General features: G+C 42.8%; 9 protein-coding genes and 1 long non-coding RNA gene across 22 annotated transcripts in view; 3 read left to right on the top strand and 7 right to left on the bottom strand.

Moving 5' to 3' along the window:
- raph1b (Ras association (RalGDS/AF-6) and pleckstrin homology domains 1b) overlaps positions 1-8,051 on the bottom strand; it is a 39,151-nt gene extending 31,100 nt beyond the window's left edge. For all 3 annotated transcript variants that reach the window (XM_056370121.1, XM_056370120.1, XM_056370119.1), the window contains exon 1: positions 7,791-8,051. The gene's annotated coding sequence lies outside the window, so the exon portion shown is untranslated. The remainder of the gene's footprint in view (positions 1-7,790) is intronic.
- A 1,488-nt stretch (positions 8,052-9,539) lies between these two features.
- Positions 9,540-12,705, top strand: si:dkey-1h24.6 (T-cell-specific surface glycoprotein CD28). Its single transcript, XM_056370911.1, has 4 exons — positions 9,540-10,316; positions 11,414-11,737; positions 11,829-11,968; positions 12,389-12,705. The coding sequence occupies exons 1-4, from the start codon at positions 10,232-10,234 to the stop codon at positions 12,500-12,502; spliced, it is 663 nt and encodes a 220-aa protein (XP_056226886.1). The 5' UTR covers positions 9,540-10,231; the 3' UTR covers positions 12,503-12,705.
- Positions 12,706-13,783: 1,078 nt separating this feature from the next.
- fastkd2 (FAST kinase domains 2) lies at positions 13,784-22,081 on the bottom strand. 2 transcript variants are annotated; one of them, XM_056370902.1, is made up of 12 exons: positions 21,950-22,081; positions 18,546-19,193; positions 18,345-18,448; positions 18,106-18,214; positions 17,563-17,686; positions 17,324-17,463; positions 16,905-17,077; positions 16,626-16,789; positions 16,278-16,514; positions 15,886-15,982; positions 14,448-14,562; positions 13,784-14,029 (listed from the first exon to the last, which is right to left on the bottom strand). In XM_056370902.1, the coding sequence occupies exons 2-12, from the start codon at positions 19,167-19,169 to the stop codon at positions 13,916-13,918; spliced, it is 2,001 nt and encodes a 666-aa protein (XP_056226877.1). In that variant the 5' UTR covers positions 19,170-19,193; positions 21,950-22,081; the 3' UTR covers positions 13,784-13,915. The 2 variants fall into 2 exon arrangements, with proteins under 2 accessions (XP_056226877.1, XP_056226876.1); XM_056370901.1 differs by lacking the exon at positions 21,950-22,081 and adding an exon at positions 19,520-19,834.
- On the top strand, positions 17,373-18,522 carry LOC130165556 (uncharacterized). Its single transcript, XR_008826826.1, has 4 exons — positions 17,373-17,504; positions 17,583-17,740; positions 18,124-18,265; positions 18,398-18,522. It is a non-coding gene; the product is annotated as an uncharacterized LOC130165556 (long non-coding RNA).
- mdh1b (malate dehydrogenase 1B, NAD (soluble)) lies at positions 19,869-22,715 on the top strand. The gene is made up of 10 exons (XM_056370904.1): positions 19,869-19,972; positions 20,062-20,174; positions 20,280-20,414; positions 20,506-20,648; positions 20,750-20,918; positions 20,996-21,350; positions 21,440-21,581; positions 21,927-22,102; positions 22,257-22,396; positions 22,514-22,715. The coding sequence occupies exons 1-10, from the start codon at positions 19,951-19,953 to the stop codon at positions 22,568-22,570; spliced, it is 1,452 nt and encodes a 483-aa protein (XP_056226879.1). The 5' UTR covers positions 19,869-19,950; the 3' UTR covers positions 22,571-22,715.
- Positions 22,617-29,530, bottom strand: retreg2 (reticulophagy regulator family member 2). The gene is made up of 9 exons (XM_056370903.1): positions 29,206-29,530; positions 28,552-28,655; positions 28,263-28,293; positions 27,766-27,895; positions 27,293-27,377; positions 26,887-27,024; positions 26,385-26,473; positions 25,877-26,012; positions 22,617-25,672 (listed from the first exon to the last, which is right to left on the bottom strand). Exons 1-9 carry the CDS (start codon positions 29,457-29,459, stop codon positions 24,870-24,872), a joined length of 1,770 nt encoding a protein of 589 aa, XP_056226878.1. The 5' UTR covers positions 29,460-29,530; the 3' UTR covers positions 22,617-24,869.
- An 843-nt stretch (positions 29,531-30,373) lies between these two features.
- On the bottom strand, positions 30,374-33,980 carry prkag3a (protein kinase, AMP-activated, gamma 3a non-catalytic subunit). 4 transcript variants are annotated; one of them, XM_056370909.1, is made up of 13 exons: positions 33,427-33,980; positions 33,249-33,288; positions 32,931-33,031; positions 32,720-32,801; positions 32,570-32,628; positions 32,201-32,246; positions 32,031-32,085; positions 31,821-31,947; positions 31,549-31,714; positions 31,415-31,452; positions 31,126-31,272; positions 30,845-31,027; positions 30,374-30,714 (listed from the first exon to the last, which is right to left on the bottom strand). In XM_056370909.1, the coding sequence occupies exons 1-12, from the start codon at positions 33,442-33,444 to the stop codon at positions 30,911-30,913; spliced, it is 996 nt and encodes a 331-aa protein (XP_056226884.1). In that variant the 5' UTR covers positions 33,445-33,980; the 3' UTR covers positions 30,374-30,714; positions 30,845-30,910. The 4 variants fall into 4 exon arrangements, with proteins under 4 accessions (XP_056226884.1, XP_056226883.1, XP_056226882.1 ...); XM_056370908.1 differs by having other exon boundaries at positions 30,849-31,027; positions 32,186-32,246; XM_056370907.1 differs by having other exon boundaries at positions 32,186-32,246.
- Positions 33,981-34,061: 81 nt separating this feature from the next.
- cnppd1 (cyclin Pas1/PHO80 domain containing 1) lies at positions 34,062-38,486 on the bottom strand. The gene is made up of 8 exons (XM_056370906.1): positions 38,292-38,486; positions 37,636-37,738; positions 37,310-37,391; positions 37,085-37,205; positions 36,812-36,940; positions 36,661-36,722; positions 36,351-36,468; positions 34,062-36,132 (listed from the first exon to the last, which is right to left on the bottom strand). The coding sequence occupies exons 1-8, from the start codon at positions 38,352-38,354 to the stop codon at positions 35,503-35,505; spliced, it is 1,308 nt and encodes a 435-aa protein (XP_056226881.1). The 5' UTR covers positions 38,355-38,486; the 3' UTR covers positions 34,062-35,502.
- A 271-nt stretch (positions 38,487-38,757) lies between these two features.
- Positions 38,758-47,405, bottom strand: abcb6a (ATP-binding cassette, sub-family B (MDR/TAP), member 6a). Of its 6 annotated transcripts, none has more exons than XM_056370981.1 (20): positions 47,315-47,405; positions 46,107-46,630; positions 44,983-45,123; positions 44,688-44,877; positions 44,143-44,235; positions 43,810-44,002; positions 43,561-43,682; positions 43,361-43,470; positions 43,197-43,262; positions 42,705-42,830; positions 42,516-42,592; positions 42,344-42,407; positions 42,166-42,251; positions 41,996-42,053; positions 41,786-41,890; positions 41,153-41,327; positions 40,915-41,027; positions 40,658-40,752; positions 40,465-40,533; positions 38,758-40,370 (listed from the first exon to the last, which is right to left on the bottom strand). In XM_056370981.1, exons 2-20 carry the CDS (start codon positions 46,620-46,622, stop codon positions 40,211-40,213), a joined length of 2,559 nt encoding a protein of 852 aa, XP_056226956.1. In that variant the 5' UTR covers positions 46,623-46,630; positions 47,315-47,405; the 3' UTR covers positions 38,758-40,210. The 6 variants fall into 6 exon arrangements, with proteins under 6 accessions (XP_056226956.1, XP_056226955.1, XP_056226953.1 ...); XM_056370980.1 differs by having other exon boundaries at positions 47,176-47,394; XM_056370978.1 differs by having other exon boundaries at positions 47,147-47,394.
- Positions 47,406-61,039: 13,634 nt separating this feature from the next.
- nrp2a (neuropilin 2a) overlaps positions 61,040-67,860 on the bottom strand; it is a 59,668-nt gene continuing 52,847 nt past the window's right edge. The window contains exons 17-18 of one of the 2 annotated variants that reach the window (XM_056370397.1): positions 63,798-63,860; positions 61,040-63,677 (exon numbers count right to left, since the gene is read on the bottom strand). In XM_056370397.1, coding sequence (XP_056226372.1) covers positions 63,373-63,677; positions 63,798-63,860 — 368 coding nt within the window. In that variant the 3' untranslated portion in view covers positions 61,040-63,372. Of the gene's footprint in view, positions 63,678-63,797; positions 63,861-65,870; positions 66,845-67,860 lie in introns of those variants that run through there. The other variant, XM_056370398.1, reaches the window with a different exon arrangement.

Raw genomic sequence — 67,860 nt, forward strand, 5'->3', positions numbered from 1 at the left:
AGCTTTAACCCGTGGTGAAGGTGTTACTGGACTGACCCTGCAGTATCACTCCCAGACTACCTCTGCTCTTCCCACTCACGCACACTGAAGTCTGGTTGCGATTACAAGGAGCTGATCTCCTCTCCTCAGTGGGATTCTCCACGGCCTCTGCAGTGAGCACTCGGCCCTGGAAAAACCACACATGGTGGGAATTATGGAATAATGCTGCGTCAGGAATGTTCCCACGATGGCCAGTGGGATCTGACGGAGGTCCCACTGGCTGGCTAGCTGCCAGTGGGGTTTATGGGTAATGTAACACACATATACAAGGTTACATGATCACATGCCTCTTGTGTTTGACTACATTTGGACCTGTTCCTTCTTGTGTTGGATCAAAACAGTCCTTTGTGTCGGAGCGTTTTGTGGACTGTTTTCATTTAACCGCAGTGCAAACTCTCAAACCTACTCATTAGTGCAGCTCGCTCAAAGCTGATCAGCTTACAGACAGAAATCATGATTCTCATTCACACTGTTTCAGTCTCCAACAGCAGCGAGGGGTGAAGGGGTCAAGCTCACTGACCGCAGATCTGCTTGTGACCCTCCCCTGCAGCCTGGAAGTTGGTCACGGTGCCAAAGATGATTCACTCGCCGAGTTGCCTGTGCGGCACATGGGCCGAAATAATCGGGAATCGCTGGAGAGTGAAGATCAGCGGAGCAGAGAGAGATTAGCAAGCTACTCAGCCAAGTCAATGGCAGCTCAGGCTCACTTGGAGAGCTGCTAGGGTATTAGTCAATGAGATTTGGCAATAGGAAGCCACAAAAACACACACACACACACACACACACACCCACAGAGCACTATTTTGTGAGATTAAGCCTGCAGGTTTGAGCCACTGACAAGGGATTCTCTCGCAAAAATGTGTCAATCCACTTCTACAACGGCAAGCATGAGTTTTCACTTGGATTCTCTCCTCGTTGTAGGTCAGTGCAGTTACTGTCTGAAACTCCCACATTCCTCCAGTGTCCTGCGTGAACCCTGATGCAAAAAAAAACAAAAAACAGAGCATCCTGGCAACATCAGTCCCTACAGTAAATTCAGAGCACGAGCTTGAAGCCAAGTGTTGTGAAAAAAGTGCGACTTCCAGACACCGGCCGGGGGACGCGAGGAAAACGAAGAATGACCTCAGTGTTTCCGAGCCGTTGTTTCACATGACATCAGCTGCACTGAAAAAAAATATATTTGATTGGTTCTCATAAACCTGTCTCTCCTGTCCTCCTCCATCTGACGCTTCTTTCCTCTCACCGTTTTCACATTTTTCACCCTCTTCCTCGCAGGTGTCCTTCCACTTCCCTAAGTCCTTTTGGCAGCCAGCTGGGTTTGCAGAGTCACTAGTGACACGGCGATGTGCGGTGAACCTTGTGGCTCTTGGCTTGGGATGCAATGAGCGGGCAATGTGACAAGGGCAGGCTGCTGTCCAACCCCTCTCGTTTCCCTTCCTTGAGGTTTCACCACATGCTTAAATACAGCCTGGATAGTGTAGCTGCTTGAGCTGGGGTAACTTTCATGAGCATGGGTGAGAGTGCAGTTAAAGATCTGAGAGGGTGGAAAAGTAGGCTACAGTGCATATTTAATGGCAAAACAAGACATTTCAGCCCTAGTTTTTGGTAGTACTGCTGGTTCGTGGCTTGAAATGAACACAGAAACACTTGAAACAGCTGGAACAGTTAAATAATGCAGGGCTGAGCCTGTTTTTAGCCTCAAATATTATGTATGTAGTGTAAGACGATCCTGTTGGAGCTGGAGTTCAAGAAGATGACAACTTAAATCCAGTGCACACTCAGGTCTGGAATCTATTTTCCATGCGTGCCAGGGTATTTATTTGTTCCAATGTTTCAGACATATGTCACTGCTTTTGTAACCACACACACAAACATGACACCCCCTCCCTCCCACCCCCCCAACACAACGTGATGCCAACCTCCTAAAAAGAGACTCTAGGGAAGGACACTGTAATCACCGTAACTGCATCCTTGACTTTCTCTGGTAGTCTTATAATGCCACTATTGTTGGTTTATACCAAGTGGTATATAAAACTGGATCCCCGGTGGATTTGACTGGAATGTAACCCGCAGGTCAATGGTTAGACAACTGTATAAGCATAAACTCCTCTAAACAGGGGTCATCTAAACACTTTTAGGCCAAGAAGCAGGCATTTCACAGCGGGGTGAGGGGAAACAGTACAGTTTCATTTGTTTGTATCTGCGTGTGTTTGTGTGTGTGTATGTGTGTGTCTCTCTCCCTCTAACCCTAGCTATGCTGGGACTGTAAGTGCTACCAGAGACTGCAAAAAAAAAAAAAAGGCAAACAAACACCAACTCCAGCACACACACATATAAACACAGGGACACGCGATCGGCTGCTACGGTTTCATGAGAACCGGCTGAACTCTGATCAGACGGAGAGGACACAGGAACTGCTGGTGCTGGGTGTTAAAGCGACCGCGGCCATGATCTGCTGCAAAGGACTGGCCCTTTAATTTAATTCAATTAAGGATCCCAAATAGTGCATGTGAAAGCAATAAGGAGAGTAGGAAATAAAGCCGCTCTCTCCCTCCATATGTAATTCTAACACGGGACAGATCATACATCACCCCCCCAGTCAATACTGCATATTTTCTATACAGCAGCTGCAGCAGCCAGACAGCACATGAATATTTCGTCTGACTTAGCACTTTGTGTGCTCTTAACACTACTCACTATCTCTCTCTCTCTCTCTCTCTAAAGTACTCCTGCTTGCCTTAAGCATTCTCTGCTCTCTCCATGTCAAAGAGCCATTATCCAGGGCCCACTTCAAAAGGCTGTCCATCCGCACAGACAGGCCAGCCCCATCCATCAACCTGCCCCGCGACGGTTGCGGTGGATCTTGAACTGGGCTTTGCCGTGGATGACACAGACTGGTGCGGCGGAGAAAGAAACATGACGCCATAAATCACCTCCTCCGCTCCGCCCTCCCTGCGCTCTCTCCTCCACTGATATCCGATGCGACCGCTGGAATTCCAGTTGAGAATTCCCACTGGGATGAGATTCCCTTTCTCCAACCTTGGATGTCAGGATCAGTTTCAGGGTGATCGCCCAACTGTGTGCGACTTAACTTAAAGATAGGTGCACAAACAACACGGCAGAAGGGCCTCGGGGCTCTGTGGCAGTCACAGGTGTTGAGCATGCTGACTGCATGACAGAGAGCAACAGTGAAGACAGTGTGGCCCCCCCCCTATTTCCTGTCCTGTGCACTGTGAAGTTAACAAAGAGCCCTGACAACAGTGAATAAAACAGACCAACTATGATACAGTAGGAGGAGGAGGAGGAGGGAGTGGGGGGGGGGGGGGCCCTCACCAGCAGCCCAGCAGTGAGAATCAACCAGCTGCCATTGTCAAAGTCACACTGATTAATGGCTGCCTAAGCTGCTTAAACAAAGTGTACAGTGACAGAGGTAGCAAACAAAAAGGGACAATTAATGAATGAACAATGCAGCAGGGTTGGAAATGTATCGCAGCAGATCAGATAAAATATAGAAAAACGGGTCACGGAAGCAGCGGTGTGGAGATAAAGACTGACTGGCAGGTGGAGCAATGCCCTGTTCATGACACATGAAAGCTAACCTTCAAAACATGAGCAGGTATCGCTCAATTTTAGTCGGTCTTTCTGATTCAAGGCTTATTTCTAGACCGACGATTTTCTACAGGTGCCTGCCTTCTAATCATACAGGGAGAAATCCATCATAAAAGTGGGAGAAGTATCAGTTTTCTCCGATGTAGCCTCAATAGACCAGAATGCAATGCAGCTACAGCACGACAACAAGAGTAAAGGGGCGGCAACTCAAACTTGCTCCTTCTACCTTGCAACCCATTCTCTGGTGCAAGGAAAACTGGGAAATGTAGGAAAGGCAGGTGAGGCAATATTACAACAATTCATCATAAAATAACTCCTGAATCAATGATAAATCAATATCTCTAAAAATGGGCTTTCCCTTTATGAGTGTAAATCCCACCAGGACTGACCTGTGCTATAAATGAGTACACTCGTCAGTGCTGCAGGAGAAGGCATTCACCCAGTGGCACAGATATGACAACTGACATGGCGAGGAGAACTGATGGTAGGTCAATCCTAGCCATTTGTATCTTCAGTTGCCTTAATATAGCAGTGTGTGTGTGTGTGTGTGTGTGTGTGTGTGTGTGTACGCCTGTGCGCTTGAGTGCACCTGCTGAACGAGGACCGAGATCATGTATTGTCCTGAAAGGAGAGGCGGATGCCCTCCTTCTGCCTACTCCGATCAGCAGTGCAGCCGGAGAGTAGGTGCCTCCTTGTCCATACATTGGTTTCAGTGCAAGCGGACGACTCAACACACCTTCACGTGGGCGTGTGTTTACTACCGAGAAGGGCAATAACGAAACTGGAGGTGAGGAAAAGTGAAAGTGCGTGTGCTCAGCTTTCTCCTTGTCGGAGAACAGAAATCAGTCATCACATAAGAAAAGGCTGCAAGTGGATCTCAAACAATTGATTTCCTGTCGCGGAGGGCACTGATATAAGTTTCTACGTACGTATGAAAAGGCCAACAGGAAGAGCAACTCACTATCTGGAACAGTGGAGGTTTTAGAGGCCACAGACAGGCTGGTTAGCCATTTGTCTTTGTCTCCAAATGGCAGGGGCAGCTGCCACCAAAGGTCAGCAAAATGTTACCAGAACAAGGCCCTATAGAGGCCGGGACCACGTGTCTGTGACAAGGGGAGGGGGGGGGGACACACCCAGGTGGAATGATACATAGCTACTTTCTCTCGTTTTCACTCACACACACACACACAACACACTCATAACATGGCATCTTGTCTGGCATCATGTGAGCTGAGCCCCGCTGCAGCTGGTGGCTTTTAAACTCTCTAGTCCACCAAAACAAGTCAAGTCAAGGTACCTCCTGTCAGTGAGGAAATATCAGGTTACATTCTCCCCTGCGGCTCTCCATCAGTGCGTGTTGAAGGCTGCGTTTGAAGTGCCATCCCCCCCCCCCCCCCCCTTGCTCTCCCTTTACCCACCTACACCCACGGCTGTAACACAACCTGGGTAAACTTACACCAACCACCAGCAACCACCACCGCAGACGCCGCCTCCAGGCTCTTGTTTTTGGAGCTTTTGTGCAGTTAAGTCTTATTATGTCCGTGGACATGGGTGGATGGATGGGCAGAGGTCAGACATGGCCCTTGCAACCCGCACAACAGAGCCAGTAAAGTGCTGACAGATGGACACACCAGCACGCAGGAGATGCTAACACACACACAAACCAAGAATAGCTTTCAAATCCCTCTTCTCTAACACACACAGTCTCTGCGGATCATTCCTCAATACCAAAATTTCTTTGACAGCTGTTTTTCTCATCTAATCAACTACATCCAAAAGAAGTCAAGTGTACAAAAAAGTATAAAATGAGGCAGTGGGGTCGATGGCGGAAAGCAGAAGCGTTTTTTCTTCCCTGCGTCTTCTGGCAAAACAAGTGGACGAATGAGAAAACCATGTTTCTGGTTATGTATTTTGAGCCGTTTCTTCTCCCAAAATATATCCCCTCTCTCCCTCGCTTCTCTTTCCAACGGCCTTGAGAGAGAAAGCTGACAGTGAAAAATTCCTTACATGTGCTTTTAAACAGGGGCAGTGAGATGACACGCTCTGTTCTAACATGTGTTTTACCTCTGTGGTTAGACATTTAATCCATGACTGAGCTGAATGCAGTGATTTCAGTATAACTCAACCTACTGAGTAAATGTCTTGTATGATCCTATTACACAAGGTGCTGGTATTGTGTTTTTGCACCAGTACTTTCACAAAACATTGATACTGAATCAAACAGGCACTCGCTGAAAAGTATATTGCTACAACTACCTGTTGGAATTCAGCCAGGGGCCTAAAATAAACCCCCAAAAAAGTTGCTTCTATCATCAAAATCAGAGCAAATATTTTCAAACCCTCCATTTTACAGAACCAGCTGATCATTTTGTTTTTAAGTAACATTCATAATGGGACACAGCACAGAAAAACAGAGCCACTGTGTAACAATACCCAAAGGAACAACATATCACTAGGTTTTCCAGATGTCCTTTGGGCATCATACATTTTCTGTCCTCTTCTGTGTCTCTGACAAAACAGAAAGTAAAACCTCACTCCACACGCCAAAAGAAACCAAAAAAAAAAAAACATAACAAGCTTAAATGCATCTGGCTGAGGGGGAGCGACCAGAAGGCCAGTAGTTATTTTCAACCCATTAACTGCACTGTAAGCGAATGGGCTGCATTGTTGCTGCACTGTCTCAAAGCACAGAATAATGTGCTTGTAGTCTAGTGCTTTGTGGATGCAAATCAAGCGTGCCTTGAGGACACAGACGGTCTATTATAATGCCACCGTGGGGGGAATAAAGGCAGGGCAAAGTGGCTTCTTAGTGGCTCTTTTTGAGCCCATTTTCACCCCCTGAACTGAAGAGATACAGCTAAATATCTGTCCTTGTCTGGCATGGGTAGTGCAAACAATACACACACACACACACACACACACACACACACACACACACACACACACACACACACACACACACAGGGAATGTTTACTGGGTCCATATGGAAGTCAGCCAGACTGTGGCATGGTGTGCAGCTCCTCACTAAATGACCTTTGAACCCCACGGTCAATGAAGGGTCATTATCTTTCCAGTACTAACGTCTGAAATGATGCAAAGTCTGAGGCTACAAGCAGAGAGAGAGAAACACAGCGTGACCTCAGGGGAGAAGCTTGTTCAAGTCATTTACAATCATTTGGCTGTTTGGGAAGCTCTAGTTATTTGTGCCAGTGAAGCAGCAGCTCAAGTGTTTAACTTTTCCTAGTTTCAGGATAAATGCCTAGTTTTAAAGACTTAAGATGCTACTAGCTGATGTGGGTGCTAGCAGTGAACTGGGGATAGCCACTGGTCAAACTGGCTACATGTTATCCAATCTGCTGCCGGCGGCGTCATCCAACAAAGGGGATTAAAACAGTGCTCATGAACTGCTGTGAAGAAGGCAGCTAATGATGAGCTGAACCCAGCCACACTGACATATATTACCACTTATCTTATGTGCTTTTAAATACGTGAAATGTGAAATTTCATAAGTCCACCAGCAAGATATAAACATTACCGCGACAAAACCATCGGCCATTACCAGAAGCTGATAGCCTCCTCCCGCTAAACAGGGTGGAGACTGTACATATCCCTTCTGTTAGATGCAGAGGACAGAAAATGAGGTTGAAAATACCTCCAGCCGGCCGCGACAGAGTCACAAGGCTTGGCTCTGGCAATAAAAACTAACAAATACATCATAACAATGGGCTCATGTTCAAATGTCACTCCCATGAAAGCTGCGGCTGTTTTCCCAGTCGGCCCAAACGCTGCACACCCTTTCTCCCCAAGAAAAGGATTGTTCAATGGCCGCATAGGGGGCATATAACCCCCTCCCCATTCAAACAGACTAAACACTTTTTCTAACAAGCAACAACATATTCACAGATCGCTATTTAGTGACCCTTGTCTTTAAGAAGTATGGTAAACATACAGTTTAAGTACTCCTCCGTTTCTTTTCCCGAGGACAAAATCTCCAACATGGGCTGCTGCCAGTGTGTGGCACAATATACTGACATTTATTTATGATTGACATTCTCAGTCTGTGAGGGAGCTGATTCTAGAAAGGCCGACAAGGCGTGAGATAATTAAAACATGCCGGAATAGTAAAGAAAAACCCACTTACAGTCAGATGGGATTCACAAAGAGGCTCCTCTCCTCCCCTGTGTTTTCCAATGGGAGCAAATATCCCTGTACTCGGGGGGGAAAGAAGAAAACTCCTATTATGATATGTGTAATTATATATGTTTTTAAGAGATAACTAGTCAAAAACTGCCCGTTGTCCTCATGTTTTCACACGCTGCCTCGTCTACATACAAAATCCTGTTCCCTTTCCCATTCTTCTCTCCCGGAGCTGATGAGGAGACACGCTGCGCGTCTCCGTCGTTTCCTGTCCAGCCCAGAATCCAATGCTGCCTTCAGGGATCGTGGGGAATATCTTATATCAGGGCTGAGCACGGAGAAGAGGAATGACCTGGCGATGAAGCAGATGTGACTGGGAAAGAGATGGATTGCGCTGTAACCCCAGTTCCCAATTGACACATTTTAGAGCAATTTTCTGCTGATTAATTGATGAAAACTATAATTACATACTCACTGTCATCTCTTCTTCCTGCCGCTTGAATGCAAAGTCATCATGTGCTCCCCATTTTCTAAAATAGATCAGATTTTTAAATGCTGTTGTGTCAGGGTGCATCTCAAAATCACCTTATTGAATAACTTTTATCTCAAAGACTGTAAATTCGAAAATATAGGATTCTATGGGAAAAATAGGAAATAATGTAGGAAAAATGAATGCAGCATCAATATCCGACAGTTACTAACAGTAATAATAATAATAGGGTAATAGTAATAATAATAAAACTATAACCGTTGGTTTGTTTCAGGAAACATGCTGTAAAATGAGATAAGGAGCCGCATTAAGCCACACAGGGTGGGTTCCTGCTGATGCTCAGCCAAAGTCACCACCACCAGACAAAAGGGACATGTTCCAGATTAGGAGATTACTGCGCGTTATCCATATGGACACATGGCATTACTATACTAGCCCGTCAATCCCACCCACCTACCCACCCCTCATCCATTTTCAGAGTTAAAATTACAGGCAACATTTTTGGCAAAGCATTAACCCCCCCCCCCCCTTCACAATGAATCTGTCACCATGTGTTGCCACACATAGTACACATCTTTTTAAGGCCTGTAATCCTTGCTCTAAACCCTGTATAAAACAAAGAGGAGGCACTGAAGAAAAGTGGAACACATTGCTGCAATTAATACTAAATCTTAGGCAGTCAAAAATTGTTACCAACAGGCTGATCAAAATTAAATGCTTTGTTGCCATCTAGTGGACTAAAGAACCTATTGCACCTTCCCCTCAAGCCTTCTGTGTAGATACAGCTATGAACTTTTTAAAATGATCAAAAGTGGTGAAGATTGAAGATTTACCACCCTGTGGGTGGGAGGAACCCTCTCTAATAGCTGGCATCGCTACACAGCACAATCACTGTGGGATTTCTTTTTTCAGTAAGTGCCATAACTGTGATAGTTTCTTTTTCACCTCTCTCCCGGACTGACTTTCTGTGTTCCAGTCAGATAGTGACACTTAGGCAGCCACACAAATGTCAGTTCAAACCGGTTGGATATCTGTTTGGCACATCTCATTGTGTTCAGTAAACTTTGCCACATGGTACACTGGGTCATTGCACTTTTGGTCACTCACCTCCTCATGCTGCTTGACCACATACAGCTACAGAGCAGAAAAACACACATTATGACCAACTTCTGTGCTTTCATGCAAATTTTCTTCCTCTTCTTTTTTTTTTTTAAATTCTGGATAAGGCACATTTGTTTAGTTACCACAAAGTTTTTATCTCCCTCCTTCTCTTAGTCTTTGTCTCCCTTCACAACCACACAGTGACGACGCAACACATTCAATCAAATATGCAACAGCTTCCAAAATACTAAGCACTTTATGGCAAAACTGTGTGTGTAGTATAAAAAAAAAATATCACAAACACATATTCACATTCATTCACAATGATTCAGTAATGTTGTACTGTACACATTTACTTCACAAATAGTATTACAGCTGAGCAGTAGTTTAGATTCTGCCCAAAATTACAGAAACAGGCCCAAAACAAAGAAAAAATGAACCGGGGAAGGAGCGGTCAAACAATGACCTTGTGGTCTAAATGAAGACATGACCACTGTCTTACTGTACTAACACTTATCAAAAGGTCATAAACTCCAGGAGAGATCGGAAACTCGAGAAGAGGAGGCGTTTTCTGTCACAGGATGTTTTCCTCCAAGGGAGGATGTGTGAGGCTCAGTCACTGCAGCGCCGTGGGAGTTCTTCAATCACACACAGGGAGGATATGATGTATAACAGTGAAAGGAACGCGTGCATGGAACCGGGGTTGATGATATCGGAGTAACGGTCCGGGTTCCTCTGCAGCGCACACTTTGTGTAGTTTGCCGGAGGAGCTTCAAGCTTTAGGTAATGTGGGAAAGCCTCGGGGACATTATTGCGCTGGAGGCAAGTTCACACTCACGGCGCCAAAGATCAAGATGAGTGTTTGCTGGATGTTCATCATCCTCCTGGGCTGCAAGTTCTCTCATACCGCTCTGTCTCAGAGCACATGCAACTGCAACGGTAGGTTATACGCTCTACTGCATCACCATGAATTCCAGTTTAAAGTCACTCATATGCTCATATAGCGATTAGCATTCAGGTAGTGACTGCTTCTAGAAATACTTCTAATCTGCAAGAAATTACCTCTAAAATGAAGTAATTTTAAGCAACTAACTTAATAGTGAAGAGCAATTGCTATCTAACAAACCGACTGTTTGGTTTCCTTTGTAAACACTGAGGTTAACACCTTAATCTGTGCAGGAAAAAAGTGTATTGTAAAACTGCATCAGTGGTATCTCACTGTATACGTTTACACACATAAAATATGGAAAGTTGGGGCTTAAAGAACATGAATCTATAGTTTAAAGGATACATCCTCACTTCTTGACTGTTAACCTAAGATGACCTTTATAGCCTCCTAATGCCGAGTATTTGTAGGTTGAGACACATTTTAATGGCAACCAGTATTTACCAGAGTCAACAAAGGAATATCAAATACAACTTCAGGACAACTGCTGTTAAAACAAAGTGCAGAAGGAAATTCATTTCAACATTAATATGCACAGCACCCAGCACTACATCACCCAAGCCTGACTGAGTCAGTCAGCGGCTGAGTCAAGAATGCCACTCACATGGCAAATTTCAGTTGTTTTTTGTTTTTTTTCAGGTGAAATGTGAAATGTGAGGCTGGTTAAATGTGCTAAGAGGTGTATTGAACAAATTCCGTGTGGGGGTGAAGTTGCTGTGAAGTGACTGGTTTCAAACCCTGAATTTCAGTTAAGGGAATTAAATCAAATGCAAATCAATCAATCGCTACAGGAGATGCAACTGTAAAAAAAAAAAACCAACAACAAAAAAAACATTTCCTTTGCAAAGGTGTTAGTTACAGGCGAAGACACATGCATCCTGACTTGGTTTACTGCAAAAAGAAACACAATGCTGTGCTACTGTCTTTGCTTAAAGTATTGTTTTTTTAAACTTATATGTCAGATTCTCATCTCAGTTCTGAAGTCATATTGGGCAGTATTTTGCAAGCCAGAGATCTTATATTTCACTGTGTGTAATCAGAAATCAGAATAAATTTGCAACCTGACTAATGATGACATTTTTCTCCCCAGAGCAAATGAAAACTCCCTGTGTACCTGTGCATGTGCCGTGCCCAAATGTGACCGCTGACACGGTGAATTTCAACCTTTTCAAGGACCAGGAAGTGATTTCCTACGCTGGATGCAACAAATTCAACAATACACTGAACTGTTTGGAAACAATCAAAAGGGAGGGCGTGAAACTGCAAATCAACCAGCAGCATGAATCGGTCAGCTTCCTCCTCACTGGAGTGACTGACAGTAGCTATGGAACATACAGGTGTGACAGCACAATCACGTTACCTCCACCCTTTCGAAAAGTGCCAAGCACTTTGAGGATCCAGGTAATTGCACAAGGTAAATATTTCTAGGAGGTGCCAAGCTTTTAATGGAAAGACCAAATACACATCTATAGTAAGTACGCTAAATGCAATGTGCTTCTTTCCAGGACACCTTTGCAATAGCAACCAAAACAGCAGCAGCCTATATGAGAATCCGAGCCCTGGATTTGTCTGGATTTGGATTCTGGTGATTATACTTGTCAGCATCTACAGCATCATTGTCACCATCGTCGCCTTTGCCAACTGGGTGAGATATTCCTCAAACACATAGTCGTGTTTAAGAAGCTGAAGCTTTGTGCAATTACAAATGAGAAATTGAATCTTTTTACAGCTGGGGAATAGAGTTGATATGTGGTGATAAAATAGAGGCATGTATAATGATTTTTGTCTGTGACATTTGGCCCACAAATATGGGAGGAGGATTTAAGAATATATCTGGATGTTTTAACATTTTTAACTTATTCAAACTTGTTTCAATTCAAAATTGTTGCATCTATCACATGCATTTTTGAATTTTTCTTGGCCTGCAAATAAAAAGAAAATGCCGGCGTCAACCTTTAATAAACCACATAACCTGCACGTCAACTCAATGACAACTGTGAACGTCAGTCCTGCACAGACATGCTGTAATAATGCCGCTCCATCGCCCTCATGTGTCTCTTCCCAGGTCAAGCTGAGGAAGATGGACTCGCAGAGCGATTACATGAACACCAAACCCAGGGCGCCGAGGGAGCGCAGGAAGAAGAAAGGGGTTCAGAACCCTATACCACGACACTTCTGATTTCTCATGCATCGGCTGACCATTTGCACAGCTAACCCCCACCCCCCACTAATTTAGATGTGAACAGACGGGACGTCCTTGTAGGAGCTCACTCTGGACATAAGATTATTGTGAGTGAGGCTTTGTGAGTTCATGTAGTTGTTGTCTTGTGTGTACACAGCAAAAGTAGCAGAGTCTTTTACATTTGTGGTTGTATTAAACAATAAAAAAAAAAAAAAGAAAAAGAAAAGAAAAAAACATCTCTGACAGTTCTGGTTTTGCTTGCTTCCTGTTTCACTCCATCACGGTCGCTGCCTGTTACACACACACATTTTCTAGATGGAACCCCTATCTCTGTGGTTGAAACAGAAGGTGGTGTATGAAAGAGGGGATTTCAACCACAAAGGGTAAATCTTTGTAGTATCATGTGGGTAACGGTTATTTTAAAATGAAAAAACAAAAACAAAACAAAAAAACACAAGCTGTCAGAAACCATGGTGTCAAAAAAAAAGAAAGAAAAAAAAAAATCAAAATACCACTGACATCACATCACGCTTCTTTTTCCAGTTTGCAGGCGAATATTTCTGTGAAATCGTCAGAGGTTGATGAGAAGCAGATATACGACAAGGAGAGGCGAACGCTTCAAACAATAACAATCTGCACCGTTTCCTGTCTCCCTCCATCTACTGTTTTTCCCTCGTCGTTCTGTCTGCAGATGTAGCTGCTTCAAAGGGACTCCACCTTTACCTTGCTCACCTTGCAGTTTCTGTGCAGCTACTGCAAAGCACACGCGGCTTTTATTGGTTTCATTTGGCTGCATGGTTTTACTCATCTACTACTGCAAGCGTCAGCAAGATTAACATATTGCTTCTCTTAGCTCCTCAAGCCATTTTGGGACAGATGATTAAAAACAAACGTCTTTCATGATAAAAAAGAATTTTTCCTTCCCCCACAGTCACTTCTCTAGTGAGGACTGACTCTTTTACAAACTGGGGAAATGAGTGCACACTCGAAGAAAAATGCAGGTTTTCTTCTAAAATTGCTAAAAAAAAAAAGTCACTCTCATACAGGTGTGATTGGAGCAAAAAACAAAAACAAAAAAAATTAAATGTTAGTTGTTTGCCTTCATCAGGAAGTGGCTTTTTAAATCTTAAAACTCTTGATTCAATTGATTCATTCAAGCAGTTTTTGCTGTACAAGTTTAAAAAAAAAAAAGAAGTACAACTTGACCTTATAAATAATGTTCAGAGGATCACTGCAATCACAAAAAAAAAACCTTCATGTGGATTTCAACTGGTTTTAAGCTCAATTTTCCAGGGACCACACTGATTTCATACACTGAATTCAATTTATTTCCCTCTTAATAATTGTTTCCAAAGCAATAAAAATGCATGTTCATGATTATTGTGTCGATTTAACTCGAAACATCTGTCTTCAAGGTTGCAGTTGATCCGTTTCAGGGTGTCTGTGGCGTTCTGGAAAGATCCGCCCCCTGAGGAACTCCGTCCTCTTTTCCTCGGAGACAGCCTGCAGCTCCCTCTCCGTTACCTGGACAACAGGATCGGGAACGATGTGAGTCTCACTCTCATGCACTCAACGTTCACACAGCCTCCATTTGTCGATGGAGAATCATTTGATGTTGGAGAAGTTTTAGTTAACGTCAGCGAGCTTCTCTCACGGAGCAACACAATATTTTCCAGCTGATATTTTGGACACTAAAATGCTACCACTCATATCTGAAAGGAACATGTGGCTGAAGGCAGGTTTGTGGTTATACTAGGCAGGTTTGTGGTTATATAAACTGTAATTCCTACTTCCTTCCTGATATGAGGATTCAACAACTTTAGAATATGAAAAAAAGCCATTTGCATGTAGGAATATTGTTATTACACGGTGTCAGCAACTACTGGACCCTTACAAAAGAAGAGCCAAAGTCAAACTGTGATCACTGAGTGTGAGGTCTCACCAGGACAGGGTTATATCCCGAGATCTTCAGATGGCGAATCTTGACCGCCAAGAGGCCGCAGGGATTGGATGTACCAAAGCAGAAACCAGAGAGTGGTGTGCAAATTACTGCAATGCTAGGAGATAAAGAGAAGGGTTTGTCAGCTTTCAAAAGGTCAAAATTTGAATGGAGGTACAGGCATGACAGGACGAAAGTGGTTTGGTTAGAAAAACATCATAGGAGGACAAAAAACTGAAACCTGACAGACAGACAGAAGATGGTGTCTTCATTTTCACCGAGATAATCCTGTGTTTGGAGCCTTTTGTATTTCTGACTCATTCGACACATACTTCACTACAGATCTCTACTCAGAAGGGTTATTATAGCTTTATATAGTTTTATAGTTTTAGATTTTTTATGCATAATGATAGAAGACCAGAACAGGCTTTGTGCAATACAAACAACAAACTACACACTGCTTACATTTATCTCTGATCATTCGTCAGTACATCGTATATCATCGGAACCATTTGGTTGAATTTGCAGGAGTAAAATGCATCAGTGGGCTAAATTGAAGTATATATAATTTTTTAAAACAATGGATGACAGATTTAAAAACAAAACAACTAACAAAAAAGATTAAAAAATAATCTGTGTGGAGCAGAGAGAAGAGTAAATGTGTTTATGTTTCAATTGTGACCTGCCAAACGACTGTGGGTGGAAATTTGCTTTAAGTTAAACTTCAGTACAATACATCAGCTGGTAACATTTATGTGTAATGTTTATACAAATAAAATAAATGAAAAGACTCTGCATATGAAATTAAAAGACAACTTGAGAGACTTCCTGTGTAGCGTGGAACATAATATGTAAAAAATAAAACGACACCAAGAAGACGAGCTCTGCGCGTTAAAACTACACATGTGCACAAACTTTAAAGTTCTTCTTTTAACACAGAATTTCTAACCAACTCTGAAGTTGTTTGAAACCATGCTGCTCACTCAAAGTAAGTGACTGAAAGCTGCACTTGATTCCCCTCAGTCAACCTCTAAATGAAGTAAAACTGGGATTTAAACTCTACAGCAGCTGTAATCACTGCGGTGATAGATATAAGTTACAAAGTTGTCCTGCTGTTAGAGCAGCACTTTATGTTCTAATGAGCTCTTTATGTGACTGTCTAGACCTGCTGTCTGCGGTCTGTTGCATGTCCAGTTTTTGGAATCAGATATTTGTAATTTCTGATCACAGTATGTGTCAGAGTACGACATTGCCAGAACAAAACCCCCGCAACATCCGCTCCACCTGCTGTCACGGCAATCGGACGTCACCAAACATGACATGAGCACATTATATTAGGAGGGAAAAAAAAAAAAAACTACAAGTAAAATACCACTGCAGATTTTGCTCAAAGATTGTGTCTGGTGATATTATCAACTGCAGGCTGATGCTGGTATCTTACCTTTGACTGCTCTCTGCTGGAGACAGGTCTCCTCCTTCACTGCTCGCCGCCTCAGTCACAGAGGTTTGGTTTGGCAGAGCTTTGGTTATCACTCCATCTGAGAGTCAAAAACACAAAGCTGCTCGCTCGCATCACGGTTTTTCAACCAGATTAAATTGTTTTCTGACACCGTTTTGTAAAGCAAATAGATGCAAAGTTTGAGTAACAGAGCAAAAATGCAGACACATTCAACTCTTTTCAGTATAATCATCAAAATAATTAGCTTGACTATGTTCGGTTGGAGCTTTTTTGTACTTGAGCAATTAAAGAGAAAGACAGTAAAAGACGTAACACATCAATAAAGAAAACCCAAGCTGAAACTGTGCTCACTGTATCTCATATATCCTCTTTACCTATAAGGTAGACGTTCTCCACCATCACCATTTCCTGCAGCGCTGTGTCCGCCTGGTCCCTCACCACGCTCTGCAGGCTCTGCGAGAGCCACTGGTTGGCTGATGGACTGCGGGGTGTGGGGTCTCCCAGGAAAGATGCGGGGACAGTCAGGGGACGAGGGAGAGGAGGACGGTCAAGACGGAGGCACAAGTCCACCGTCTGAAACCTTCTCTCCTGTTTCCGGAGAAATCTTGGCGCTGAGGAGAAACAGAAGACGTTGAGATGGATGAAATCGAAAAATTCGAAAAAGAGCGAAGGAAATAAAGACAACTGTGCGTGTGTATGTGTGTGTGTGTTCAATGTCTTACGTGTATTGTTAAACTGCTCCATTGTGCTGCTCTGCAGGAGTTGCTCCAGCGATGAGGAGGGGAAGTGGCCCAGCAGACACAGATAGAAAACAGCCTTTAAAAGGTTGAATCCAGAGATCTTGGGCAGATAGGAGTCCAGAACCTGGCTGACACTATCCAGGAACCTGCAGCAGCAAGATGAAACCCAACACAGACATCAAACCTTGCAAGCAATAGTCACGTAACTTAAAGACAGCAATAAGCAACATAACCCGAAATACAGACACACGAGTGACCTACTGTTGTCTGTGGTGCTGCAGATCGTAGTTAAGAGAGGAGTACACCTTCAGGACACAGAGGAGGTCTCTAAGCGTCAGGGCATCTGGCCTGGAGATCACCTTCTTGGCATATCCCTCCATTAAGGCTGCAGGACAGAAGACGAGGCTCTCAAACACAGACAGGAAGAGGAGCACCTGATAAGAAAGAAGGGAAGTTCAAGAGTGAAGGTAAAAAAGAACTTACCAGCAAATATATGAGACAGGCAAATATCATATACTATAACCAGCTTTCTTGAAAAAACTAAATTGTACTCTTATTATGCGATTACAGACAATGAAAGAACTTATCTTCAGTCTTTTATAAAATATATCGCAGAGGACGAACCTCATATTCAACATTTCATAAAAAAGGGGTTTGAAGATATTTGTCTGTTGCAGCACCTGTTTGTTGGTCCATATGTCGAGCATGGACGTGACATAGTCTGAAATGCCAGTGAGCAGATCTAAGTTTCTGTAGCGCAGCTCCCGACACGATTGCAGCACTAAAAACAATCTGTTGAAGGGGATTTCATCAAGGTTTTCTACCAGAGAGGACAGATGTGGAAAGAGGGATAGCACGTTGGTAAGACTTAAAAATAGAAGTCCAGAGTCTTTTCATTTAACCTTTTTTTAAATTTTACCTGTGATCTTCTTACTGCAGATGTCCAGCAGTGGTTTGGAGTAGAAGCCCATTGTGGCCATCGTGGAGATCATGTACTGAGAGTTAGGAAGGCTGAACTCGTCTGTCATTGATAAAGCCTTTCTCTGGAGGATTACATGTGCAAGACAAGTGTCACAATGCAACAGATTCGGCTACAGGTAAAAATACAGATCAATTTTTGAGATACTTGGGGGGACAAACAGTCTGAGTATATATAGTAATATAGTATATATATAGTAATGGTATCAGCAAGCTTATATCAAGCAAAATAAACCACGGCTAAGGAATCAGCACTTGTTCTTTCACCAAGTGTGTTTAGTAAAGTAAATATAAATCAGTCTAAAACTATAAAAACATAAAATAATTAGACAGACTGTGAGCAATGGTGAGAGTAGCCGGAATGTTGAGCAGTCAAAGACATGTCTGCACAAGAGCTGGCAATCATAAAGCTGGATAATGTTAGAATCACACTGACAGGAATATGAATACCAAATATGGTCGAAACCGAGACTCATAAACTGACCTCCAGTTTCCTTTTCAGGTTCAGCGGGGCATCCTTCCCCAGCATTCGCATCATGGTCTGGAGAGAAATAACTTTCTTGATCCCTGGAAGGCTGGCCTCAACTACCAGCCTAGGACACGAAACCACAATAGAGAATGTAAATTAATCTGAGAAAGAAGTGGTAAGTTTTGAATTAGGAGAAAGGCTTCACTATGCTCATCTTTCTTCATGAGCCATATGAATTATTTGACAAGCTGTACCTCATGCCCTCCTTAAGTGCATTGACGTTGGGGCTGTTCTCCATATGTTCCAGACAGGAGGCCAAGATGGACAAGCTCTTCTCATCAAAGCGATTCAGTTTCTCCTGTTAGTGGACAATAAAACACATTTGGATAAACAAAGATCCTAAAATATTACTAATAACAAAACATCTTGCTGATTGACGATCTTTGACTGCCTACCTGGCAAGTTCGGAGCAAAGTCTGGATCACACGGCTATTTTGAGGCACGCCCAGATTGACCATGCTCAGGAGAGAGTGAGCCACATCCTTACTGTGCATGTGGCCCACACTCTTCATGGCCATTTGCAGTAGCCTGTCAAATGCAGGATGCTCAAACATCAGCTGCAGCTCATAGCGCCGCTGCTCATCTGTCATCTTCTTAGTGGTGGACCACATGTGTGCCAGGCAGCTGCTGATCTGTTGAACTGTGGGTGCGTATTGACAGGTTAAGTCTAACACATCAGATGGGGAGCCACAGCGATACAGTTTGTCAATGAAAGGTTGCGTCCTCTCTATCAGTCCTGAGGTAGTCCCAGCAGGTAGTGATGAATCTGCCAGTGGAGAAGACTCCTTCTCTTCCAAATCCTCACTGTGAATACGATCCTGTGAATAAAACCTCACTGAACTGACAAGACTCCTAGCCCGGCATGGCTGGCTTCGCTTTGTGCCACAAACGTGTGCCATCTGAGTGGGGAAATTTGTCTCTTGGATTGATGTTGTCACCAGGAAACTGCGCGGTGTCCATGGAGACCTGCAGAAGCGCACGGCCCTCCTCATGACCTCCTCCGTCACCCAGACAGACATTGTTATGGAATACTTTAAAGGCCGCTAAAAGGGTGGAAAAGGAAGCATTACACTCGAGTGTCCTAGTTTATTTCAGCAGTGTGAAGCAAGTAGCGAGTATCTAGCGTCATAGCAACAAGGTATTTAGAAAATTGTGCATCTGGAGTCAAACAATAGCAACTATTACTCAGTTAGCATTAATAACTATCTGACTTTCCACTTAACATTTTCGGCTGCACAGACTGCAAACAGTTACACAATTTAATAATTTATTACAAAGTACTGTTACGAAGCTGTAAACAAGGTCAACAGACTGCCTCCTTCATCTGGCTAGTTGCATTAGCTAAGGTTAGCTAAGTGAAGCTACCTACCTTATTATTCTAGTGTACAAATTAATGTCCCGGAGTAACACATGGCGCTTGCTGCACCAAGTAACATTTGTCCAGAAAGTGATTGAGTGATGAGAAATGGAGCTACATCACAGTAAAAAGTAAAAAGAGATTCCTGTCCAGTTAGATAGTATTCTCATAACACGCTTGTTCCTGCTATGTGCGCTGCCATATTTGTTCCCCCTGTCAACGTAGCACACCATGCATTGTCAAACTAAAAATAGAAGAAATATAATAAATAATTGTTATTGTGAATATAAAACATCTGAAGTATACTATTTTACTCATTGTTAATAAAGCCAACATTTGACCATTTTTCTGACACGTCTCGATATTTTTTGTTGTGTTTCCGACTCGGACTCAAATAAGTGCAACATCCCTGGTCTCTTAGCAACCAACGCTACCCCGGTAGAATGGCAAAATTTGTGCTTGCTGGTAAAGTTTCATTTAAGGTTGAACTTTTAATATTTAACTGTGTATAAAGAATGTCACATTTCTTATTTATAGAATTTCAACCTCTACAGGTAAAACAGACTGCCCTCTTTATGCCAAAGCGGAACTTTTAGCAGACGCTCTGAAACGATCTCTGCCAAACTTCAGGGCCCATAAGATCTCCATCCTCCCAGATGACTGGAAGGTGATATTTATTTATTTTTATTTATTTTTTTATTTTTTTAGATCTATTTGATTTTTAAACCATTAGTATATATTTACTGCATCGATGTGATCTCTGTTTGAACAGGAATGGCTGGAAGCCACCTGCAAAAGAAACGGCTGGAAACACAAGAAGTCACCTTTGGTTTGGAGGGAGCTGGTGGACCAAGGAGGTAAAGGGATGCTCTTAGGGGGCTTCAGTGACTTCCTTGAGCATTGTCAGGTAGGCATAGATTAGATTTTCACAATTAATATCACTTCCAAGCTCAAACTTCCACACCAGCCAAAGTTTCTCTTAATCACTGGCTGCGTAGGACTACTACAATATCACATCAGACATGCCTACAGACATAATGCTGAGTGTTGCAGCAGAGAATCTGGAGACCAAAATGAACCTTATTTTGGAGGAGCAGCACCGTGCCAGTCTCTTCAAACCTCTTCACATATGGATCAGCAGGTGGGTTAGTCGGTTAGTTGAAAAACTCAAAATCAAAGAAGAAGAAATTAGAAATTTGTGGATATGTTTTTCATCTGAGAGATCACGTGTAACCTTTCCAGTGCTCTCAGCCCAACCTGCCACCTCCTCATCCCCAATCTGCTCTCTGCTGAAGTGTTCCCTCATGTTGATGCAATCAGCCTCCACCTATTGGACCTGGAGGGAGGTGAGGAGCAATTGCAAGGGCTTAAGATAGAGATGGAGAACCTGGGACTCCCTCTACTCCATCAGGTACAGGCCTTTTAGAAAATGTTCATTTTTTAATCATATCAGAAGGAAAATAAATTCACCTAACTATTTATTCACAGGTGAGCATTCACACAGATCTGGATCAAGCCTTTCAAGAAGCAGGTGTCATCCTCCTGCTGGATGAGTGGTGGCCTGATGACAGTGATGCAGAGAATGAGAGTGAGCAGGAGAGGAAGAACAGGAAAGTAAAGGAAGTCTCAGACCACTACAGAGAGTACGGAAAACTGATTGACACAAGGGCCAACAAGGAGGTGAAGGTGATTGTGTCTGGTGACTCATTTGTCAACCTGAGATGTTCGCTTCTTGTAGACAATGCCCGGTCAATTGACAGTGACCAATTTGTCACCATGGCAACTCAACTGGAGAATGAAGCCAAGGCCATTATGGCAAAGAAGCTGAGAGTTAAGGCGTCAGGTAGCTCCTGTAGATTATACTTCCATTGCATTTTAGCACCAGCACCTTTCATGCAAGACTAATGTTTTCCCTCTCTTCCTTTACTCTAGATATTACAGATCTCATCGTGTGGGGAAACATCAGTGGTAGTTTCTACATTGACCTGCAGAGGGCGAAGGTTTTCAACTATGATGGGGCAATCAAAGGCCCAGCTTTCTTTTCCCAGTCACTCCTAAAGATTTTCCATGACAGGTTTGTTACAATAACAATTAAAAAAAATAAAAAAATTATAGGTATTAATATGCAATAGTGCTTGAGATGAATATAATATATATTAATATAATATATACTTTACTGCATTCACTGTATTGGTTAACTCCAGCGAACTTGCACTTTGGCAGGCTAAACAAACATAATATGACACGGTCTTGCACATGTCTACCATGAAATTACTGCCTACCAAACCATACCCCACTATGAATTCAGTCTGTGCCAGTGTTGATTGCACAATATGATCTAACCCAGAAACCTGCCTGCTCTGAAAACACCCTGTGCTGGGATATAGCAAAAAGCCAACGATCTCCTTCTTCCTTCCAGGAAATGGCTGGAGACAGACTTACAAGACTTGGTATGTTGTCAGCGTGCAGCCGTGGCTTCAAAGACCTGCCAAGCAGCTGCCATGTCAGCTGCCAATGGGATCCTCACCATCCTCAAGGCTTGGAATGGCACTTGCAGTCCAGATAAGATCTTCTCTCTGGGTGTACTATGCCCAGGTAGAAACACAGCCAAGCACAATGTGTGACAAAATGACCTCAGACATTTTACAGGGCTGGGATGAAGTTCAACTTCAAATCTATTTTTTTTTTAGCCTGTAAAATTGTCTGATCTAGCCAGTGTTGAAATGGGATTGTTTTTGGCTACTTGCAGGCTACTACAATCTCCCAGATGGCATCGTCCTCTCAGTTCCAGTTACCTTCACAGAGGGTAAATGGTCTGTGCTGTTTGATGTAACTGTTGGAGATGAGCTGAAGGAGAAACTTCAGCTTTCTGCAAGTGAACTCAGGCGGGTATGTCAAGTTACAAAAATACTGAGGGACGTTGTTTCATAGCTACAAAGTGTTATTAGCAGTTAAACATATGGTATTTAGAAAAATGCGACTAACAGAGTTGTTTTTCTTTTTCAGGAAAAAGAACTTGAATCAGAAAATGACATGATCGTTATGAAGAAGGAAGGAAGTTAATTACACAGACAAAAACACGTTAGAAGTAGAAATAATCCAGATAAAGTTTGTTTCAGTTTGTTCTTTTATTCTCTTAGTTTCACATGTGGAGTTGCAGTTTTATTTTACCAGTTTAATGACAATAAATCTTTTCCGCTTTGTGAAACTCGTCCATAGCTGTTATATTTTTAGATGTAAAAGATCAAACTGAGTACTTTATGGAAAAAGGAGAAATTAGAAAATATATTCCTTTTTTAAAATTGTACAGTTCAGTAAGTGCCTTTTTTTATATAGTTCGAGAAGCCGTATTTTAAGCATAAAACACACTACAACCATACACAAACTAGTCTGTTAATATCCTCTAATTCTGATGTTACCACCTGCCACCCATTTACAGTCGGGTAGTCTTTTACAAATGAGGACACATCAAAACTTGTCTTCCCCTTGTTGATAATTAAATATCAAACAAACTGAACTAAATGGGCTCTTTTAACCTGAAACATTCAAATTGACTTTTTTTTCCTCACAAATTGTGCAGTACTTTGTCAGTTGACAAGGAGAACTTGAACAGAGTGCTGTTTTTACATGCAGAATATACACGTTCCTTTTTTAGCATTTCTACACTATACACAAGGAGGCATTGACTGAAAAAAGGAAAAGGTTAGTACAAATACAATGCACTACGACAAGTCGGGGGAAATGGACACATAGCCTGTTATATTCAATTTGTACAACCCACCCCTGAGATTTGGATGCTGAGTGGTTTAGGAAAGCAAGAACGGGCCTCTTCATTCAGTCGATTATAGTGCTAGATTTCTTTTTGTCATGTCAACAATTTTCCCCAGCTGCGGCCAGATACATGGGGAATATCTGAAGTATTATATCTCTTCAAAAACAGAAGAAAAAAAAAAAAAAAATCTGCTCCGGTAAAAGTAACACTCTTTTGAAAATTGACCTCAAACATTGATTATGGTAAATACATGCGTGATTCATGGCATGCATGGACTTGTCGTGGCACAAAAGAGATTATTTGGTAAAAATACATATCCCAGTGATGACTATACATGTACAAATAGTCAGGTATAGACGGGTCTATCTAACAAGAAGCCTGTAGTTTTAGATCGAGAGTAAATTCAATTACATATGGACCGATTACAATATGGATGTAAGAAATTAAATTGTATTCTCACATATAAATAAAAATGAGGCATCAATCACAAAGAGGAAAATCAGGAACAATTCTTTTTATCTTGCCACATCAAAGTCACTTATGTGTACGGGTAACGGATCCACTACTTGTCAACATCCAACAATGTCAAAGATTAAGTTTCCATTTCCAGGCAACAAGTGAAAGACCACTAATGACTGCTTCTGTCAGAACTGTAGAGACCTGGGAAGTATGGGTAAAGTGAAGGATAATACTATTGTTTTACTAAGACCAACTTTGGGAAACCTGGACGTCCATGGTGCCATCATTAAAAACGCTTATTATACAATCATTATGGGCAACTGAAGGGATAGAATTTACTTTCAAACTCCCTCTCAGCTCAACAATAAAGTTTCATCAACTGACAATTAAATAAAATAATTTATAGTATATATTAATAGTTATATAATCCAACATTCCAACATTTCATTACACCATCTGGATAAACTTCTTCTTCTGAACGAAAACAAGGTGGAAGGGTTCAGCTCTTACCCAAGGTGGAAAATAAAAAGGCATCATTATTGCGACATCAGACTGAACTTGAACAGGGTTTTCATTATGTGGTGAGAAATTTGCTTGCTAAATTATCAAGCAAATTTCATGCCAGATAAACCATCAAACCTCAGAGCCCAGATGGAAAATACAAAGCAGCCCCCGACAATAATGATGTCTCTATAACTTCTAACACAAGCTCTGCCCCGAACCTGCTCTCACTTAACATGATACCATCAGCGCAGCAGGCAGTGTAACACCACAACAAACTCTACTGTAAATGCATTATTGGTGATTTCTGCTCTTGCCTTTGTATTTAATTGTACAGATCAAACCTATGATGTCATGAATGCCACCTGATAGTAGCTATTGATCCCGATTATGTCATGGTCCTGGACTAGACGCAACTCAGGTACCAAAGCCGAACACACCCCTGTAATATGACAACATGAAAACAGAATGGACCGAGTAAACTCAACCGTCCGTCACACTATCAACAACCAACAGCATTCAACTCTTTGATAAATGTTTTATAGCAGTATGTATGGATATAATGTAGTTCTAACATACAAATAAAAACAAAACAGTTGTTGGTGGGGGCAGGGGGAGGCAACAGGGAAGCTATGACTGTGGTTGATGTTGAGGAGATGGAGGTATGTCTGGAGCTCCTCCCGCCACCTGTCCGTCAGAGCTGAGGTCTAGCCCCTCATCCAACTGCTCCAGTTCACTTTGGTCCAGAAGCTCAAAGTCTTCTTCCTCAGTCGGAACTAGTGTGTCGTCAGGCATCTCCTCGCCAGCGCCGCTTTCTGTTGTAATCGCCTCATCCAGTTCCTCATCAGGCCCCAGCGCCCCTATTGTAGTAACCGTAGTGTCAGCAGTGGTGTCGGTGGGTTGGGTGGAGGTCTCCAGAGCGCCCGGTGGGGTTTCAGTGGGAAGGAACTCAGCCAGAGAGGGGTCCTCGCTGGCCTCACTGGAGCGCAGCAGAGCTGACAGAGTGTTCTGCACCACAGTGGAGATGGCCGTGCTCACTATCTCCTCGCTCAAGGCCTCCAGGGACTGCTGTGCACCCTGGGTTACTGCAGCTTCCTTTCCCTCTCCTCCCTGCCTCCTCGCTTCCTCCCCTGCAGCTGGCACAGGCAACATGCCCTCCTCACTCCCTGGTGGTGGTCGTCCATGTCCGTTGAAGTGTGTGTTCACAAAGTGGAGCGGGGACGCTAGGTGCTGGATAAGGAGGCTGGCGGGGCTGAGTGGTTCATCCTCTGATTGAGCACCAGCCTGGGCTCCTTCAACCTGGCTGGGACCTCGCAGAGGAAAGTGGAGCAGGTTGTGCTCGATGGACGGGAACTCCTCGACTGAGGGAAACTCGGGGAGATCCCGAAGGTAAGACTCCTCTGGGTCGCTGTGTAAACTCTGCTGGTCCAGGTCTAGATCCAGGTAGAGACGAGACACCAAAAAATGAATGTCGACCAATTCAAGCACCTACACTTAATTATAATAAGTTTCAGTTTTAAAAACAAACAGAAACTCCATTACCTCCAAAGATAAAAATAGGAACAAACCTTTGGACTTCCTCTTAAGCAAAAAACTGTATAAACTGAAGTATGTGGTTGATGTGAGTGATTATTTACCTTCAGAGACATCAGTGAGTTGCGGAGTGGTGGCTCTGGACACCGAGAACCCTCCACTCTCTAAGATGGATGCCTCCTCATCCGACAACTCCGAGTCTGTGATGGCCATCGCCAGAGCTGTAGTCTTCACATCCACCTGAGCAAGAGAACCGCAGCGTTATAACTACATCACTGCTAACACACAAATGCATCAAACAGACTTTGGCATCAAGAGTTCAGTATTACATTAGTTGCTGTTTATATTCTTATGTTGGCAACGTGCTCTGCAGGTGTTAATACATTCCACAGACATAGTGACTGAATACCAGACATCAAAACTGACAGTACCTGAATAAACTATGTACACACTAGCTTCATTTTTGGAATGTGGTTGTACTTGAAAGAGATTTATTTCACAACACTTCAGAAGTCCCTTTAATGAAAAAAAAAATATATATATACACTCACATTCTCAAAGTCTACTCTATATGGCTCTATGTGAGTTGAGTTTACGGGTGTGTGTTCATACCGTTGGGGCAAAACAAGACAGCTCCTCCTCGCTCTCACTCTCGGTTTCGGCTCTTGGCTCGTCACCCTCCTCCAGCTCTTTCTTCACCTCTGTTCAAAACAAACACTCATGACTAAAAGAAATGATTCAAAAAAAAAAAAAAAAAGGGGATTGGCACTCAGTTTTGTACCACACCTTAAAGTGAGCTACAGGATAGTGAGTGAACCACATTGTATGTGAGATATGGGATCTAAAAACAAATGCAACCAGAGGAACTTATAATTACACTTCCTTGATAGTCGACACGGTCCAATTTACAGTTATAACAGGTAGTGTTACAGTGGCTATTATTCTTTCAATGTTTGCAATGATTCGTGTCTGAGGTTCAGTTTGAGGAGAAAGAAAGGTGATCTGCATCGATTCAAAACTTAAGGTCCTTGTTGAACAGTTCCAAGTACAAGCATGTGTGCACACATTACATATGCCCAAATCTGTAGCCTCGAGGTGTCACAGCAGCACTCACTCCTCTTGTCGTGCTTGCGGTGCTCGGTATCTCCCTTCATGCTGTAGTCCAGTTTCATCAGGATTGGCTCCAAGCCCGTGTACATCCTCTGGATCAGTTCGTGGTAGACCACCAGCGGCCACAGCAGCACACTCAGGACTGAACAGGGAAACAGAAGAAGAAGAAAAAACAAAAACACTCAAAATTTTATAAACTCTCTACTCTTTGCAAGTAACAAAACCAGATGCTGCAAATTGACACAGGGTGTATGTTATGCAAAAAGACAGCTTTTGTCATGACAACCCAGTTATGTGAATGAGGTATGAAGAGATACAACACTAAAAGATATTAAAATACATGTATTACCTATTAAAGTAGCATTCAAATTCAGGGCTTAGCACAACTCTTTTTTGGCACAGACACTCACCTATGATATAGGAGATCATGATTCCTGGTACGTAATGGCCAACCACAGCAAGTACAAAGCAGCCACTGCACATCATCACACAAAACTGAGAAACAGAGCAAATAAGACAAATTAGCTACCACACCTTCAGGCTGCAAGGGACAAGAGGAGGAAGTGAAAAAGTGGCATCTCTGCAGGTGTGTGGAAAGAGAAGAAGTTAGTTCTTGCAACTGTAGCAACAGCAGTTTGTGTCACACCTTGAAGATTCCCAAACTTAAGAGGATTTTTAGCCTGTAAGCATTTTTTTAGTCAGCCATATTGTTAGCAATGTTTACTTTTACTTACAGTGTTTGGCTTTGTATGCTATCAATGAACTGCACAAGATTGGCTGTGTGTACTTTAAACAAGAGACTTGTTTGCTCCCAGGCTTTTAGAATAAACTCAGGACAGTGAGGAATAACGTATCTGTACTTTCAACAGTCAAAGTGCCGTACCTTGCCATGGTTCTGTCGTTTGTACTGCAGCATCTCCTGCAGGTACAGGCAGCAGGTCAGGTAGCTCTCAGCCAGGTGGTGGCTGAGCTCAGGAATACTGAGCAGACGCTGCTCCACACTCATCGAATCACTGTATGCAAACGAGAATACACACACAAACAAACAGGAAGAGAGTGACAAAATCAACACTTGTACAGAACAAAAACCTGTACTTAAGAGTGCTTCAGGTTGTAGTTCAGTGACTCAGAGAGGTATGGTAGGATTCCATGTCCATGTTATGACAGTGAAGGGAGGGAGGCGCACATAGATGAAAACAAACACAGCAGACAAAACTTGACCTGTAGCCTAAAATTAGCTACAATTATATGGTGTCACACTAGATAAATGTCAAACACGAAGGCAGCCTTCACAGTGTTGGAATTGAACAATTTAAGAGTAATGTCACAGAAAAAACTGTATTGTAAGTGCTGTGTTTGTCATGCACACATACTACACACCTTTGTACAGGGTCAGCCTCTGCATGTTGAACTGTTGTGGAGTAAAAACACACACAATTAGCCGGAGACCATGAGCAGAACATGTACTTTGGTAGACAAATAAAAGGCACTTTTTTAAGATTACCATAGGACCTCTAGGGGTGAATATGCTCTTAACAAATGTTCTAAGGTTTCTGCTTGTTGGCCTTGGCACTTAAAAAATATGGTGTAATTTGCCACAGTGAACATTTGCTTAGATAATAAGCGGTAAAACTTGAGGACCAGATTCAAATTACATAAAGGGGCTTACTAGTAATGATGGGCAACTTGGGCTTCCATCTCTCCAGCAGCATCAGTCCCAGCAGGGACAAACTCAGCAGGAACAGAGGCCGCAGGGAGGTGTAGGACAGGAGCCTGTGGAGACATGTAAACACTCAATTGGCTTATGTTCAACACACTGACATACTAATATAATAAACATAATCATAATGCTGGTAAGCTCATTTCCCACATTAGATTTAATAAACATATCTACATAGCACCTCTATTAGATTGTCTTGTATAATATGAGGCAGGAGAAAGTATTAAACTGTCACTGACAGCTGGTTAACAAGGCCTGGGCCACTCAGCATGACATGAGTGTTTGTTGGGATTAAGCTAAACAAAAGCTAACAATGTAACTACTAAAAATAACTTCGGTTTCCTATTTTGTCGGCGCATTTGTGCGTTTCCTGATATTGTTCAATACATGACGACAAAGTAGCCGTGTTTAAAATTAAGTTTAAACTGACTTGCAAGCTACGTTAGCATTAGGCTAAAGACATGGGATTAGCTAACTTGTCTTGACATTCACTCGTAATATCCCCGCTGACGTTAGCCACCTAGCTAATGATGCACTTGAATACAGCCTCATCGAGCTGTCAGAGAGGTGACAAGCGTGATTGAACACAGTCTCGACGGTTACCAGAATAATGTGTTGAGTGTCAGGGCGACAGAGATGCTGTACAACGGCCTCTCCCAGACCAGCAGCCTCTGTACCCAGAGCAGCAGGGGCTCATACTGCGATAGCCAACCCTGAAGACGCTCCCGCAGGCGGACAAGCTCAGGGTTTCCGTCCCCGCAGGCCTGCTCCGATGTCCCGGCAGGAAACAGAGCCTCTAGGCCGACCGAAGAGGAGGTAACCGAGGGGCGTCTTCTGGCCTCCTCTCCGCTCGCCATGTTTTCCCCCACTTTGTTATGTTGTTTTGGAGATCACGGGGTGTACGGAAAGATCAGCGTCAAGTCTTACAGACCTAAAAAAATAAAGCTTCCGTTTGTGAGCTTCAAAATAAAAAACATCGACTACGTAGCACAGTACACAAGGCGAAAATTATGAATTGAAAAATGTATTTGTTGAGTGAAAAATTGGATCATAATTACAGAACGACCACTGTAAATTTAAACAAAATCAATCATTATCAGATATGTGGCAAGAAGTTCACAGAGAACCAATCAAGGCACATCTGTTAAAAGATCTAGGTTAATGTAGTGATTTACATATATTCTCGATCAAAGGCATGTTTCAAAACATCTTCCTGTTTAAAGTTTAGAGACGCAAACAAAAGCTATACTTCTTTCTTTTTACAGCTAACTTCATATTTAATATAACGCAAGGATATTTTACTTTGAAGACACTATCAATTTCCGGTGTTATTCTTGATCATTTCTCACAACTTGATGTACCAATTACACAGATGGGCGGACGGATCACAAGGCCCGTCACGGATGAGAAAAAAATATAGTCACGTGTTTCCTTGTTTACTGTATAGAGAGGATGGGGTTAAAGCCCAAGCATACCACCGTGTGGTAAGAGACACTGCTGTAAGAAGGTTGCATAATAACACACTTTAGTCCTGCATGTTTGCTCTGTTAAAGTCCTCCCCAAAACACATAGCTACCTGTGCTACTGCTATTTCTACTACTGCAGATATTACTACTGATAGTGTATTTGTGTACATTTTGATAGGACTATTGTCTATGTATGTTTCATTTTTATGTAAAATTCTTTCTCATATATATATATATATGTATATGTATATCTCCTATTATTAGTTTTTTTGTACTCATATTGGAACATTTCCATCAGTTTCAGCCATATTTCACATATTGTATTTCTCAAGGGGGATGTACTTTGAAAAAAAACATACACCAGCAATTTCGGATACAAATGTGATGATGAAAATGAAAATGGTACAATGATACAGCACAGAAATTTACCGTATTGAGTAAACATATATTGATCAATTTGATCAAATGCAGCCAATATGGTGCTGGAGACCTACAGAGATTCATCACAATATCAAGGTCAGCTGACTGTCCGTTATTGTTACTTGAATTTAACACAGATCATGGAAGGAATCTGAATGTAAACAACAGCACAGGTGGGGAATTTTTCTTCCTCTTGTGATCTCTCACTTCGATCACGTGGCGATTTCTGAAAGAGATAAACAAAAGCTACTATCACTCCACTCAGCAACTGTCATGAGAATCCTCAGAAAATGAAGGCGATCCTTGCTTGCAAAGCATCAGTCACACAGCGTTGGGAAAGAGGCTCCAGAGCCTACCTGCCTGGGTACATGGCCGGGGCTCATGTCTACACGGGTGGTAAAGGAGTGAAGTGTCCCCTGGTGCTAGGACAAAAGGGCGTCGATACCTGCAGGGGTTAAGACCATGGCCTGCAGCAGGTCAGACAGAGAGATGATGCCCCTCACCACATCAGCCCTGTCCACCAGGACCAGCCGATGGACCTGGGATGAAGAAGAAACGCATTTATCGCATCTTGTGATCAAATAAGAAATCCGTTGAACTCCCAATGACACCGAATCATTTTAAAGAAAATCCCTACCTCTGCTTTGACGATACGGTCTATGATAGTCTCCAGGGTTTCATCAGGATAGCACTTGATGACTCCCTCCACAAAACACGTGCGCCTGCGAACGGCTTCCAGCATAGTCATGTCCAGATTGCCGTAGCTCTTCTGGGCTGCTAGGTTCTGCAAGGGGGTGAGCACAGACACCGACGTTTCTGAGCAGGTGTCAGCAAATAGTGCTGCACAGTGTACTTAATCATTTCAAATAGAGTCATAATTAAAAACAAAAACAGGACAGGGCATAATAAACCTGTGTGGTACTTACAATCACATCAAATCTGGAGTAGAGTGCCACCACCTTGCCTGAGAAAACATATTTTTGGATGCTGTAATAGCCACCAATAGTAATAAATACAGCTCTATAATGTATCATCTTTAAAAAATGCTTAAACAGTATACCTTGTTGGTCCACCACCGGCAGCGCAGACACCCGCCTGTCCACAAATATAGAGAGGGCATCATAAAGTGATGCTGTTTGCTGAACAGTGGCGATGTTCCTGAAAGTTCCGATCCCAAGCTCCTGGATCTGCCCATGAATGAACGCGGGCTTAGGAACCCTTCTCCCCTGAAAACATCAAATCGGCATCTTAGGATAAACTTGCATAAAAATCATGTTAAATAAAAGAAGGAAAAAAAACAACACCAAATATCTGAATTAAAAGCTTTCTCACAAATATATGAAGGAACTTGAGGATTCGTTTGTGGGTCAGGATATGCAGGACATTTCCAGATGCTGGGTCGATGATGGGCAGCCTGTGGATCTTATGTTTGAGTAAGGAATAGATGGCATCGAAGAGGCTGAGAGGAAAGAGTAGGACAGACAACAGGAATTTATTGCCCGGCAGGGGTGAGAGTCAAAACAGTGTATGATGTGCACTCACCTAGCCTCTGGAGAAATACTTATGAGGAAGTGATTGGAATACTGTAAATAGACATCTGAAGAAGACAAAGGAGAAGAAGAGATAAAGCACTGATAGAAACTCACTGAGATGTGTGCACACAGAGATAATATCATTGATCTGTGTTGGTTATTTACTTTGAAATGAATCACCTCTCCATGTCTCAATCTTGTGGCTCTCCAGCTCATACATCTGAACCTTTAGAGAGGAACCACAATGTCGAGTTATGAGTCAGTAACTCTCGATTAATGACAGGTCAAATTCCAATACTGCAAAGACCTTCAGTCAAGTGTGAGATTCACACTGTGTTTGTGTGTGTGCCGACATTTAGGAGCTCATGTCTCAAATACTCCAACTGTACTTATTACATAACCTTCTTTTATGACCGTCTGTGGCTTATAATATGGAGATGTGGTGTCAAATGATATCTGTGCTATCTTAAAGTAGTTGGAAACTAACTGCACAAAAATGAAACTTAACTGAGTGTACATGGCTTTAAAGTGCAGTGCATTCATGCTCACCATAGGAGACTTGTAATAGCAATGGAGGATGTTGATGAAATCCGTAATAGTCAGCATACCTTTGACAGAAAAAGGATTTATGTTACCATTATTATCATTCATGGTGACCAATACTTCACGAAGGCTATGCCGTTAATCTTTCGCCCTTACCCACAAATCTCTGTAGCTTGCTGTCCCACAGAGGCGCAGCCCTCAAGCCGTTTGCCACCAGTGCAAAAAAGGCCTTTTTCACCTTTGGAGGTAGATAAATTCACACTGTTAAAAAAGAGTGAGGTTTTTTTTCCGAGCAATCGAGCTGCCATGTGTTTCAGTGCGGGATATATGAGCTCGTCTTGCTGCCGTTTCACAGCTGCAGCCTTACTTGTAGTGTGGTATCAAATATGACCAGTTTAGAGCTGGTTGGAATGGCTTCATAGCAGCAGTGGCTCTTCATGAAGTTCATGTAGACGGTGACATCAGCCTCTAGGAGGAATCATATAGATCAACAGCTCACTGTCTGAATAGAGAGCAGATACAGACATGGGTTTGTTCATGCATACACACACACACACCACAACTACAAGTACGTGGTAACAAAGAGTAAACAGTCTAGATCCCTATAATTACATGTGTGCACAAAAGCCTACAAATCCACATACACACATTTACACAGATCCAAAGACACATGCATAGCAGTTACCTTGTTTCTGTATTCCCTTCTTCTTTTCTGGGAATGACACCTGCAACAGAGCAATCAAAACTCCACATGACATTGTCAAAATAGCTTGAGGCTAGTCATTTCCTCGGTTCCAATAATAGCTTTAACACCGCCGACACTTTTCTCTTTGTTATATTCATTCCAAAGTAAAAAGGTTCACCTGTGAAGGGGGCTCCATAATTCTGTTGTGTGTCCATGAAAAAGTTGTTTTCAGAGCAGCAAACTCAAAAGACTGCTGGTGGCTCCGCTCAGTTCTTTACCCTTTCCTACAAAGCAGTTGGGTCTATATTAGGAGCTCTCAAGTGGTATGTTTGGCCAGGGGTGCAGGGGAGGGGTAAAGGAGCTGTCACTGGCTCAGGGGGTGGGGTGGGGGGGTGGGCAGGTGGGGGGCACTTCAGATTCTGCCAAAATCCGACACTTGCTTCCCGTATCAGTGAAACATGCAATCTCATTCTGAAACATGCATTCTCAATCTGTACTGGCCATTTCAAACATTATTATTGCAATTGTGTATTGTCTGCAGAGGGGTAGAGCACACACAAGATAGAGCATGATTTCTAGCACAGAATAAGAGGTTAAAATGTTGTTTTTTTTCAAATATGGCTCATATGATTTTTCAAAGCCTATGTGGAGGCCACAATTTCACCTGCTGTCAGAAATAAAATAGCACAAAGCCTTGGTCGCTGTAGAGTAAATGTCAAGGCTGCATACAGCAAAGATCCCCGAGTCCAAACGTATAGGGTATTGTTGGCTGTCAACTTGACACTGTCATTGACACAGACAATAACTAACAAATGCCACAAAGAAATGCAATCTTTATTAGCCATTGTTTTTTTCTTCAGATTTTTTTTCTTTTTTACAATATTTGCATTTTACAGCATTTACAAAATTAAAGGACTTGGTGCTTCAAAGTGTATCAAATTGAAATGCTAAGAGCAATTCGTCAAAGGTTCAATTACAAAGTAAACGTCCTGGGGGACCATGTGTAACTGTGTACATAAAAATAATCTAGTCTTTACATTTTTCTCTGATGTTTTAAAAGAGGAGCTTCACGATGTGGAGTGGATGAGAGTTGCCATTTAACTGGAACCAGATGTGCAAATTCCAGACAAAAAAAACAAACAACCTGCAGTTATCCTTCAGCATGTTACATGTTGTATTAAAATGTTCACTTCAAAAACACCAACCAGAAACCAACTAGAAACTGAGTAAAAACCCCAGGAGCCCACCTTTTTTTTTTTTTTTTTTTTTTATACACTTCTTTCCCTTGGAGAAGGAGAAACTTCTTCTTTAATCTCTTAAATTTGGCTGAACATTACCCTGTTACTGTTATAGAAAGTAGCTTTATGGTTGTGTGACATCCTGCTGCCACATAAAAGTTGGTGAATAATATTACTAATGAAAGAAAAGAGATGGAAAAAAAAAAGCAGTAAATGAGCAGAATAAGAGGAGATGATGTTAATGATCACTGTGTGAGCAATGACAGTACCACTGAGGTATGAAGACAAAGTGTGTAAGAACAGCCTGTTTCTTTTCTTTGATGCTTTCTCCTGAATTACAGGTGAAAGTTGACAATGACAGAAGACAATTTGTTCAACAAGTAACTGGTGTACAAAAATCTTGTGTACAAAATCAGTGCTTGCAGCATGTGTATGACCAAAGTCTGGTGTAAATCTGTATACACACACACGGCAAAGATATGGTAACAGTAAGCAAATATGGATAAACCAAAATTTAGTATACAAAGTAAACTGACTTAGTCCCTTCTTTTCACAACGTCCCATCAAAGAGGAAAAAAAAACAAAAAAACAACTTACTTTGAAACTTTCACCTTTCAGATACGCTGTATAACCTCCGCACACTTTCATCAGCTCAAAACACAAACAATGAAAAATGTGGGTAGTAAAACAATTTGGTTGAAGCCAAGAAAAATATTAAATTATCCTCAAATTCCTTGTCTGCAGCGCGTTAACCAAAAACTATGGCATTTCACTTATGGCAAATTTATTCTGCAGTTGTGAACTATAAGTGCATTAGTGAACTTTCACCCTGTGCTGTGTTATCAAACTCTCACTCTGTCTGACATGTGCCTAATTCCTCATCTTCACACCTGTATTTCTAGATCTGGAAAAGTAAACAAAACATGACTTCAAGCAGTTGATGAGCCATGAAAATGATGCTGGTTCAATTTCCAGAGTCTATTTAACAGGTTGACAGCAGTGGTGTTTGCAGGTCTCTAGCCGGGCATGAGCAGAGCTTGGGCTTTCATAGACTCTGGGTGGCAGGGTCCCAGCTGTACAGGGGGAAACACCCCCAGGCGAGAGTTCAGACTTGGCTCTGTGGCTCCGAGGAGGCTGGAGGCCAGCCACAGTGCCTGACGCTGATGGTTGTCAGGGGAACCGTGAGTGAAGAGTGCCGAGGTGTTTTTAAGCCCACACTGAAGAGGAGGGAGGGTTGCAAGACAGCCAGGACAGAAGAAGGAGGCCGTAGACCAGGTATGGGAAACTTCCATTTCAGACTTGGTTTCAGGATGTATGTGACCCATTGAGGCAAGGAGGGAGCCCCAAAGACACAATACTGATGTCTGTGAGGAAGCCGATGGGGGAGCTTGTTTGTGACCTATTCCAAGTGCATTGGTCTGACGGTTCAGGCTCTTGTTGGCTTGAACACAGCAGGGGGGGCGCTGGACTGCCGCAGGAGCTTCTGGGTTTAGGTTGGAGGTCTGAAGGTGGGCCGGGCTGGTCTCTGCTGTGGGTGCAAATGGGGACTGGCCGCTCCTGGAGAGACTGAGCTGGTGCAGGACAGCGCTGGTGGCAATAAGGCCAGCCACACTGGTCAGATAGACCAAGCCGAGCATACAGGATACCTGAGAAGAAAATGAGATTAAATCTTACAATCAAATCTAAAAGACTCAACTCCTCCTGGACTGTTTAGACTGTTGAGTTGTTCGCTTTGTTGCGAGTTATAAATGAAGAACAAAAACAAAAAGACATTTAAAAAATATGCCTGAGGCTCCCATCATGAGACCTCGCCCACACATATAAATATCCTTGCAGCTGCCTTCAAATCAAATCCCCCTCTCACCTTAGTAAAGTGCTGGTAGATAGCTGTGAGGGCCTGACTCCATGCTGATTGCTCCAGCAGTACACAGAGGTCAGTGTAGGTGAACCAGCCACGTTTCATCCCCTGCCGCTCTGCAATGCTGAGGACACAGAGGCAGTCAGAAATATTCCTTTCACAAACTGGTTTTGCTGCTACAGAAAGGATTCACAGCACTTTTTCATATTTTGTTTTACAACACTGAATTACAGAGAATGTAAGCTGGCTTTTAAATGTCCATTTGGGGGGCTGAAATTTGTTGCAGACACTTTTGTGGTGAAGTTGACAAACCAACCTGGTTTCTAGATGACTCAGTATATCAAAGAAGTCATTTGGATCTGTGAAAAGGCTCCATTCCTAGAAGATATGACACATGGGTTGGGACAAAGAACTCGAACCATACATATCTGCAGGGACACACCACACACACATAAAGTGCCACTTACAATGGCATTCAAGAAGTTCATCTCCAGGTTATTGACAGTTTGCACGTCCAGCTTCCCAGCTGCTCCCCACTCATCGTTGAAAACTTCTTCTTCCTCTCCTTCGTCATACAGGTACTTGCTGGCAACCATCTAATTCAAAGTGAGAGATCAGTGCTTTGTTAATAAACTATCTATTAATTGCAGAAAACAGCAGTATAAGAAAAAAGGTATCAAACTCCACTCTGAAAAGAGTGGTGAACATGTTATTATACCTTTAGAAGTTGAAACACATACCATAGAGATCAGGAAGAGGTCAGAGGAGGAGATCTTTTGTAGGTATTCAGGGTTTCTATGTCGGAGCCGTTCTATGTAAACTAGAGCCAGCATCATGGCACATGGAGAGATGCAAGCCTCCCTTAAGGAAAAATAGATAGCTTTCAGTGTAGAAATGGCAGTGTTAAATTTAGTCCCAGTAAGATTGTGCAGTCTATGCAAAAGTGTATATAACACAGTACATACCTGGCAACATGAGCTGCATACTTCTTCTGGAGCTTTCGTATTGGGCTTGGGGCAGACTTCTGGAAGATTTCGACGGCGATATCTGAAATAGTGGAAAGTAAAGATAAAAGTTGACTCTCACATGATTGCAACTATTTGTTTACATATATACATTAATTCTGGACATGTACTGAGCAAGTTGTATACTGGCACAACTTTGAACTTCTACCAAAAATGTTTTACAAACACAAAAGTTCCCCTTTCTTGATGCTGACTTTGCTTTTGATTTTTATGAAAGTGCTCAGTTCTTTGTACCAACCTAGTCCAAAAGCAAATATTAAACTCACCTGTAACAGGGCAAGAGAGGGCATCTAAAGAAACGTCTTTGTCCAGGCCATAATATAATCGCTTTCTCACTCTTTCAGTCAACTTCTGGTGTCCAGGAAGAAACTGTAAAACAGTAAAATGAGCTGCCTTACTATAGCTGCAGTTTTGGGGAACTAGGTTAGGCTAGACAAGTTAGGTTGACGTAAAACGTTTCCTGTAAGCAAAGACATATGCTCACTAATTTTATTTACAAGCAAACTTACGAATGTTTTAATCGACACATTCGTTTACAGCAACTGTATAGCATACTATCAAAGATCCTCAATACTTATATTTGTCTACTGTCTCTGATACTATATAAGGATATTAGCTAAGCTAATGCTAGGCCCGTAGCAGGTCAACAGAAAGTGAACCTTAAAGTGACAGTGGCTAACTAAGTAATAATGTTAGCTATTGGAGCTAACGTTTTTTTTAAATTTTAAGTGACAAATTATTAAATATTAGTCAGAATCATTTAGCATGGCAATATAGCCAACTTTTGTCGTCGGTAAACACACACTGGGATAAGGGACCCACCGTTAACTAACCCCGCTGACATGAACGTCAGCTAATGCTAGCTAATGCACCTAACGATGGCTTCCGCAGTTTGCTGACCCAGCGTAACTCAACAACATACCGTGAACTCCTGGAAGTCCGAGAACTGAAACGTCTTTTCGTTGAATAAAGCGTCGAAATCCATATCTCCTATCGATTAAACATTAGTCAGGCGAATAATGAAAAGACGACCGCTTGGCCCCCGCCTGGCTGGAAGAGCACAGCTAGCAACACACGCCCTGACCGGGTGCTACAGTCAGTGACGACGGGAGCCTCCAGCAGTTTGGCTCTTTCCAGACAGACACAGATGCTGGGACTGGGCGGGGTCGCACTGTGGAAGTTACACAACAGCCATGATCTCCTATTGGCCAAAAGATACATTTAGTGTTATGATGTTTCTATGTAGGTTTACATTTTTAATTGATAAAGCACATGCTGGCACTTTGCCATACCTTCAGTAGTCTGTGTGAAATATGAGCAACAACAGAATTGAAACATTGATCCAATATTTGGGTGATATACAAATGTCTTATGATTTTACATACAAATCCATGGAAAAAAACTTTTATTGTTCATAAGTACAAGACAAAACTCAGTTACAATACGTAATAATAATGAACAGTACCTTTATGAGGTAGATGTAAGACATTAAATTCATATTTTGAAATACTGTATATGATTGTATGTACTTATATGTTACATTAAGTGAGAATAACAGTAGGTTTTCTTACCACATTGGCCATTTAGTTTGATGGTATAATCAGCTCTATTGTGTTTAACTGCCAACAACAGGCAGACATGGATTGTACAACTTTAAATGCAAATCAGCCAGTTTGCCAAAAGCAATTAAAAAAATTCCTACATTGCCACATTGTATCCTAACTTCTTTAGTAAAAATTAATTCTTCACAATACAGACAACACAATGATGCTGATGATCAACACCATCCCATTTTATCTTAGTGATCAAAAGTATACAGAGGCTTACACAATAAAAAAATATATCACTTTAAATAACAGCGGAGCTCAGAAATGAACCAGAAACTAAACGAAGCTGAATAAAATCCCTGACAGCTTGTTTATCGAACAATTGTCATTAACATTTAATTCAGTGGGAAAAAGAATCATTAGCCTCTCAGCCCAACAAGATGCAATGTTGAGGCTGTGATTAGTGTTTTTATTGCCACATTTCTTGCAACTCTTCCTTTTGTATCTTTACATAATCTATCAGACAGCACAAACCAACAAAAGTGTGTTTTATATATATCGACACCCTCTTAAAATAATGGCCTAAGTCATTTTTTCAGGTTTTTCAGGAAACACAAAAAACTCAACAAAAGAGTCACACTTTTGACATAGGCCATTATACAACCGGGGGTAGAATTGCATGTTCCCCTCAACTGAGGATTCAGGCGATTTTACCAGAGGTGGCCAGCATCATGAGGGGGTGATTTAGGCAAAAAAAACATTTTTGTCAAAACATGACTTAGGCCATTATTTTAGGAAGGTGACGATATATATATATATATATATATACTAAAAAAAAAAAGACAAAAAAGTGGTGGGAGTGCTTCTAAAAATAAAAACTTCCTCATAATAAGATGAGACAGGGTGCCACCTGATGGAGGTATGATATAACATGTATTACTTTCATTAGCCTTGCACTGAACGTATTGTTTTGAAATCTTTACAAATTAGTATCTACATCTGTTTTTTTACAATGTGGTAATAATTCGACATTTCTGCTCTTGTTCCTACATTAAAAACTTTCTGCATTATCACAACTAATACTACAAAATGTCTTTTGATACATTTCTGAACACTTCCCCTGTGTTTCTGCCTCCTCCAGCATAAGGCACCTTCCCTCCTGCCTTTGCACATTTAACAAATAAATAACATTTTCATCTAGGTGTACATTAAAATCAGCTTTAACTTTTTACAAATAAAAAAAAACGGGATTTAAAATGTTGAGTTCTCTTTTACAACAAACAAATAAATACATTCAGCGGCTGTGGTGGCCTGAAGAAGTTGACGGTGGCTGCAGTTTCTCAGACTTGAGATCTTTGGCTTCCGTGTCTGACGGGGAATCTGAGTCCTGGGCCTGCTGCTGCTTCATCCACATGTCTGCATACATGCCTCCCTTGAGTAGCAATTCCTCGTGTCTTGGATGGAGAGAAGGTGAGTCACTTACGCTCCAGTGAGCAAGAGCATGTACTGTATGGTTTTCAGAACAATAGATCAATAAGGCGCACTTACCGTCCTCGCTCAGCTATCCGGCCATCACTTATAACAAGAATCTGGTCTGCTCCGATGATGGTGGACAACCTTTTATATCAAAACAAAACAAAACAAAGGGACCCACACAACTCATCAGATAAAACCACTGTCTTCTTTACACAAATTAACAAACTTAGAGGAGAAAAGGCCCAATAAAACATGGATCCTTTACCTGTGAGCGACAACAACTGTTGTCCGATTGGCACAGACTTTAGCCAGTGAGGCCTGAATGTTGCGTTCTGTTTGTGTGTCTAGCGCAGAGGTGGCCTGCAGAGAGACACTATCTGTTAGAACAGCTATGAAAGCCTTTCAGTGTTGAATAATGGCGAAACATAGTGAAAGAAGTTGTGCAATAAGTTCTTTCATTTAAGTAAAAGCTGAGCAGCAACTGGTTCAGTTTCTGTCTGCTTGTCCACTCAGATGTCTCACCTCATCCAGCAGGATGATCTGTGGTGCTTTGAGGATAGTTCTGGCAATGGCCACCCTCTGCTTCTCTCCTCCACTCAGCTTCAGACCTCTTTCACCCACCTGCGTATCATAACCTGAAAAAAACGAAGTAGATGGTAAAAAAATAGCTTGTGCAATATAGGATGAGATCTTACAGCTGCTCTGCTTTCAGATAAAAAAAATTAAAAAAAATCTGCCGGAGGGTTAATCGATAAGTTACCTTCAGGGAAGGTCATGATTTTCTCGTGGATATCAGCAGCTATAGCAGCCTCCTCCACCTCCTGGTCAGTAGCAGTGATGCGACCGTAGCGAATATTATCTCGGATGTTGTCGTTGAAAAGCACGGTATCCTGGGGAACCACGCCGATATGAGCTCGCAGAGATGTCTGCTTCACCTGAGGAAGGACAATGAAGACAAAGTAATTACTAGTCCGCGGTGCGCCTATGTAAACACACACGGTCACATACAGCTATATTAAAGGCACTATAACTATTGTGCTTTCATTGCTCTTGGTAATCTCAAAAGCAAAATAACCAGGGGCTAATTTATACTTGTAGCAGTTTAATGACTTCATTTGCACATGAAGTGATTTACAGCTCCTTGTAATGCGTATGAGGACTTGCTGCTTAGCTCTGGTGGCACTATATCAAGCTGTCCTTCTATGTCACTGATGTTTGCTCACATTGTGAAGCTTCAAATATTAAATTTAATAGATAATGTATCACATGGACATTGTGAACTCAAATGTAATTATTGTGGCCACAGTTCATAATGTTGTTGAACCTACCAGGTAATATTTATTCATGTTATTCTGTTCACCCCCAGCACATACACACTGCGCTTGTCACTCACTTTTGATATATCCTGGCCGTCGATGCTAATGCTGCCTCCCTGAATGTCATAGAAACGGAAGAGCAGTCGAATGATGGTGCTCTTCCCAGACCCCGACGGTCCAACCTGGGGTGATGAACAGAAAGCAATGAGGATGCAATCTCAGGAGAAAAAGCATAAACACAGGCAGGGCTAGTGAGCAGAGGGTTGACATTTGCTCCTCAGACTTACCAGGGCAACTGTTTGTCCTGGCAGGACAGTGAAGGAAACGTCCTTCAGAATCTCCTTGCTGTAAAACAGTTTAACATGTAAATGCATAGTCTTGTAAAACTCTAACTCGGCTCAAGAACTTAACACATCATAAAGTTTTACTAAAGCCTTTAAAGCAAATGTGAACCAACCCATTCGTGTAGCTGAAGTAAACATTCTCAAACTCCACTTTTCCCAGTTTGTAGAGAAGGTTCCCTGCATTCACTTCATCTTTCACCTGCAGAGGGAGACGAAGACAGAAAGTTTTAAAAAGCGGATCAAACTACAGGACTGGGGGTGTAAACACAGATGTGTCAGTTTCTCGTGTACCTCTTCATCTTCTTCGAAAAGTTTAAACATGTTCTCCATGTCAATGAAAGAATTCTGGATCATTCTGCAGTAAAAAAAATAAAAATACAGTCAACAGTTAACAACAAGAACAAGCAATATCATACAATTCAGACAATTAAGGCAGATGGATCCTTGCTATGCCTCTTCTTACCTGTAGTAGGTTCCAAACCAGTTGAGAGGGGTGTAGAGCTGGATGATGTAGGTACCGAAGAGAACAAAATCTCCGACCTTGGAGGATAAGAGGATTTTTTCAATGGGACGAAGTAACACATGGAATAAAGTTTTATCTATTTCAAGACATCATCTTAAAAGTGTTTAGTTTCGTCAGTGTGGTCAGTACCTGGAACTTTCCTTCAGTCACAAAGTAGGCACAGAGCAGGGAGCCGGCCAGCAGGCCTGTTCCGATGATGGCGTTCTGTGTTTGGTTGAGGAAAGCCAAGGACGCCTGGGTCTTCCACTCTGACACCTACAACAGGAGGAGACAAGAACAATCAGACGCAGGCCTGTATAAAAATTGTAATAATGGATACATATATATATATATATATATATATATATATATATATATAACAACTACAGTCACTGCTCCATGTATAAATGCAGACAACATGCTGTCAAAATAATCTCCTAGAACAACAATGCTCTGTTTTCATGATCTGCTTGAAGCAGACCACTGACATTTGTCTTTTTCCTGTTCTCTTTGTTTTTAAACTAAACCATAAAAAAAGACATAAATAATTCTATTTCCTGCATCCTGGATTTCTTCTAGTGGCTGTGTTCAGTATTCTGCTAAACCAAACCTTGTGCTTAATTGGTTGTTATGAATAAATACCTGATATTTTAAGATGGTATCCTCGAAACGGCCGACCTCATAGTTCTCTGCATTGTAGTATTTTACCTATAAAAAAGACAAAAAAAAAAAGCATGTTTCTTGGATTTATTTTGAAACGTCTCCATGATCCAAAAGTCAGCTGGACAACAAAATGTTTGACGTACCGTCTCAAAGTTTAACAAGGAGTCCACAGCCTTGGACTTGGCATTGTTGTCCTGCAGATTCATGTCTCGCCTGTACTTGGTCCTCCACTCAGTGATGATGATGGTCAAAGCTGGTGGATACACATGTTTTATTTGGGGCTATGTATTTTTTTAAATTCATTAATCAGTGGCACAGCTACGGTTCAAAGTGTGCAACTCACTGAGGTACAGGGCCATGCAGATGAAGATGATGAGGCCGAACCAGGCATTGAAATACGTGATGAAGTAGATGATAGAGATGACAATATCAGCGATAGTAGGGAAGATGCTGAACACTATGTAGCTGTGAAAGAAGAAGGGACAGTTGAGTCATTGCAATAAAAATTTGAGTCCAGGAAAAACTGTGGTCCTGCTACATATACCTAAAATTTCCAGTTGATAATCCAGCATCACATCCTGTAACATCTTACCTGAGCAAGCTGTTAATGGAGGAGGTGCCGCGGTCGATGCTTCTCAGGACGTCACCGGTTTTGCGGCCCAGGTGCCAGCGCAGGGAGAGGGAGTGCAAGTGGGCGAACAGACGCACCTGGACCACGCGGTTGGTGAACTGCTGCACCCGGATCCACAGGAAAGAGCGCATGTTGCTGACAAACCCTGAGGCACCTGGGGAGAGGCAAGGATGCGGATGCTACTATGGTCGTGTGACATGTGATTTGAGGCGGAGAATCAATGTGCAGTATCACTTTTGTACATCTTTTGTGACAGAACAGAGTCACTACATTATCCATCCAGTCCAGTCTTACCTGCCCCTCCGCCCTGCAGGAACTTGAGCAGGACATAAATACACACTGTAGTGGCCACAGTGTACCAGCTGCTGCGATTAGTCAGGTCATTCACTGAGAGAGGGATGAAGACATAAAAGGTAAATTAGAAAAAGGTCAGGTATTTGGCTCGAAGATAAGGAGATAAACAAGACAATAAACACGGCAAGTGAAATTCTGAAGGCGTTCTTTGACACCAAGGTATTTTATATTCCTCTCTCTGGCCCTCTGGAAACTCAGAGATATCAAGAGAAGGTTGGCTCAATTTTATCGGATCACACGTCCTGAGGAACAGTGATGTTGATGAGTCTGTCAACAAGCCTCTAGGTGTATTTTCAACATTATTCGATGGCATGTTTTTACATCGCTCTTGAGGCTTTTCGGGCCTGTGGTTCAAAGTGAATAAATGAAAACCACTATTAGCTCGGCGCAGGCAGAAACAGGACATTTCGCTTGTGAAGCAGCTCTGAAATAAAACATTTGAACATTTGACTCTACAGGGCAAAATAAAAAGATATGTGACTCACCAATATTCTTGTAGTAAATGGGTACAAAGACATTAATAGCCCTCTCGACTCCCAGCAGCCCTAAACAGAAGACGACCAGCAGCTGGAGGAAGATGTTTCCTCGGGGCCACATGTAGGGAACAAGCAGACGCACCTTCTTTCTGAAACCCTGCCAGGTAGATTGGTTGTCCTGTGTTCTGCCCAAAAGACTCTGAGATAGAGAAACACATTAAGTACCTAACACAGCACCGGATAGTGTATAACAGCAGAATACAGGGTGTCCCAGGTTTTAATGTTGTGAGTTGTACATCACTACCTGTCCACTGTTCTCTACATCCCGCTCATCTTCATTTATCAATAGCATGTACGGTCTCCGTGGCAACCCCGGGGCTTTGAGACCAATGAAGAAGAGCAGCCCGGTGCCAATGTAGCGCATTAGCCACAGGGCAAACTGCACCTGAGGGGTTCATAGACAATTTAAAACAGATCAATATGGACACCACATCGCACAATTTAATGGCTGTAAAACAGTCATGCATGAGAAAATGAATAACTTGATAGCTGCACTAGATGTGTCCTTTACAATAAAAGGACAGCCTCTGAGTAACTAACATCGCTGTGTTATCATACAAGTTACTGTTATCAATTATACTAATATTTATTTTAGGTTGCTCTTAAAAAGGGGGTGGAAATCTGAAGAGTACCACTGCATATTACAAACAACATTTTAAGTGAAGGGCAGATAAAATAATAATAAGAACTCTTTAAAAGTCAAGAGTGAATAAATGTCAAGTCATGCTCAGTTATACAAACAAAGTTGAAGCTCCTGCAACTGACTCATTGTGGGAGGGGCTACATTTTGTCTTATGATTTGATTGGTTAACAGTGTAGCACTAGGGATCTGAGAGTAAGACCTGGAAATGACTCAGCAAAAAAGGCTTTAGTCTTATGCTCTACTGGTGTTTTGCACTTTTGACATGCAAGCTTTCTCGCCTCGTTAGCAGGGTGGATACTTTGTTACACCTGAAACACGAATGGCTGCATAGCTTTGAGCAGAGTGACTCATAAGACATGCAGATCTTTGAAAAATAACTAACCTTTGGCCCGTTGGACTACTAAAACACATATCACTGAGATTATAAAATACTAACTGTGAAAAGAGTTTTATCACTATGCAGAATAAGAACATACACTATCAGTGCATTCTTGGATTAACATTAGAGAAACTAAGTTAATAAAGCTTATGAATAGATAGAAAATCCTAAATACAAAATCTTGAATAGATAGGAATGGAGATAAACTGCCATTCACAAGCTGCATGCTAGTATAGACAACAGTGGCTCAGCCTGGAAATAGTGTTAAAACATCACGCCAAGCACTGTCGAGTCTGTCTTTTTCTATTTTAAAATCGAAGGCTGAAAAAAATGAATCTTCTCTTACCTGCTGTTGATTGTTCTCCAGCGCCCACCACCAGTGAGGACTGTACCAGGATATGAAGGCTAAGTTCTCAGCTGAGAAAGCCAAGGCCCAGAAGAGCAGGAGGACCGCGCTGTGCCCCCTTGACCGGTCCATCACCAGGACCCTGCGTCTCTCCACCCTGAGCAGTGCTATAGCCCAGGCCCAGGCCAGCACAGAGAAGCAGCCATACAGCAGCACATAGCCTGGGAGCTCTCCTCCGCTGGCAGCCCGCCACACTGTCCCACTCAAAAACTGGAGGAGGAGAAGGATGGAGACAGCCTGCTGGAAACCATAGAGGCGGGTGCGTGGGATGAACTTGGGTTCCATTGCTGTGCCATATTTCTGGTAGAATATGCAGTGGATGGTGCCGAGGAAGAAGGCGATGGTGAGCAGGATGGTGGGGACCAGCGTGAAGTAGAAGCAGGGGGAGATACCTTCATCCACCCAGGTGTGGGAGATGGAGGCATTGGCTTCGCAGTAGCTCTGCATAAACACCATGGCTGGAGCTGGGGAGAGACAAATGATTTCATTAGAGATGTGAAACAACCACTGATTAAGTGCAAAGACTAAACAGCTTAAACCTCCAGAACTCAGGAAACATGCTACAAAATAAAATAGAGCCTTATAACTACTAACCTTATAACTAAAATATCCTCCAAACAAAGCAAGAGTCCCTCTCTTTTAGATCCAACACACACTTGGCTGTCTGCTTGGCTCTGTTATATTTGGCTGTGACTTCACTGACATTTAGTAGCTGAGTCATGGTTCACTATTGCACCTGCTTTTGCTGCTGGTTATAAATCACCACCACACAACCCATTTACCAACCATTACCGGAATGTTTGCCAAATATGGTGGGCAAAAACACTTCATACGAATGACAATTTAAGTGTAAACTGTTAGTATACCCACTCCAATACCATGCACATTGACAGGCCAAATGCACAACAAGCAAAGGAAATATATATATAGATAGACATGAAGTAACACGCTGTTGTTAGTTGTAACATTACCGTATTTACCGGGCTATTGTTGTCAACTTCACACGTACTTGAAGTCAATAACAGAGGCTACTCCAGAGAAGCTAGCAAGTCCGCTACGAGCTACTAACTGTTGAATAGCTTAGCCGGCTATAAACAGCTTTAACAACAGTTTCTAACGTGGCAGACAGCTGAGAGTGAAAGGCATACACAGTTAGGTGTCTGTAGTCATGCTGCTGAAGAGGTTGTCCTTGTAGCGCGTGTGTTAAACAACAGCTAATCCATGACTCGGCAATCGACGATTTACACAACAGCGTTTGACTACACGGCCTGAACGTCAGCGCCCTCTAGAGGATCACAGAGAAATCGATTTTAGCAGGCAGGAAAGAGCAACATGGATACAGGCCATTAATAAGCCGGGTAGACCTAAAAATAAAGAGGAAATTAACAGTGGTGGAAAAAAGTATTAAGAGATTTTACTTAAGATAAAGTAGCAATGATGCAGTATAAAAATACGGCATTACAGCTAAAAGTTCATAGTTTTACGTAAAAGAACAATAACTATTACCAGTAAAATGTAAGGATTAAAACTGTCTCTCATTTTCACTTTAAATTACATGTACATCATTAACCATACATCTGCACTGTTATATCTATGAATGACATACGTCTAATTTCATAACAATTGGACATGTTGTGTTATGGATTGTATGAACGCTGATCAATTTTTGAGCCGTGCGAACCTGCAATGTCACAAGATGGTCAGTAGATGGCACTAAATACGAAGGTATGATAAGAGGAAACAACAGGCTCAGGTATGAACAATAGTTCATAAAACCCCACGACCATAAACACAAGTGGCGAGGAAAAAATACTCCAAGAGATGGAACATAATTACAATGCGTGACATGTTATTAACTGCTAACAGGGTATCATTTTACTCCTATATTAAGGCCAGTGAATGAGTGATTAATGATATTATAGCAACAAAACCCCTGTGTGCCTCATCCACCGAAAAGACTCATTTTCAAATCAAAGCGACATATAAAGAACATCATCTTTCAGTGATGGGGGGGGGGGGGTTAAGTTTAGAGCTTTTCCCATCAAACTGTAAATTCAGGGTTTAGTTGAAGCAAGGGAAGTGACTCAAAAGCCAGCTGTCGCATCTGTCCTTCCTATAAGGATAAAGAAAAGACTCTTCAGGAGAAGTGTATGTGTGTATATGTACCTGTGTGAGAGGAGAAAAAAAGGGGGAAGTACATCCTGATGGAGTGTGTGAAAGAAACAGAGAATAAGCCAGAGCGAAAGAGCTTGTGATCTCTTGTGTGAGCTTACAGACACACACACATACACACACACACACACACACACACACACACACACACACACACACACACACACACACACACACACACAGGACACAGGCTGAGATGGGAAAAAGGGGTAAATCTTATCATTTAGAGGCTTCACAATGGGCATAAAGAGCTGCTAATCTGCTTCATCTCCCTGGTTCTTTTGTGCGAGTGGAAATGGACCGTCTGTCCATCGGCTGCTTGTCACCCCGCTCTTTTGTCCCCCCCCTCCCGTGGATGTGATGGCCTGTCCATCACAACCCTCATCTCTCTCCCCTTTTGTGGGCGTCTACCTCAGCATACAGACTCAGTTGGAGCCCTTTAAGTTCGTAAGGTGTGTCTTTTCATGTATTCAATCCACCTTTTCTCCCCTTTCTCCTTTATGGTTCTTTGTTCAGTTGAAGCTGCCTGACACATATGGACGGGAACAGGCGGGGATAAGACGGATGTGTATGCCAATCTAATCCGTTGATTTAGTGAGAAAAGAATATTGGTGGTATTAGGAAAGGTACGTCCAATCTCATTAGTACTAAGGGCGATCAATAAAGCTTTCGGTTCTGTTGAATGTAGCATTCATTGAAGGATTGGGCTTTGTGAATTCAGTTCTTACCACAAGCTCACTGGCAGATGACCTTTGCTACCTTTAATACTCACAAATCACCCATGATTTATTGTGTGGTAGAATGGGAACCAAGGCAGTTCTATAGAGAATATAGGCTGGCAAGCATCTACCTTTGCTGCAGTGCTGTTGAGCAAATTTCCGTTAGCTTCCATTTTCCATCCAAATATAGAGACTAATAATCCTCATTTTCAGAAGGACATTCACGTCCAGAATGCAACATGGGATTCAACGTTGAATCATATTTTTCAGTTAGGATAAATAAAGGCTGCTCTTGCGTTATATAGATATGTGAAAGAATGATCCGACATTACATTCAGGCATATGTCGAATGATTTTGACATATGTATTCATGCACACAGCTTCACCCTCTCCACTATTGTCTGTTTTTTAAAGAGACGAGCTTATCTGCCGGAGACAACCCACGGTTAAAAATCATACAGAATTTCCTGTAGGAAATTATGCGCCAAGTTTGTGTTTTAGACATCTGGTCTAGACTCTCTCACTGACCCACACACTCATGGTTTTCAACCTGTTTCATCATTGTGGTACTTGAGTGAATGGACCACCTACAGTTTTTGTGCTGAGTTCACTCAGATTTTTTTATGTGAGGGGATAATGAAGAGTCAGATGCTGTTATTTTTGATACTTCATGAAGGCCTTTAAACAGGTGACTAGCTTCTCAGCACACAGGGTGGACGATCTGCAGCTCATGAGATGTTCCAAAAAAGCTTTCCACTTGGAAAGACTATCCACTTGGCCTACTGAGCTTGACATTGTATCTCTGAGTTTGAACTTGTACTGTCTGACCCTGGCGGCCCACTGAGAGCAGTTCAGCCACTTTTTCCTGCTGTGAAGAGCAGAACAGCGCAGGGGATAAGATCTGCTGTCAAACCGCTCTTGACAAACACAAAGGGGTTCCCTCCACTGCTGCTGAACTGCACCCTCGCCGCAGTCCTCTATGTAGAAAGATAGAGAGGCAAAGGGGAAAGCAGGGCTTAGAAGCACAGGATAGAGAAACCAGATTGACTGTCCACTGTCGTCAGTGTGTGGGTGAATCTGTCACAGATACAGAAGCAGCGTGGGCTAATTTTCGAGAATACGCAGAGCCACAAACTGACCTATCTACACGCTGGACAGGAAAACTAGCAGCACCTTTCTTCTGCACATGACACATGGAAACACACACACCCTGAACAGTAAATATAAATATAGATATCCTACAATACTCTGCTTTGACCACTAGAGGCAGCCCTCGCTGGAAGATGCAGATTAACAGTTCATCAATGAATAAAAGAGGGTTATTGTGTATTCCTCAGACGTGCAGGCAGCAGTGCGCTACTGCACGAGACTTTACAATAAACAGCAGAATGAAATATGAACTTGAAAGGAAGTATTTCAAGGTGGCTGCCGTGCTGCACCAGAGACTATAGTACATCCATACTATCCACACAAAGTTTGTGCTTTACAGACAGGAAAACCATAACACCTTTCTCATGCACACAACTCCAACAAGAAGAGATGCTTTCTGAAAACCCGTGGACAAAATAGTCTCGTCATTATTTAATCGTCTTGCCACAAATGTTCAAGGCAGTTTAAAAATAATGCACCAAAAGCCACTTCATAAATTGAAGCCACTTAAAAATGAGCACTAAGCTAAAAAAGTTTTAATTCAATTAAGACTGTATTGTGACACGGTCCAGTCTCCACAGCTTTGGTGAGGTTGATGCGTTTGACCTTGAGATACTTTAATGCAACTTCTGCAAAAATCCACAACCCTATAGAGTGAACTGCAGCGGCTTTATTATGAGCATGGCTGCTGCTGGACATCACGGGTCTGCAGTAACTAGTAAACTGCATCGCTTGTTGGATATGACCTAAAGAACATGGAGTCAGCCCCACCATAGAGAGCTGTTTTATATTTACACCAAGGGAATAATTAATTAAGGGTCATTTTATTGGATAAAACCACACAAACTTCCACATGAAAACTGAAAAAAACGTCTTGAAAATAGAACACCAACGCATTCTGGAAGTTCCTCCATTGTTACAGTAGGTGAGGTCACAGGGGTCATTCCAATACCGCAGCCTGAAGACACACAAATACATTGGTGCTCTTGCATTCACATCTTAGGATCGTTGCACAAAAACCCAGTATTTGTTGTCGTGAAAGTATTTTGTGAAGTATATGAGAGGCATCGCTGCGAGGAAACAGCGGACACATAAAAGTTGACAGGGTAAGGCCTTACGGATATTTCATTACAAGACGTGAGGCTTTTGCAACAGCTTAACTAACATCTGATATGTACAAGGCATTTCATTTGCACTGTATATGTGTAAATCATTGTTTTTAACATTATAGTTTGAATTTATAGTTTAAAACTGTTACTTTTCTGACAACACCTTCTCTAATATTATACAGACTGTCAAACCAAATCCATCATGCTCAGTTGGTCGGACTACTGCCTAAAAACGGCCCAGAGTGTGGTAAGTTACTATTTTCTCCATCTCAGTTTATTTATTTTTTTAAATGATGTACTTGACAATGCTCTTAATGAACAAATGAACTAACAAATCTATCATCTTCTCATAGGCTAACAGTCTTATAGAGCTTGTAAATCCAGAGCCCATCCAGAGAGCCTTGGTCGGTATAAACTGTTTTGCAGCTTCTGATGACAAAAGTGACAGGTGAGTCCTGCAAATAGCTTCAAATACAAGTTAAAATATAATCAGCACTCAACATTATTATATTTTATTTCAATTGCATAAAAAAAGCATCTAATAATAAGTCCTTTGTTATTTTGTTTGCATTGCATGATGCCTGAATCAACTACTGTGTGTGCAGCGTTCAAGAGGCCGCCACTCCAACACCCGTGCTGATGTCCGCTGACGCTTTGTTGGGCAAGGGAGACTTTCAGGAGAAGAAGTTCCTGGATTTGAGAGACACTGGGTTTCCTCCTCCGGATTATGAAGTGGCCTGTTTGATGTCCCGGCCTCTCAGCGTGACGCCATGCGACGTCTCACTGCCTCCAAGTCCTCCACCTGCTGATGCTGCACATCACCACTTAAATGAGAAGATGTACCATGACTTGTCTTGCTATTTCACTCCGGTTGATGACAAAATACCAGATTTGATGCCCCTAGGTCAGCTGGCTGATATTCCACTGCCTCCAACTCCGCCACCTGTTGATGTTGTGTTGGACGCTGAAGGGGAGTACCCTGATTTGACAGACATCGGGTTTCCTTCTCTGGATGATGAAGTGGCCTGTGTGATGTCCCGGCCTCTCAGTGTAACAGCGTGTGATGTTCCACTACCTCCAAGTCCTCCACCTGCTGATGCTGAACATCACTTAAATGAGAAGACGTACCCTGATTTGCCTCGCTTTTTTACTCCGATTGATGACAAGGTACCAGATTTGATGCCCCTGGGTCATCTGGCTGATATTCCACTGCCACACTGGGTTTCCTTCTCTGCATGACCATGATGATCAAAAGCATCAACTGCCTCAGGAGGTTCCACTGCCTCCAGGTCCTATACAAGTTGACCTTGCAGGGAAGATATATCCTGTATTTACTTTCCTTCTCTGTATGTGACATTGATTGTGAAATTTCAGTCACTTCAGAGAAGATGTATATATATTTCACTCAATCATTTTATTTCTCGTTTCTCATATATGAGGTTCACTTGACCATTTCTTGTCTTTCGTTTATGACTTATTTGATCGTTTTATTTTCTTGTCTGAAAATAAATCATATCATGAAGATTTTGTCTCATGTTTTAACAGTGAAAGGTAAATTAAAATCCTCTGAAGGTGTAAACACTGCTTAGAAACTTTTTGCTCATGTAAATAGGTAGCAACGAATCAAAGAATCAAACGAGGTTGTAAGGTTCTTTCAGTAGATATTTTCATAATCCTAGTCATTCTAGTTTTACTTCCACTTGACTGTGTGTTACATAAAGTGACAGTATTCATACCTGAGTAGAGCTTTTGGGATATTCTACCGACCTCTGCTGAACAAAGTGGCACTGCAGCTACCAAAAAACTCAAAGCTGAGTAACCACGGACGGCAGTAAACAATACACGTGGCACGTAAAACATGTCTTCTAAACGACTCGGTGGATTACCAGCCACTAAATCATCCACAAAAGGAGCTGAAAAAGATCAGAACAAGGGCTCAAAAGCACAAGCTTTTCACTTAAATTTCAAAAGCTACAACGGTGGCTCAAAACCAACAACTGCCCTCCTTAACCAAACAAAACAAAAAAAAAAAACATCCATCAGGTTTAAAAGTTGTGTTAATTATCACTACCTTACCAGAAACCACCTGATGATGTCCTCTTTCTGGGGTGATGTGATTGTGACTGTATAATCACCTGAACACTATTGGTCAATCACTGTGTAGGAGGGGCCTGTTGTAGCTTTATCAGGTGTCACACACACACACACACACACACACACACACACACACACACACACACACACACACACACACACACACACACACACACACACACACATACAGATAGGGCCTAACATGATGCTGAATGCTGATTCAAATATGCATATGCATGAAAACACGGTGAAGTTATATATATATAAAAATTCTTCTAAATCCGTCTCACCCAGGATCCTGGTTTAGATCCTGGTAAACACGTTCACATCATCAGCATTCACAGTAACAGAGTTTTCCCAGCACGTGCAAAACCTCTCCATGAGACGTAAAGGCACACTTAGTGTGATTTATTCTTCACAACTTTGAATAATGGAGTATGAAGCGAGGAGTATTAACTGAAATGGAAGCGCTTCCCCTGAATGATCTCCCACCTAAGACAGATTAAGAAGAGGAGGGGGCACCTTCCTGCATGGGTGGCTCCACAGCCTCTGACTTCCACATGGCTTCCACACAGACTCTGCCGGGGAGCACGGTGTCAATTTTAAAGGAGCATCTCTTTCCTCTGGGCTGGAGGGTGAAGGATAATACTATTGTGCATTACTGAGAGGGGACGGCCATCCATCATGTCTGTGTGTGTGTGTGTGTGTGTGTGTGTGTGTGTGTGTGTGTACAGTATATGCATGTGCTGATTGTATGCAGGTAGCGTTGCTCTCCTCCGGGCTGTAGTGTGGTTATGGAAGGAGGGGGTGGGGATGTGGGGTGTGTGGGGGGGGAAGAGGCCTTACGGGTAGATGTGAGGCAGCCAGAGCATCTGGAGACAAGGACTCTCACTGGTGTCAAGCGGGGGTGGGTTATTTATTTGGCTGGGGGTCGTGGGAATACTGGAAGCATCTTCTCGCTGATGAAGAACTGATGCTCTCAGACACTTTGCAATGCCAGTGGTGGTGTGTGTGTGTGTGTGTGTGTGTGTGTGTGTGTGTTTTGTGTCAAAGGCTCCCCTTCTAACACCAGATGTTGTCATGCAACTAGGCTGATAGGTAGAAAGGAGGGAAACACAGTAACGCAGGCGTATATATACTGTGCCTGCACACACGGAATATATCATTTCATATTCATGAGTTACGGTAACTGTTTTTTAATGGAAACATTTTTGACAGTGCCACCAGTCAAAACTCAGCAGGAGACAGGACTGTGCAGCAGGAAGGCTCACATTCTCTCCAAGTCGTTTGCAGGGAAAATATCAAGTTGAAAAAAAAAAGAAAAAAAAATCATATTTTGGACACAAATGGCTGGAAAATACAGGTGAAAGGCAGAGAGGAAGTGAATTTATATGCGCATAATTTGCAAAAACCCTTTTGTATTTTCACTTCTATATGAATCTGAGAGGCAAACCACTCATTCTTGGCGAGGTGCGGTGAGAGTGGCACATAGTGTGGTTTGACCTGCTGAACTTACTCTGTTTAGCATGCCATGCTCTCTGGGGCTAACATACAACACCCATGCTGATGCCGTTCCTGCAGCCACCCTTGTTTCCATAACAACTAAAGGTGAAGGAGACAGGCCTCTAGCCAAAAAAATAAATAGATAAATAAAAAAGCAAAGCATCCTGGTTGGGAGGACACATGAGAACTAAACCAGATAATGTAAAGCAAGTGCACAAACAGGACCATCCATACAAATACAAATACACACATTGTTGTCATTTCACACACTCATCCTGCCTGCACCAACCCCACCCACCCGCCCGCCTCCTCCTCCTGTTGTTTTCCCACCACAGGTGCGTTCGGAGGAGAGGGCAGGTGGCGCATGCTCCCCCCTGGTTCTGTCCTCTGAGGGTTAATACTGTAACAAATAATCCCTCGATGACGCCGAGTCCAAACAGTTGCAAAAATAAAGACGGGATATTGATTTGATATTTTACAGCAGTATTTTGTCAGTGGATTCGGCCTCTTGTTTGTTGTTCTTTCCTCGTGTATATATGGAAACTGCGGCGCTCTTTGTGTGTGGCCTTGGTCATGGGAGGAAGGGCTTTTGTATAGCTTGCTTATTCTACGACGATGTGTTCACTTGCCTCCATGCTTGTGTCCCAGTGGTCTGATGCTGTTATGTCTCCAAGGGCCCAAACTGTAGCTTGAGAGCGACTGATAAGGAAATTGAGCAGGCCCCTTTCCTCCCTCCTCTCTCTGGCTATATACAGAACGATTGTTTTACATTTGTATACAGTTTATTTTCTACTTTTAACCTGCCTTCTCCCTCTCTCTAAATCACTGTATGAATATTTCTGGGTGCAAGGACTTGTGGGAGCACGGTAGCTTCAAGGCCAATGCAACGGTGAGATTCACCCCTGCGATATAATAATTCAGGTGAAAAACAATACCGCACAAAAATGAGAGGAATGCACAGAGATAAATCTCTAAAACACCTTCTGCAATTTTCCCATGAATCTACCTCCATGACATTGTTCGGCAAGAGCCTGAGTGTGTGCCAGTGCGTGTGTGTGTGTGTTATTATGAAGAAGGTTGTCTGTGTGTGTGTGTGTGTGTGTGTGTGTGTGTGTGTGTGTGTGTGTGTGGGGTAAGATAAAGAAAAAGAGAGAGGGATTGCTAAGTTGGCGGTTTGAATGATGTTTAACTGGAGCTCAGCACAGCTGAATGAGGCTGTAAATCCGCTTTCTCCTGGGTGCAGTTTCTCAGAGCGTCGCGGTACAGAACTATCACAGGGAGAAGGATGTCGCCACATTACAGTTGCACACACACGCACACACAAACACGCACATGCACACACACTATTTCTACCTCCTACAAGGCATAAAATATAACCCATACCATCAACAGCAACCCACTCAGAGGACTTAGGATATACACAGAGCACAGAGCTCCATCCCACATTAACCAAACACAGAGAGCTCTCCTCTTGAGGCTTCTCATCCTCACTGGCCTCACTGGCACATAATCTTCCTCTGCCACATCCCTTTTTCCTCACAGCTTACACTGCTTATGATCAAATCATGAAAACAGAGTCAAAAGAAGGAAAAAAAAAAGCGGCACAACAAGACTCTCACTGAGTGACGACTGCAATTTCATGCCATAATGGAAATCAGCATTGTGTATAAAGAAAATAAATGAGTATTTTTAAAATTTTTTTTTTTGCAGTTCAAATGTAACTATGACAGGTCTAAATGTATGATTACAGACATTTTTTTTTTTTTATATATCTGTAATGTCACTTAAGGGCAAATAGCACCAATTTGAAGCCTTTTAAGAGGAAAAAAAAAACCTTCCATGCTTTTTCATTTTACCTTTTCATTTGCTACTGCCTTTCTGCCAACATCAAACTGCACTGTCCAACTTCTTCAAAGAGGAAATGTGGCGGGTGTTCCTACAAAGCCGCTTTGTAAACATACGTTACTTGTGGAGCTAATTTGATTCAGATGAGGAGATTTATGTGCAGAGCCGAGGAGATGAGGGAAGTTGTTGTTTTTTTTTTTTTTGAAGGGTAGAATCGTCAATTATTTTGGAACAGATGGGTCTCAAAGTGCAATTGAATTTGATTATCGCCTCAATGGAATACATAATGAAAGAGCCCTAATTTGAAGAGAAAGTTATGAGAAGGCCATTTCAATTACTCCACAAACTAAACCGAGGTGCCAGCCTCGCACCGCAGACCCAGGCACTCGGATGATTTTCTATTTCTCATTTTCTGTCTTTCTTCCCTCCTTTAACGACAGCACGAGTGAATCATGATGAGCACAGCTGTTTATTTTTTTTGCTTGTTTCTGAAATCTGCCCCCAGCTGCATTCTTGAAAGCCTCATGCTTTTGTCATTGTTAATTGATTACCACTTTTCGTGAAATACAACTTTGTTTTTTCATTCTATTATCGACACCCTTGTTACAAATAATAACAGGCTAGGGACCTCAGCCCCGTTGAAATCACTTGACAGATTTGGAGTAAAGAATTGTCTAACGGCGCCAGCATCGAACAGATTATTACAGATTTAAGATGTTTTGTCCAAGAACATTCAAAAAATCCTGACAACCTGTCAGGTGTGATTGCTCCAACAGCTTTCCTTTGCTTAACTGGTGATCGACAGATACATTTTTATCTGTTTTTTTTGTGTTTGTTTTTTTCTCTCAGGTTCAAGAGTTTACACTGATTAAGGTTTTCACAGAACTTATGTGATCTGTTTTTACACTCTGGCTTTTTGAAAACTTTTCCTCAGTTATTCCGTCATTTTTAGAGCACGTGCACGTCGATCACAGCTCCCTGCGAAAACAACTTTAAAAACGTAATTGCTGTTGAGTGTTTAAGAGTTGATCTTATTCAAATGGGGAAATATTATGAGGGAGGTTTATTCGTATGGAAGGGAATGGGAAATTGCTAAATCCCAGCATGCAATGCGATGTGACCCCAAAAATGGTAGAAAACACACATTACAACCAGGAAGTAGTCGTTCAAACTAATGAAAATATTCCTATAACTTCTCTCTTAAATCGATCGTAACATTGACCCAAATACCGAAATAGAACATTTCTCTAATTGAATATAGTATCAGTGATATAAAGATTTCCTTGGGCAAACGTATGACTCCATTTAATGAAATATTCAAGTCAGACTAATGGAGAGATACAAACTCCTTAAAGGTCGTCTTACAAAAAGCTGCGAGAGGTGCTGCTTTAATCTGAAGCCGTTATCCAAACAATACAACTGTTGCAATAAAGAATTTCTCCGATAATTTCGTCGGCCTCTGATGTCAAGCACTTGAACCGCGACACCTCCAGCCACAGACACTCCAGACAGATGGCTGGGACCCACCGGAGGCAGGCTTCCCGCCACGCCTGATAACAAGTTTCCCGGGCTATATAGGGCAACGGTGGCTGTAAACACAGCAGCCTCCAGTGGAGCGAACAGGTGGCCCGCCACATAGGACCTCTCGTCATGTGGCGCGGCCACCACAAAAGTTCCATTATGAAGAAAAGTCTTTTTTCCTTTGCTATAATGGCCTCAGATCTGTTGATGGAGAAAATAACAGAGCGAAGATGCTTCTGGGAAATCAAATCCACCGCTCTGCACCCAAACATTGCTGCTGAGAAAGAAAAAAACCCAACATGAGGCGTCAGCTTCAGTCTAGCAAAAACAAAACTAAAGCCAGACCAGTCCCTGGTCATCAGTATCTTTTTTATCAACTTAATTTCCTCTGTGCTGCTTCACAATGACAAGAAGGCTGGCCTAGTTTGGAGCTCTGAATAGAGGTTTTTCTCATTCCAATCATTTCCTCCATGTATTTGTTTTCAGAGGCAGTATCCTCTGGTGGGTGGGGGCTGATAATGTCACAGAGGAAGGAAAGTGATGGTCTGCCTGGTGTTTATACAAGACTTTGGCATTTGTTGTCATTGGGTCTGCCGTCATTGGCAGGCAAGTTGCCACAACGTCCCTTTCCATCCTCCAGCCTCCACACACACGCTCACACACACACACACACACACACACACACACACACACACACACACACACACACCACACACACACACACACACACACACACATGCACACACACACCCTCCCCACTCTGACCCATATAGGTGCTTTGAACCGCTGGCAGGCCCGACAAGATTATCTGGGCCCCCTTCCCAGGAAGGCCACTGGGATGTGGGTGCATGCGTGCGTGCGTGCGTGCGTGCGTGCATGTGTGTGTGCGCGTGTGTGTGTGTACATGAAACATATCTAAAAATGTAAGCATGCTGTCAGCCTCGGCGTGTGCATGTACGTACGCAGCGCTGCTGCAGTTTGTGACAGCACTTTGGAAGCTGTTGAAAGAGATGTAAGGTTTAGTCTCCAGGTGGTTCTCTTCTTCAGACTCACTGAAGGAGCAGGGAGGAGGATTTTGAATTTTGAATTTAGGATTTTGGAAATTTCTCAAGGGAAGGCAGAATTCTTTTATTAATATTCTGTATGACTATACCACAAGCTGGTTTAGTCAAGGCTTTAACAACCATTAAAAACCGATGTTCTTTGATCCAGGCAGGCCTCTCCTTGCTGGGTCACTGTGAGAAGCCTCTATGCAATAATATAAAGGAAATACTAAGTGATTAACTCTGAAAACCAAACAAACTTTCCTCCCTAACTGTGATGACTAATGTGCTGCCGGTTTGTCCTCTCTTCCATCTTGATTACATAATCCCCAGATTAATTAGCTGTGTGTTTCAGTCACTTCCTGTAGCGCGACCCTCAAATGGGCTCCCTCCGCAATCTGGCCTATCGACTTACAGGGCGCCAGAGCTTTTTCTTTGAAGGCCGCCTCGGCTTCAGAGGCAAAAGTACTCTCTGATCTGACGGCTAAAGGAAAAGGGCCCCTGCGGTGTGCCGTTACAGACTGATAAAAACCTAGAAAAACAACATTTGGGTAACACACACACTCGCAGGGAGAAAAAAAAACCAACAAAAAAAAAAAAATTAAGAATAATCTGGCTGTGAAAACAAGAGGCGGTATGGAACAATGACAATCTGGCTCCTTTGGTAATTTCCTGTCGGCGTTCATTCGTGTGATGTGGTCGTGACTGTTCTGCCGGGATCAATCAAACCTGCGAGCAGATGGCATCGCACTCCTCCAGCGGACTGGGGATTGTCTGTGTTTTTTACAGAGACGGTAATTGGCCCGCTATGTCACGGACCGGAGCGCGCTAACAGCCATTGCCACCTCCGGCGTGCAGCAACAACACGTGTCTTCCTGCTTTGTGCGGCCCGTAAATGTCGTACCTGAGCTACAGCCTCCGTTTCGTATAAATCAAACTTGTGTTAAACATTGCTATAATTAACATGCTGTGATGATTATTTCAGTAAGAAAAAAAAAGAAAAACACATTTCAAATCATGACAGTAACACACACCATAAGTCCAAATATTTGGACCTCTTTGGCTGCCGTACTGCAGCCGTACACAAGAGTAAAAGATATCGCGTTCTGGATCTGAAACTCTGTGCTGTATTTGCTAACAGGGTTTGCATTAAGGTGAAGAAAGCTTGTGTGGATAAATGGAACCGTGTGTGGGAAACTCAGCAAGCTGTATAAAAGAGAGGCGCGGTAATTGCATGTGTACTGTATGAGTCTGGTGTGTGTGTGTGTGTGTGTGTGTGGCTAAGACGCCGGGCACTTCAAAGCTTTGATGTTGGAGCTCCTAAATGAGGGCCACCAGAGGTCCAGACTAATGGGACATCATGGGGAGATTAGAGGCCAAGTGTAGCGGGCTGACAACGCAGCATTATGTATGTGTGTATGTGACTGACAGAGAGAGAGAGAGAGAGAGAGAGAGAGAGAGGAGAGAGAGGGAAAGAGAGCATGGGTTCCTGTGTGTATTCTTTTTGCAATTAAAAGTGAAAGTTTGCTCTCCCAAGTCTCTGAAGGAGTTTGCGGAGAAATGGACGGGAAGTATTTAGTTGTGTTGACAAGTATCGCAGGAATGTGAGTGATGCTAAGAAAACACTGCGTCAGTCAAACCTCCATGTTCTTTTACACCAATTTCATAAATGTATCACAGTAAAAAAAAAAAAAAAAAAAAAAAGTCTTGACCAGCTCTTTCCACAGTATGGTATAAATCCTTTATTAAATAATCATAACAATAATTATAATAACAATCATAAAAAGAGCTTTTCTGTACAAAGACCCCTTTAAAACAACAACAACAGCAGTCCGAGCAGTGCGAAAGGGGTGGGGGGGGTGGGGGGTTTGGGGGGGTCCTGTCCTTTTACATGTTTTGGTCCTCCCGGGCTGAAGGGGGCGCTGTGACTGTCACTGTCAAATTTACTGTATCTGATACCGGCTCCAAAGGCAAGCTGGATCCCCGAGGCTCCAAGGCACTTTGAAGAGAGTCAGTGGGGTCCAGAGATGCGGGCCTCAGAGGAGAGGGACGGCTCGTGTGTGTGTGTGTGTGTGTGTGTGTGTGTATGTGTGTGTGTGTACACATTTTGAGGGAACATGGGATGAAATGTTGAGCTTATGTATGTGTGTGTGTGCAGTGAATGCACGCCATTTATGTACTTCACGGTCTCAAATATATACCTCTCAGCAGCAGCCATTATTCCCTTCATTTTTGCCTCTCGTGTGTGTGTGTGTGTGTGTGTGTGTGTGTGTGTGTGTGTGTGTGTGTCCAAAGTTTCATGTGTTTCTGAGAGAGAGAGGGCGGGTGTGTATTCACGGCCTGTATATACATCTGTATATACAATTGAAGTAATGTGTGTGTGTGTGTGTGTGTGTGTGTGTGTGTGTGTGTGCATGTGCATGGGAGGGTCTCTCACCCTCGCCTTCTCATGGCTTATGAGTCCATTCACATCGTGCAAGACAAGACTCTTTTCTGATTGGTTCAGAACCGCCCCGAAGAACGCCCGCCTTGCTGTGCGAGAGCCGACATTAAAATAAGATTTTTTTAAAAAAATGAAAAAAACAAATAAAAAACACAAACTTCAGAAAACAGGTCGCAGTTAGCCAGCAGGTTGATTTGTGTGGGGGGGGGGTGTGTGTGATGTGTGTGCATGTGTGTGTTGGGGGTGGGAGGGAGTAGGTCCTTTAAATCATGGCTTTTGAGGTCCACATGTAAAGAGAGAGAGACAGAGACAGATAGCTCCTCTCTCGTCCTGGTGTTGCCTCAACGTTCCTTTTTCAACTTTTTCTGCAAACAGTTTGCTTTTAAGGCTTGTAGTGTGTCCGGGCACACAGTCAGTCAGTCAGTCAGTCAGTCGATTGAGAAAGCAGTTTCTGGCTGTGCATTTGTTTTTGATCCCATTTGTTTTTTTGTCCTTGCGAAAGCACAGAGAGAACATTACCCCTGTGTGAGAGAGAGAGGGAGAGGGAGGGAGGGAGGGGATTTTAGTGCTCTGTCAGTCATAGTCTCTCTCACTCACTCTTTGTTTCTCCCTCTTTCTCCAGTGGTTCTCAGTCTCTGCTCTTCCCAGCAATCCATAGGTTGCACCGACCAAAGCTCCTTGACCTTTTACCATTAACCACAATGTAAACATGACCTTCTCTTTGACAGGAACCAGCAAACAACAGTCTCCGACAACTAACTCTAACAATAACGTCTCTCTGTCATTTAAAAGAATGTGTTAAAAATCCCCCCCTCCCCTCCCCACCCCCCCGCCTCTACACACATACATTTCTTTCGTTTTTTTTTTCTACTTATCCGCCATCACAGAACGAAAACATTAAACAGAAAGAGAGTGATCGAGCTGAAAGACAGACTGGGAGGGGAGGGGGGGGGGCGTCGATGACTAAAAATACCACAGACTGTCAGGAACTAAGGGGATAACGGAGGCTGATAGGTAGCAGAGTCTACGACGGAACAAAACAAAACAAAAAGAAAAGTCAACGGGCCACACAAAGGAGCTAAGTTCTAGGCCACTGTGTTCACACGTGATCAAAAAAGACTCTTTCTAAGCACGTTCCTAACCTACCACCTTTCCAACACGATGTGTTCTGACTCAGTATGTGTAGCTTACATTATCCAGTTTCAAAACTAGACCTCTTACAAATCTATGATGCATTTATAAACAGTTCTCTTTTGGTGGAGCAGGAATCTGTAATTGATATGTGTAGATATTTACTTTTTGAGGCCTAACATCACCGTAATGGAACAATCCATCTGGGTAACCCCCTGCCTTTCTCTCATTGGTTCTTTCACCACAAACGCTACCAAACACCGGACAGCGCCACGTTTTCCCAACGGGAAACGAGTTCTCGTTTGAGCTAAAAAAAAAAAAAGAAAAAGTGGCCTTCTTGTTGTCCATGCGTCCAGGGATCTGCACCACTGAGGAAGTAAACTGACACTAAAGTGAACTGGAGGAAATGAAGAAAATATTGAGAGGTTTTCGCAAGGTGGCTGTATCTCTCGCTCTCGCTTTTCCGTCTCCTCTCTCTCACGCCTCGGTGCAGCAGCGCTGTTGGTTGAGTTTGACCTTGTGCTTGAGGCCGTCGTACAGTTCGAAGTTGTAGTTCTCCAAGGTGGTGGAGGAGCGCGACGACAGGCCGCTGTAGGAGCAGGTGCAGTACAGGAGGAGGCCGGCGCACACCGCCCCGAGCAGGACACCCAGGGAGCTCATGACGATGATGGTGACCAGGATGGGGTCCAGGGTGTAGAGCCACGAGTTGTCCTTCTCTGAGACACGGGTCACCGGGGGATCGGACGATGGGGATGGTGTGTTCCAATCGGGGAACTGTAAACCTGTGACAGGAGGGGAGGGAATAGACCTTGTTAATATTTGTGGATTGATGCTACAGAGACAAAGTAATGTATAGTACTTCAAAATGTGACTAAACAGACACTGATGAAAAAGGTGCTTACCTCCACCTAGTGGGTCTCTGCCGCTGAAAAGTCGCCCATCTCCGAATTCATTGGGTTTCTTGACTGTCAGAGAAAAAGCACAGGTGACACGGACTTTAAGCATCGAGCGCATCCTGCACATAATCATCGTTACACAGCACAGCATGTATGCAAAAGAGACGGTGCTAAGGTGGAGTAGAAACTCGTCTCTCCTGCTCACAGATTCAGCTCTTTAATGCAATTTGTAATCAATTTGTGGTTGATGGTTATTGTAAATGAGATCTGGCATCCACACGCACACACACACACACGCACACACAAGTCTTGGAATAATAGAAAAATATGACTTTATTAATAGAGAAAGGTCATTATGATACATTCAAACACACAGTCATCACATAATATACTGATGGTATAAGACTGATCATTCCATGTGAATAAAGATGCAAACATGTCATCGTCAAATAATTAACATTACCCATCATTATCACCGTTAAAATCATCGACACTGTTACTGTCAAGGTTAAGAGTGGTGTATAAGATGAAAAAAAAAACAAAACAAAAAAAAAACAGCGACAAACGTCAACATTTAAGAAGTGCTCGTGACGGTCTTGTGAAACTCACAACACTGCCAGGCGATGTCCGTATGGAAAACTGATATGGATGCGAGTGTCTGAATGGGAAGATTACAAGTGTGGTAAAAACTAGCAGTGGGTACAGCCCCCATAGCTCAAGTGCACTCATACTTTAGATGAGTTTTCTTTTCACTTTTTCTTGGTGTATTTGTGTCTATGTGTGTGTGTGTGAGTGTGTGTGTGTGTGTGTTTTTGCGCTTGCTACTCTTGGCAAGCGTTCAGGAGTGGGAGTAACTGCTTGGCAAGGCACACGTCTAGATGTGGAGGTCTTTGATGGCCAATGGCGTTATTAATACTGTTTCCAGAGCAACGGAAGTTGGCAGCAGATTGGGCGGCGGAGGTGCGGCGAATGGGAGGGAAAAGTGCTTACCGCAGCCTTCATAAATGTTATCTGTCCATTAACTAATTACGACTATTAGAGGCTTGGAGCTTAACGGTGTGGAGATGGACGAAGTAGGGTGTCCTATCCCTCCTCCCCAAGTTGATTTAAGAGCACATAGTGAGAGCATGCCAAAAAACACTTTCTCCCCCCGCCCCCCCCCCTTCCACCACCACTCTGGAGAGAAAAGAGCAGCTTTCTAAATTGTGGCAACAAATTGAGGTGCATTCTGCTGAGCTGTGGGCAAGTATGTGATGGATTTTTTTTTGCTGGTGTGACAGATCACGAGAGCACGCCCCGCTAAGCCACAGAGTAAAGACCTCAATTTCATTCAATCCAGGGCGTCACCACCTTTGTACCAACTGATGAGAGAGGAACTGTCACCAATTTGTCATTCTCACTCAGATTTTTTAAGGGATTTCACAATAAAATAGGCGTTTAGATCCCAGATATGTTAAATATTAGTAAGAAGTGCATTAACTACGTCTATTTTGATGTTAATAGCCATTCATGGCGTCTTATGGCACTAAAGGAAGAACCATCACTGGCTGGAGCTCTGGTTTTCATAATTTCTTGGATCTCTCTCAAGGGTGCACATATACAGCAAAACACTGCGCTTATGACTTCCAGCTGGTGCAGCGGCATTGTGGGATTTGTAGGAGTATAAATCAAGTAAGAAGTGGTGATGGCAGACAGCTGTGTCTATTTACAACCCTAAAAACAACAAGCACATATTCACACTGAAAACACAATACGACTCGGCTCGGTTCGGCTTTCATCTGGGCAGCTTAAAGACATAGGGAACAATGGGAGTGGGTGGTATGAAGCATAAATGGGAGTGGAACAACGTGCTTTATTATGCCAGAGAATCAAGATGAAACACTAAACACTGAAGACGGCTGCATCCATCACTGACTGATGCCTTTATCAGGAGGAGACAAGACGTTCAATCAAACGAGCTAGTTATCTCCATTTGTGATGCAGGACTTTAAGTATGATGGATTTGCATTCCTTTGTTTTTAAATGTGCACATGCTCTGTTGAAAAGGACAATGGAAGGATTTTTCTGCTCCTCCGTCACAACACCCTCACTACTGGTACAACTCATATCACAGCTATCTCGTGTTGTTATTACAGAGATACCAAGAGCTTTATTTTCTGGGGCTTGCCAGATCATTTCCACAGCTAGCACAATGAATGCCTCTCAGCCTAACAGTTTTCTCCTCTCTCTCTCTCAGCACTGCAGAGCTCCTCATGTCCCTGGGGTCTTGTTTTAGCCTGTGGTTTGGCAGCTCTGGCTGGCTCTCGCAGCGGAACCAGATCGACCCCCTCCTCTTCCCAGCCCACACATGTCTGTGTGTACGTCCATGCTGGGGTCATTCCAGGAGGACCATTGGGGTTATGAGGAGCCAGACGGCACTCAATGGTCCGAAACAAGCTGTTCAGATAAATAACTTACTCAGACTTCAGTCCTCTCATCAGGAGCAGCATAGTGTGAAATGTCAACAGCAAACTCCTTAATGGAACAAAGAAGAAAACAGCAACCGAAGCTACATCCATGAGCGACAGAGAGAGAGAGCACAGTGTTTCTTTGCAAATTTTCACTTGGCAGTTTAGGACAACGTCTGTGTCATCATCACCCTTGCAACTGTAAACTAAAGCAGAGAGGGGTTCGTCAAGTGGATGTTCAAACCTGCAGCATCACGACACACACTGCCACTGACATCACAAGCTGGCGTCCTCCTCTGCCAAACACAACCCAGCTAAGTGTTTCTTTTCAGCAGAGGGTTCGGTGTCGGTCCCGGCTGTCCAATCTCACAGTCAGGACTGGCTCCACCCCTGGGGTGGCCATACTGGAGGACCAGTTAGAATACTGGAAGCACTGCGAGGAGCTGTGATAGGCCACTGACAGCTGGCTCTTCTTGGTGGCCAGGTGTTGTCGGCAGCAACAGAGGGCTCTGACCAAGATGGCCACCGCCAGCAGAAGGAGGGCGCCTCCGGCGGCCATAATGTAATACCAGTGGATGGGTAAGGGAGGCACAGGAACGCCTCCCCCTGGTGGAGAGATACAGAATAATTGGCCAGCGGGAAAAGAGAGGAGTGGCACTTGTTTATTTTCTACATTTAATTCTCTATTTTCTATCCCTATGTCTTCATCATACCAACAGCAGGCGTGCACCTCATATGAGCATGCACAAGCATGCCAGTTGCAAAAAATAAAATAAATCTCCAAGGCCAAAAAAAGAAAAGAAAATGCATCCATTTCTCTCATGTAGCTTGTTTTTGCAGTTGGAGGACAAGTTTTCACACCAAGATCATCAAGAGGTTTGGTTTGAAATCAGTCCAATGGTTGATCCAATCAAATGCAATGCAATTACATGTTTTCAAAGCTCAAGTGAAATGACTTGGTGTGAAACGAAAGCTAAAATCATTAGTTATGAGAGCACCCACACACATTGAATTAAGGAGCTTCCTCTTCCTGTTTCGAGCTGGCACAGGAAGTCAAAACCAGCCCCCTGATAAAGCCTCAGTATCATGCAAGAATCAGTCGGACACCACATGGGAATCCAATGTTCCAGGGCTCTCTCGGAGCTGATATTGGATTGGGATTTGTTATTTAGCTGGCTTGAGTTGGCAGATTTGTTTTGAGTACATAATTTATCCCGTTCTCTGTTCTTGGTTTTTCATTTTCCCTTTTTCTCATGCATCAGCCTCCCGGCCAGTCCTCTCCTCCTCAAGCCAAGCGCTGTCTCCTTGGAGACTATCTCCACAGATCCTCTACACTGCTGCCCCTGGCTTGAACCCTCTTCTCAAATTCTTGGTAAGAACCAACTAACCACCTTCCAAGAAGCCTCTACTCGATAATCCAAGACTGCTATGCAAAAAACGAACCCCTGAAGACATCGTAAAACTAAAAAATAGAGCCCACATTCCAAACTTGATGTGGAGAGCTGTAAGACTGAGAGAATGTCACACTGAACTAGGGAAAGCGAAGCAGAGCTGAATACATCCTGATTTTTGGACCGTGTCACATAATTACAGAGGGAAATGGTGCGTGCTCCTTCTACTTC

This window comes from Seriola aureovittata, chromosome 24, assembly GCF_021018895.1.
Source record: "Seriola aureovittata isolate HTS-2021-v1 ecotype China chromosome 24, ASM2101889v1, whole genome shotgun sequence".
Taxonomy (NCBI): domain Eukaryota; kingdom Metazoa; phylum Chordata; class Actinopteri; order Carangiformes; family Carangidae; genus Seriola; species Seriola aureovittata.

What these genes read in the sequence shown, in the direction of transcription:
- si:dkey-1h24.6 (XM_056370911.1), top strand. Translation starts at nt 10,232, where the DNA reads ATGAGTGTTTGCTGGATGTTCATCATCCTCCTGGGCTGCAAGTTCTCT. An exon ending in GAGCACATGCAACTGCAACG is followed by an intron (nt 10,317 to 11,413) that starts GTAGGTTATACG and finishes TTTTCTCCCCAG; the next exon opens with AGCAAATGAAAACTCCCTGT. An exon ending in TCGTCGCCTTTGCCAACTGG is followed by an intron (nt 11,969 to 12,388) that starts GTGAGATATTCC and finishes GTCTCTTCCCAG; the next exon opens with GTCAAGCTGAGGAAGATGGA.
- fastkd2 (XM_056370902.1), bottom strand. Translation starts at nt 19,169, where the DNA reads ATGTCTGTCTGGGTGACGGAGGAGGTCATGAGGAGGGCCGTGCGCTTC. An exon ending in CTGCAGTAAGAAGATCACAG is followed by an intron (nt 17,464 to 17,562) that starts GTAAAATTTAAA and finishes CCTCTCTGGTAG; the next exon opens with AAAACCTTGATGAAATCCCC. An exon ending in CCAGCAGAGAGCAGTCAAAG is followed by an intron (nt 14,563 to 15,885) that starts GTAAGATACCAG and finishes TTTATCTCCTAG; the next exon opens with CATTGCAGTAATTTGCACAC.
- retreg2 (XM_056370903.1), bottom strand. Translation starts at nt 29,459, where the DNA reads ATGGCGAGCGGAGAGGAGGCCAGAAGACGCCCCTCGGTTACCTCCTCT. An exon ending in TGTCTTGTTTTGCCCCAACG is followed by an intron (nt 26,013 to 26,384) that starts GTATGAACACAC and finishes TCTCTTGCTCAG; the next exon opens with GTGGATGTGAAGACTACAGC. An exon ending in ACTCACTGATGTCTCTGAAG is followed by an intron (nt 25,673 to 25,876) that starts GTAAATAATCAC and finishes ACCTGGATCTAG; the next exon opens with ACCTGGACCAGCAGAGTTTA.
- mdh1b (XM_056370904.1), top strand. Translation starts at nt 19,951, where the DNA reads ATGGCAAAATTTGTGCTTGCTG. An exon ending in GGCAAAATTTGTGCTTGCTG is followed by an intron (nt 19,973 to 20,061) that starts GTAAAGTTTCAT and finishes CAACCTCTACAG; the next exon opens with GTAAAACAGACTGCCCTCTT. An exon ending in CTTCACATATGGATCAGCAG is followed by an intron (nt 20,649 to 20,749) that starts GTGGGTTAGTCG and finishes TAACCTTTCCAG; the next exon opens with TGCTCTCAGCCCAACCTGCC.
- abcb6a (XM_056370981.1), bottom strand. Translation starts at nt 46,622, where the DNA reads ATGGTGTTTATGCAGAGCTACTGCGAAGCCAATGCCTCCATCTCCCAC. An exon ending in TGGAGAACAATCAACAGCAG is followed by an intron (nt 45,124 to 46,106) that starts GTAAGAGAAGAT and finishes TGAACCCCTCAG; the next exon opens with GTGCAGTTTGCCCTGTGGCT. An exon ending in TCCATTAACAGCTTGCTCAG is followed by an intron (nt 43,683 to 43,809) that starts GTAAGATGTTAC and finishes CTTCTTTCACAG; the next exon opens with CTACATAGTGTTCAGCATCT.
- cnppd1 (XM_056370906.1), bottom strand. Translation starts at nt 38,354, where the DNA reads ATGGATTTCGACGCTTTATTCAACGAAAAGACGTTTCAGTTCTCGGAC. An exon ending in CCTCTCTTGCCCTGTTACAG is followed by an intron (nt 37,392 to 37,635) that starts GTGAGTTTAATA and finishes CCACTATTTCAG; the next exon opens with ATATCGCCGTCGAAATCTTC. An exon ending in CTGAGTCATCTAGAAACCAG is followed by an intron (nt 36,469 to 36,660) that starts GTTGGTTTGTCA and finishes CTGTGTCCTCAG; the next exon opens with CATTGCAGAGCGGCAGGGGA.
- prkag3a (XM_056370908.1), bottom strand. An exon ending in AGTATTTCTCCAGAGGCTAG is followed by an intron (nt 31,948 to 32,030) that starts GTGAGTGCACAT and finishes CTTTCCTCTCAG; the next exon opens with CCTCTTCGATGCCATCTATT. An exon ending in GCCGGTGGTGGACCAACAAG is followed by an intron (nt 31,453 to 31,548) that starts GTATACTGTTTA and finishes ATGTTTTCTCAG; the next exon opens with GCAAGGTGGTGGCACTCTAC.